Source organism: Rana temporaria, chromosome 11, assembly GCF_905171775.1.
Source record: "Rana temporaria chromosome 11, aRanTem1.1, whole genome shotgun sequence".
Lineage (NCBI taxonomy): Eukaryota > Metazoa > Chordata > Amphibia > Anura > Ranidae > Rana > Rana temporaria.
In genome coordinates this window covers 116,699,709-116,771,797 of record NC_053499.1, presented here as the reverse complement: position 1 = coordinate 116,771,797, position 72,089 = coordinate 116,699,709, and the positions used below count along the sequence as shown (strand labels likewise).

General features: G+C 46.5%; 1 protein-coding gene across 2 annotated transcripts; it reads left to right on the top strand.

The window, feature by feature from the left end:
• Positions 1-16,204: 16,204 nt before the first annotated feature.
• LOC120917537 (FGF1 intracellular binding protein) lies at positions 16,205-68,590 on the top strand. Of its 2 annotated transcripts, none has more exons than XM_040328903.1 (11): positions 16,205-16,341; positions 27,136-27,231; positions 32,621-32,819; positions 35,973-36,099; positions 36,208-36,308; positions 39,456-39,589; positions 41,209-41,314; positions 51,658-51,721; positions 53,039-53,125; positions 56,782-56,879; positions 68,175-68,590. In XM_040328903.1, the coding sequence occupies exons 2-11, from the start codon at positions 27,147-27,149 to the stop codon at positions 68,242-68,244; spliced, it is 1,071 nt and encodes a 356-aa protein (XP_040184837.1). In that variant the 5' UTR covers positions 16,205-16,341; positions 27,136-27,146; the 3' UTR covers positions 68,245-68,590. The 2 variants fall into 2 exon arrangements, with proteins under 2 accessions (XP_040184837.1, XP_040184838.1); XM_040328904.1 differs by lacking the exon at positions 16,205-16,341 and adding an exon at positions 20,320-20,358.
• Positions 68,591-72,089: the final 3,499 nt, after the last annotated feature.

Sequence of the window (72,089 nt, the reverse complement as noted above, 5' to 3'; positions counted from 1 at the left end):
ACAGTATGGGTGATTCTAACCAATTTGGAACTTCAATAGGATCTGTTCCCAGAAACTGAAAAAGTTCTGTTAGTTGTGCGGGGGACCTTAGATTGAAGTTCTGCCCTGCTTTTTTAACGATCACTGCCAGGGGGTACCCCCATCGGTATGTAGCTTCTTTAAGGCGTATGTATTCCAGCAAGGGTTTTAACATTCGTCTTCTCCATTTTGTGAGCCTACATAGATCCGGATAGACCTGTATGTCGACACCCTCCCACTTTATCACTCCCTCATTCCATGCAGCTCGCATTATATCTTCCTTCACCCTGAAAAAATGTACTCTGCACACCACATCTCTAGGGCCTCTTTGGGCTGGGGAACGAAAAGTAGGGACTTTGTGGACCCGGTCCAGTTCAATTGGTGTATCAACAGGGTTATTCAGAATTTGATTAAATATGGACATGGCCGCCTCTCTCAGAGCGGGACCCTCCAAATTTTCAGGGACCCCCTTAATTCTGATGTTATTCCGCCTACTTCTGTCCTCAGCCTCCTCAGAATGTAGCTGTATCATAGCCAACTGTTGGTGCTGTCTCGCATGCTCCTCTTCCATATTCCCCATTCTCTGCTCCAGTCTACAATTTAGCTCTTCTAAGTATGTAGCTTTAAGCTCAGCCTTTGCTACCCCAGCACGTACCTCCTCAATTTCCTCTCTCAGTGCCCCCATAATGCCTTTGATCAAAGACTGTATGTCCTCCTTTGTGGGGAGAGCCTTAATAAGTGCTCTTAGCTGCTCCATGTCAGTTCTGGACTCTTGTCCCTTCTCCTCCTGTATCTCATGTAGTTGTGGGGGCATATTATTATAACCCAGACATACCTCTGTCACCAGCAGCTTGTTAGTCTCTGCTTCCGTGGAGCAATCTCTCCCCCTGGACATACCTCTGTTCTGTGTGGGTGTCACCGCCGCCGCTGGAAACGATACCTCTGATAGAGAATCTCCTCCACACGCCATCGTATTTCCAGCAGCTGCCATCTCCTGCAAATCTCTCGTGCTGGTGGTGTTCCCGGCGACCGCCGCTGACTGCAACGCAGCGTCCGTCTTCGCCCTGAGATAGCGGGTGATGTATGAGTGAGCTTGAGTGCTGGGTGCTCAAGTAGTCCTTCCGGGTCGTCTTCCGCGACGCGACATGTGCCGCTGCAGGCTGCCCTCCCTGGGACACACGGTCTGCTTAACCTCAGCGCGCTCTAAGCATATACTGGCCGCTCTCGCTGGGTTGCTCTGCGGTGGACGCTTCAGTCCACTGTCAGTCGGTCAGCTGTTGGGTGCACGCAAGGATCGCGCTAGGGGCTCCTCACATTCCTCCTCACTCCTCCATACTCAGACCACTCCCCCCGGAAGCGAAAACCCAAGTGAGTCTTCTATTTTATTTTGACAGTGGCACTAATATGCAGTACTGACGTGTGGACTGTTTTTTTTATTTTTTCAATTTTATTTTTTACAATTAATTTTTTTTAAATATTCTTTACAATTATTTTATTTTAATTTTTTTACAATGCTTTCTTTTGTGGGGCGGTGTCAGTGTGTTATTTTTTATTTAACTTTATTATTTTTAAAATTCTTTTTATAATTCTTTTTTTTGCTTTTATCAGCCCTGTTGGGGGGGATTTGGTGAGATATTGGGGGTCTTAACAGACCCCTGATATCTCCTCTTTGAGACAGGCTCAACTGCACTGTAGATGAATGTATAGGAGACAGCGGCTCCTCTCCATTCATAAGCTGAGACATTGTAACACAGTTACTATGCTCAGTTATGAATGGACAGTCAGTGATCGCTGACAAAAAAAAAAAGATCACTGACTGTTCATTCGAAAAAGGGCTCCTTCCTCCGCTCTCCATCCTGACAGATCGGGACAGAGGGGGGGGGGGGGAGCACGGCGGGGGACCGGAGCGGTACATGGAGGGGAGAGCGGAGGACAGCTGGGGACCGGAACGGTTCACTGAGGGGAGCGGAGGACGGCGGGGGACTGGAGCTATACACGGAGGGGAGAGCGGAGGACAGCTGGGGACCGGAACAGTTCACTGAGGGGAGCGGAGGACGGCGGGGGACTGGAGCTATACACGGAGGGGAGAGCGGAGGACAGCTGGGGACCGGAACAGTTCACTGAGGGGAGCGGAGGACGGCGGGGGACTGGAGCTATACACTGAGGGGAGCGGAGGACGGCGGGGGACCGGAACGGTTCACTGAGGGGAGCGGAGGACGGCGGGGGACTGGAGCTATACACGGAGGGGAGAGCGGAGGACAGCTGGGGACCGGAACAGTTCACTGAGGGGAGCGGAGGACGGCGGGGGACTGGAGCTATACACTGAGGGGAGCGGGGGACCGGAACGGTTCACTGAGGGGAGCGGAGGACGGCGGGGGACTGGAGCTATACACTGAGGGGAGCGGAGGACGGCGGGGGACCGGAACGGTTCACTGAGGGGAGCGGAGGACGGCGGGGGACTGGAGCTATACATTGAGGGGAGCGGAGGACGGCGGGGGACCGGAGCTATACACTGAGGGGAGCGGAGGACGGCGGGGGACCAGAGCGGAGCACGGCGAGGGACCGATGCAGGGTACAGGAGCAGAGCACGGAGGGGGACTGGAGCGGTACTCGGCAGGGGACACGAGCAGAGCTCGGCGGGGGGACCGATGCAAAGCATGGCGGGGGACACAAGCGGAGCATGAAGGGGGACCAATGCAGAGCACGGCAGGGTACAGGAGCAGAGCGTGGCGGGGGACCGGAGCGGTACTGTCACGGAACCATGAACCAGACGTACAACAAGAGATAAGTGAAAATAAGAAGGCTTTATTGAAAATCAAGCTGTAACGCAAAAGTCCAAACGGATGGTTAAACAGAGTCTTGCGAAGCCAGAGGTCAGGAACCAGAAGGGTAGTCGGACGAAGCCAGGATCAGGAACCAGCAGGGAAGTCAGACGAAGCCAGGATCAGGAACCAGCAGGGAAGTCAGACGAAGCCAGGATGGAACCAGAAGCAGCAGCAGTCTTAGCAGCATGTGAACACAGGAGGACCAAGCAAGGAACTGAAGCCACAGAGCTCCTATATATGTGAGCCAGGCATCCAGCTCCTCCCAGTGGGAAGGAGGAGCCGCAGGGTGGGAGGCTACAAGAGTCCCAGAAACCAAGATGGCCGCCAGCACATGTCAAACGAAGGAGACAGGAGAGAGGTAAGACCATGACAGTACCTCCCCCTCAAGGGCCCCTCCTCCGCGGTGCAAAAAACGGTTTCTGAGGGAAACGTGCGTGGAAGGCTCGGAGCAAGGCAGGAGCATGGACATCTGCGGAGGGAACCCAGGAACGCTCCTCTGGACCGTAACCACGCCAGTGGACCAAAAACTGCACCCGACCGCGGACCAGGCGTGAGTCCAGGATATTGCTCACCTCATACTCCTCATGATTGCCCACTTGGACCGGACGAGGCCGAGGAACCGAGGAAGTGAAGCGATTGCACACCAGTGGCTTCAACAGGGAGACATGAAACACGTTGGAGATCCGCATGCCAGGAGGAAGCGCAAGGGCATAGGCTACCGGGTTTACCCTGCGAAGCACTCGGAAGGGACCAACAAAGCGAGGAGCCAGCTTGGGAGTGGGCACTCGAAGGTTGAGGTTGCGAGTGGACAACCATACACGGTCTACGACCTGGTAGGAAGGAGCAGGCGCTCGTCTGCGATCAGCCTGAAATTTCTGGCGCTGCGCAGAGACCTCAAGGGACTTCTGGATCTGTACCCAAGAGGCGCGTAGGACGGAAAGGTGATCCTCCACAGCCGGAATATCCTGGGGAGAGAATGCCTCCGGTAACACGGCAGGTTGGAACCCATAATTGACCATGAAGTGAGACGTCCCAGAGGAAGAGTTCACTGCCGTGTTCCTGGCAAACTCAGCCCAAGGCAGGAGGTCAACCCAATTGTCCTGGTGATCGGAGACATAGCAACGAAGGAATTGCTCCAAGGCCTGATTGGATCGTTCAGCGGCCCCATTGGACTGAGGGTGGTAGGCCGAGGAGAAGGAGAGATGAATCCCCAACTGGGAGCAAAAGGCGCGCCAGAACCTGGACACAAACTGACTCCCCCGATCCGACACTATCTCCTTGGGCAAACCGTGCAACCGGAAGACCTCCCAGGCAAAAATCGTGGCCAATTCTTGTGCAGAGGGTAACTTCTTGAGAGGAACACAGTGGCACATTTTGGAAAACCGATCCACAATCATGAGAATGACCGTATGGCCTCGGGATGCAGGGAGATCCACAATGAAATCCATCCCCAGGTGTGACCATGGGCGCTCCCCGGTGGCTATGGGTTGCAGCAGGCCCAACGGAAGGTGCCGAGGGGACTTACTCTGGGCACAAACGGAGCATGCCGCTACATATGCGGCGATGTCGGAACGTAGGGAAGGCCACCAGAACAGACGTGAAACAGCCCAGGACAGCTGATTCTTACCAGGATGCCCCGCGGTCTTGGAGTTATGGTAGGTTCGCAACAACCGAGTGCGCAACTCCTCAGGCACAAAACATCTGCCGTTGGGTCTCCCAGAGGGAGCACCAGATTGAGCCGCCAAAATCTGCTCACCAAGGGGAGAGGTCAGGCTGGTGCGAATGGCGGCTAGGATCTGATTCGGAGGTATGACCGAAGTCGGTATAGATTCCTCCCTGGACAGCTCGGAGTACTGCCGTGATAAGGCATCCGCCCTGATGTTCTTGGAACCGGGTAGGTAGCAGACCACGTAATTAAAACGTGACAAGAACAGAGCCCATCTGGCCTGACGTGGTGTCAATCTCTTGGCCTCAGAAAGGTAGGTCAGATTCTTGTGGTCCGTCAGGATGAGAACCGGAACCACGGAGCCCTCGAGCAAGTGCCTCCACTCTTTGAGAGCCTGCACTATGGCCAATAACTCCCTGTCACCAATCTGATAGTTGCACTCCGCGGGTGACAGTTTCCGGGAGTAAAACCCACAAGGAAGCAGCGGACCCTCTGGTGTTCTACGCTGAGACAGAAGGGCGCCTACTCCCGTCTCAGATGCGTCCACCTCGAGGACAAAGGGCAACCCAGGGTTGGGATGAGACAGAATCGGGGCCGACACAAAGGCGGATTTTAGGACCTCAAAAGCCCGGATGGCCTCGAGCGGCCAGACCTGGGAATTACTGCCCTTCCTGGTCAGATCCGTGAGAGGCTTGGCCAGCATGGAGAAGTCCCTGATGAACTTCCGATAATAATTGGCGAAGCCCAAAAAGCGCTGCAAGGAACGAAGACCACTGGGCTGAGGCCACTGTAAGACAGCCGAAACCTTCTCAGGGTCCATGGAGAACCCCTCAGCGGAAATGATGTAACCTAAGAAGGTTACCTGGGATCGGTGAAATTCGCATTTCTCAAGCTTACCGAACAGCTTGTTCTCTCGTAACCGTTGCAACACTCGCTTGACATCCAGAATGTGGGCCTCCATGGATTCAGAGTATACCAAGATGTCATCCAAATAGACCACCACACACTGCTGCAACAGGTCACGGAAAACATCGTTGATGAATTCCTGAAAGACTGCGGGCGCATTGCACAACCCAAAGGGCATAACCAAGGATTCATAATGACCGGTCCTGGTGTTAAACGCGGTCTTCCACTCATCGCCCGCCTTGATCCTTACCAGGTTATATGCCGCCCTCAAGTCGAGTTTGGTAAAGACCGTGGCCCCCTTAAGGCGATCGAACAGCTCGGAAATCAAGGGTATCGGGTAAGCGTTCTTGATCGTGATGCGATTAAGGCCCCTGTAATCGATGCAAGGCCTCAACTCACCGCCCTTCTTTTTCACAAAGAAAAATCCAGCCCCTGCCGGGGACGAGGATTTGCGAATGTGACCACGGGACAGCGCCTCCATCACGTACTCCTCCATGGCCTCATTCTCCGCAACCGACAGTGGATAGACCCTGCCGCGAGGAGGAACGGCACCAGGTTGTTACTCTATGGCACAATCGTATGGGCGGTGCGGAGGTAGGGCAACTGCGCGCACCTTATCGAATACATCCCGGTACTCCTCGTTCTCAGGAGGCAACAGAGAGTCCGAGGAAGTACACAGCAACTTGACAGGCCCATGGATGCAACTAGCCCCACACTGTGGTGACCATGAGAGGATCTCGGCCGATCTCCAGTCAAAAGTCGGATTATGCTTCTGGAGCCAGGGGTACCCCAAGACCACCGAGTAGTGTGGAGACGAAATAACCTGGAAGCAGACTGACTCTCTGTGAACGGCACCAATGGCTATCCCCACTGGAAGGGTCTCATGAGTCACGTGTGACGGCTGGAGGGGTCTGCCGTCTATCGCCTCTAGAGCCAGCGGGGAACCTCGAGCCTGCAGAGGAATGGAATTGGCGGCAGCGAACTCACTATCAATGAAAAAACCACCAGCACCAGAGTCCACCAACGCCTGGGTCGTCACCGAGCCCCCGACCCAGGAGAGGACAACAGTGATCAGTGGTTTATCAACACGGGAAACCGGGGACGAGGAGACTCCACCCAAGATCTGCCCCCGACAGTATCTCAGGTGCGAGCGTTTCCCGGACGGTTCGGACATGCCAACCGAAAATGCCCACCGAGACCACAGTACGTGCATCGGCCCTCGCGTCTCCGCAGTACCCTCTCCCCCTCGGACAGGCGAGCAAACCCCAGCTGCATGGGTTCACCCCCAGACAAGTCAACCCCAGGAGGCGTGGGAGGAGAGGGAGGCACGGGTGGGACAGCAAACGTAGGCGCCAAACTGTTAGGAGGCCTCCGCAGGCTCTCCTTAAAGGAAGGTCTCTCCCTGAGTCTGGTGTCAATCAAAATCAGGAAAGAAATAAGAGCCTCGAGCTCCACTGGTAGGTCCTTAGCTGCAACCTCATCCTTCAAGGCATCCGAGAGACCATGAGAGAAAGCAGCGACCAGAGCCTCATTATTCCAGCCCACCTCTGCTGCCAGGGTACGAAACTCAATGGCGTCTTCGGCTACGGATCGTGAACCCTGTCTGACGGACATAAGGAGCTTCGCAGCAGAGGCGGCGCGAGCCGGCACATCGAATACCTTCCGAAGAGAAGCAACAAAACCGGAAAACTCGGCAACCACCGGATTGTTGTTCTCCCATAAAGGGCTGGCCCAGGCCAAGGCCTTGTCCGAGAGCAGCGAGATCAAGAAGCCCACCTTTGATCTCTCAGTGGGAAAGGCATGTGGCAGCAACTCGAAATAAATGCCCACTTGGTTAAGGAAACCTCGGCACTGAGTTGGCTCTCCCCCAAATCGCTGTGGAAGGGGGGCAGAACCGGTCATACCCTGAAACACCGCAGGCGCAACAACAGGTGTCGGGGTAGACTCTGGCGCAACAACCGGAGCGGCAGTAGGAGCGGGCCCAGGAGCGACAACCGACCCATCGGCAACGGGAGCGAAATGAGCCGTGCGTTCAAGCAGGGTTTGCAACGCCACGGCAAACTGACCCAACAGGTAATCCTGCTGATCAAGTCTGGCAACCAGCGTGGGTAGCGAGGATGGCCCTGTACCGTCAAAATTCATGGCTTGGTCCTAATGTCACGGAACCATGAACCAGACGTACAACAAGAGATAAGTGAAAATAAGAAGGCTTTATTGAAAATCAAGCTGTAACGCAAAAGTCCAAACGGATGGTTAAACAGAGTCTTGCGAAGCCAGAGGTCAGGAACCAGAAGGGTAGTCGGACGAAGCCAGGATCAGGAACCAGCAGGGAAGTCAGACGAAGCCAGGATCAGGAACCAGCAGGGAAGTCAGACGAAGCCAGGATGGAACCAGAAGCAGCAGCAGTCTTAGCAGCATGTGAACACAGGAGGACCAAGCAAGGAACTGAAGCCACAGAGCTCCTATATATGTGAGCCAGGCATCCAGCTCCTCCCAGTGGGAAGGAGGAGCCGCAGGGTGGGAGGCTACAAGAGTCCCAGAAACCAAGATGGCCGCCAGCACATGTCAAACGAAGGAGACAGGAGAGAGGTAAGACCATGACAGGTACACGGCGGGGGACAGAAGCACACCTGGCAAGTATCGGATTAGGCATCGGAGCATTTGCCCGAGTACAAGTACTCGGGCAAATGCTTGGTATCGGCACCGATACCGATACTAGTATCGGTATCGGGACAACCCTAGTTTGCGCAAAAGATAGATTGCATTAAGGTGAAAAAATGTTTTTCTTTACAACTCCTTGAAGTGCTTCTCAAACTGTTGGCACTATATAAATCCTGTATAATAATAATAATATAATAATAATAATAATGAGATAATTATTGGTTTAAAGTGGAACTTCAGTCATTTTTACAACTTTCCATCTATTTATTGTTCTGCCCTTGTTGTTTTAACTTTGGATAGTAAAATAAAAAGAGCATGACATCATGCACAGCTCTTTCTCACTCTAGTGAGAGTTTGCCAGAAAGGGAGGGGGGAAGAGTCATAAGAGAGCAAATGAGAACTGCAGAGCTGGAGGTGTGCCTATGTCTAAGTCTAAGGCACACTGCTGCTGTTAAATGGACATTCAGAGGCAGTTGGACGCTTTTTTCAACTGCCCCTGAACACATTCAATGTTATCTCATGTGACCATGTACACAGGTTAGTTTACAGTCGTTTTTAGGCAGTTGCTTTTAATAGCGTTTCTTTAAAAAGCAAAAAAATTTGTTCAGACGCCGGAGATTTCCACGTTTCAGACGCCAAACGTGGCTAAACCCGGCTAAACGCGGTTTATAGGAGGTTTTTGTTTTTTAGAAACGCTTCTAAATGCAAACACCGCTAAACGCGGCATGTAAACATGGCAAAACAGAAGTTTTAAACGTGGGTTACTGTCAAGTTTAATCATTTAGGAGCAGTTGTAAAACCGCCCCGTGTACATGGAGCCTAGAATAAGGTGACCAGATTTTTAAAATGAAATCCGGGGACATATTTTTTCTTTACTAGTAATGGCAACAATCAGCGACTCTCTGCCCGTCGCCGCCCGCCTCACAGCCTCTCAAGTCTTACTCTTCAGGCCCCGGTGACTTGTCGGTATGGTTCCCCTATCGAGATGGTTCCTGTAAGGACTGCGCAGGCGCAATCATTGCCGACGGAAATCCCCGAACCTCGGCCGGCATCCAGGCTCATTCCTTAACATCCCCATGGATTGGAGGATGTTAAAAAAAGAGCCAGGAGGCTGAGCCCAGCGAGAGCCGTCCGAGCGAAGCAAGAGCCGTCCGAGCGAAGCGAGGACGTGAGGCCGACTGGCCACTTACCTCAAATTCCACGTCGCCCTGGAGGTTCGGTGATTTTCGTCGGCAAGGATAGCGCATTGCGCAGTCCTTATAGGAACCATCTTGATAGCCTGATCCATATCATCAGATCACCGGCTACTACTGGATGGGGAGCGGATGAAGATCACTCCGCCAGGGAAGGCAAGGAGATAGGCAGGTGGCTGACCAGGATTTGAGCCAAGGCAGAAGAACATGAGAGTGGAGCTGAATGGGCATGCGCCCGAAACTGAAGAAATATTCCCTCCGCTCTGACCAGCACATGATCATCAGAAGGGGGCACAGATAATGGGAAAAATACAACTCCCCTATGGTAGTAGGCACGGCGGAGCGGGGGGGGGGGGGTGTTATTCTACTTTTTTTATTTTAATTCAGCACTGATTGTCTTTGAAATTGCCCCTGTCCCCTATTAAATCCAATCTGGGGACAAAACCAGTGACAGACTTGGTCTAGGGACAGTGTCCACAATCAGGGGACTGTCCCCTGAAACTGGGGATGTCTGGTCACCCTAGCCTAGAAGTGAACAGGCAGCAGCTTCAGCTTCCCACAGTTAAAATGGTTGCAGCCATATTCAGTGAAGGGAGATTTCTGCCGCATATTTGGCAAGTACAGAATCACAGTACATATAAAATAATATGCAAAGTGGTTGGAGGGAAGCTTCAGAATGGCAAAGATGTTGTTTTTTTTTAAAAAAAATATGTGAGTAGATTGCAGTTTCTCTTTAAAGTATTAGTACACTGTGGAGCTGAGAATAAAGCTTGGATTATACAGATCGAGGCTTGGCTAATTATATGCAGATGGAGGCTTTAATATTACTGTCCACTTGCTGTCATGTACCCACTGACCTTCTCCATGGTCCCCGGTCCATGGAAGAGACATGGTTCAACAGTCCAGCAGTAACAGTTCCATAACTTCTTTCTTTTAATCTTGAATTCCTCATTTGCAGTGTTTGAAGAAAAGTGGTCCTCATTCAGGACTTTCTCCTCTGCAACAGGTAGGCCACGAGCCTGGGGCCTTCACACAGAAAACACTACTACTCCATCTTCTTTCCTCTCAGGACTCCTCCGCAGTGGCATGTTACCTCAGCCTATATAGCAGGCCCGCCCCCTGCCAATCCTATTTGGGGATTGGACAGAGCTGCCATACAAGCTGCCTGCCACTCCAATCCCAGGCCCTGCCTCCTTCTCTGTAATTCTCCCCAGAGACAGGGAAGGCGCCTCAGGACTAGAGCACAGGTGGCCACACCCACTGCTACACTGACACTCCCAGTCCCAGATCAAAACAACCAGGCCTGGCATAAGGCACTGACTAGATTTGCTTGCCTGCACTTGATAGTTAAAGCGGGATTCCAAACGGAATATTTTTTTTTTTAACCACTTAACAACCGCCCTATAGACAAAACGTCTACAAGGCGGTTGCTTAACTCTGGGAGGGCGTCAATGTACGTCCTCCCAGAATCGCGCTCCCGCACGCCCTGTTGGGCGCGCACACGGGAATCTCCGTGACCACCGGGTCCACCGGACCCGGCTGATCACGGATCACGGTAAATCGCCGCTGATAGCGGCGGTTTACCACGTGATCGCTCCGTCCAATGACGGAGCGATCACTAGTAAACAAACCGGCGTCATGTGATGACGCCGGTTCCTCCCTCTCCTCTCTGTACCGAACGGTACAGTGTGAGAGAGGAGAGGGGAGAGAGCGGAAGCAGCAGCAGCTGCTGCTGCTGCGGGCTGGATCTGTGACACATGCAGTCACAGATCCAGCCATCCATCCCTCCCTGTGCAATACTCTGCAATGCCCCCATACTCTGCAAAACCCCCATACTCTGCAATGCCCCCATACTCTGCAATGCCCCCATACTCTGCAATACCCCGCAATACTCCGCAATGCCCCGCAATACTCCGCAATGCCCCGCAATACTCCGAAATACTCCGCAATGCCCCGCAATACTCCGCAATACTCCGCAATACTCCGCAATGCCCCGCAATACTCCGCAATACCCCGCAATACTCCGCAATACCCCGCAATACCCCACAATACTCCGCAATACTCCGCAATACTCCGCAATACCCCGCAATACTCCGCAATACCCTGCAATACCCCACAATACCCCACAATACTCCGCAATACCCCACAATACTCCGCAATACCCCGCAATACCCCACAATACTCCGCAATACCCCACAATACTCCGCAATACCCCACAATACTCCGCAATACCCCACAATACCCTGCAACGTCGTCTATGGGGATTTTTAAGTAGCGAAGTTTGGTGCCATTCCACGAGCGTGTTCAATTTTGAAGGGTGACATGTTGGGTATCTATTTACTCGGTGTAACTTCATCTTTCACATTTATGCAAAAGAATGAAGAAAAAATACTAAATTTGCCAAATTTTATAACAGAAACAAAGAAAAATTATTTTTTTTAACAGAATTTCCAGTCTTTTTTCTCTTATAGCGCAAAAAATAAAAAACCCAACGGTGATTAAATACCACCAAAAGAAAGCTCTATTTGTGTGAAAAAAAGGACGAAAATTTCATTTGGGTACAATGTTGTATGACTGAGTAATTGTCATTCAAATTGTGAGAGCACCGAAAGCTGAAAATTGGTCTGGTTATTAAGGGGGTTTACGTGCCCAGTGGTCAAGTGGTTAAAGTCAGCAGCTACTAACACTATAGCTGCTGACTTTTAATAAGGACACTTACCTGTCCTAGGCGCCCGCGATGATGGACCCCTGACATCGATCGCTCGGTCCGGCGCCTCCATCCTGACTAAGGGAAACAGGCAGTGAAAACTTACGGCTTCACTGCCCGTTTCCTACTGCACCTGCGCGAATCGCACTGCACTTTGTGAATGGGCGGCTGCCTCCTGGGATACACACAGTTCCCAGAAGGCAGCGTGCCCCATTCACCAGAAGACACTGCGACGGAGGACGAAGAAGAAGAGGATCGTGGTGGAGGAAGAGGCAGAACAGCTACTTCCGCATAGCAACAGCCCTATCTGGTGAGTATACATTTTTTTTTTTTTTTTTAAGATTTTAGGTTAAAAAAAAAAAAAACTTCTGGAACTCCACTTTAAAAAAAACAAACAATAAAACCCTATTTCTACACATACCAAAAGGTAGTGGGCACTACAATTGTAAGTTACCAAATTGTAATGTAACTGTCTGTCTTCATTTTGTTAAGTGCTGCTCAAACTGTTGGCACTATATAAATTCTGTATAATAATAATAATAATGAGGTAATTCTTTGTTTAACCACTTGACCACTAGGCACGTAAACCCACTTAATAACCAGACCAATTTTCAGCTTTCAGGGCTCTCACAATTTGAATGACAATTACTCAGTCATACAACACTGTACCCAAATGAAATTTTCGTCCTTTTTTTCACACAAATAGAGCTTTCTTTTGGTGGTATTTAATCACCGTTGGGTTTTTTATTTTTTGCGCTATAAAAGAAAAAAGACTGAAAATTCTGTTAAAAAAAAAAAAAATTTCTTTGTTTCTGTTACAAAATTTGGCAAATTTAGTATTTTTTCTTCATTCTTTTGCATAAATGTGAAAGATGAAGTTACGCCGAGTAAATAGATACCCAACATGTCACCCTTCAAAATTGCACACGCTCGTGGAATGGCGCCAAACTTCGCTACTTAAAAATCCCCATAGACGACGTTGCAGGGTATTGCAGAGTATTGTGGGGTATTGCGGAGTATTGTGGGGTATTGCGGAGTATTGTGGGGTATTGCGGAGTATTGAGGGGTATTGCGGGGTATTGCGGAGTATTGCGGGGTATTGCGGGGTATTGTGGGATATTGCGGAGTATTGCGGGGTATTGTGGGGTATTGCGGAGTATTGCGGGGTATTGCGGAGTATTGCGGGGCATTGCGGAGTATTGCGGGGCATTGCGGAGTATTGCGGGCATTGCAGAGTATTTGGGGGTATTGCAGAGTATTTTGGGGTAATGCACAGTGTGGGGGCATTGCAGAGTATTTTGGGGTATTGCAGAGTGTGGGGGCATTGCAGAGTGTGGGGGCATTGCAGAGTGTGGGGGCATTGCAGAGTGTGGGGGCATTGCAGAGTATGGCTGGTACTGCAGAGTATTGCACAGGGAGGGATCGATGGCTGGATCTGTGACTGCATGTGTCACAGATCCAGCCCGCAGCAGCAGCAGCAGCTGCTGCTGCTTCCGCTCTCTCCCCTCTCCTCTCTCACACTGTACCATGTGATGATCATGTGATGACGCCGGTTTGTTTACTAGTGTTTACTAGTAAATTGGACGGAGCGATCACGTGGTAAACCGCCGCTATCAGCGGCGATTTACCGTGATCCGTGATCAGCCGGGTCCGGAGGACCGGGCGGTCACGGAGACTCCCGTGTGCGCGCCCCACAGGGCGCGCGGGAGCGCGATTCTGGGAGGACGTACATTGACGCCCTCCCAGAGTTAAGCAACCGCCTTGTAGACGTATTTCGTCTATAGGGCGGTTGCTAACTGGTTAAAGTGGAACTTCAGTCATTTTTTCAACTTTCCATCTATTTAATGTTCTGCCCTTGTTGTTTTAACTTTGGATAGTAAAATAAAAAACGTATGACATCATGCACAGCTCTCTCTCACTCTTGTGAGAGTTTGCCAGGAAGGGAGGGGGGAAGAGTCATAAGAGAGCAAATGAGAACTGCAGAGCTGGAGGTGTGCCTATGTCTAAGTCTAAGGCCCCATGTACACTGCTGCTGTTAAATGGACGTTCAGAGGCAGTTGGACGCTTTTTTCAACTGCCCCTGAACACATTCAATGTTATCTCATGTGACCATGTACACAGGTTAGTTTACAGTCATTTTTAGACAGTTGCTTTTAACAGCATTTCTTTAACCACTTGCCTACTGTGCACATACACCCCCTTCCTGCCCAGACGAGATTTTAGCTTCCGGCACTGCGTCGCTTTAACTGACAATTGCGCGGTCGTGCGACGTGGCTCCCAAACAAAATTGACGTCCTTTTTTTCCCTACAAATAGAGCTTTCTTTTGGTGGTATTTGATCGCCTGTGCGTTTTTTATTTTTTAGGCTATAAACAAAAAAAGAGCGTAAATTTTGAAAAAAAACACAATATTTTTTACTTTTTGATATAATAAATATCCCATTTTTTAAAAATATACATATTTTTTTTCTCAGTTTAGGCCGATACGTATTATTCTACATATTTTTGGTAAAAAAAAAAAAATATTGCAATAACCTGGTTTGGGCAAAAGTTATATTGCCTACAAAATAGGGGACATAATGATTTTTTTTTTTTTAACTAGTAATGGCGGCGATCTGCGATTTTTTTTCGGGACTGTGACATTATAGCGGACACATCGGACACTTTTGACACATTTTTGGGACCATTCACATTTTGTACAGTGAACAGTGCTATAAATATGCATTGATTACTGTATAAATGTGACTGGCAGGGAAGGGGTTAACCACTAGGGGGCGGGGAAGGGGTTAAATGTGTATCCTGGGTGTGTTCTAACTGTAGGGGGAGGAGGGTGACTGGGGAAGGTGACAAGGGACACAGATCGGTCTCCTCTCTCCCTGACAGGACGTGGAGCTCCGTGTTTACACACAGAGCTCCACGTCCCTGCTCAGTTGCTGGGCAGTTGCTGGGCGATCGCGGGTGCCCGGCGGCCGCCCGGCGGCCGCCGGGCACGCGCATTGTGTTCCCAGTGACGCGACGGGTGCGCACGCGCGCCCTAGAGGCTTTAAATGTCAGGACGTCATATGACGTCCTGTCAGAACAATAGAGCATTCCGCCCGTCGTCATTTGACGGCGGGCGGGCGGGTGTCAAGTGGTTAAAAGGACAAAAAATGAGTTCAGACGCCGGAGATTTCCACGTTTCAGATGCTAAACCCGGCTAAACGCGGTAGCCACATTTTCGTTTATAGGAGTTTTTTGTTTTTTAGAAACGCTTCTAAATGCAAACGGCGCTAAACGTGGCATGTAAACATGGCAAAACAGACGTTTTAAACGTGGGTTAGTATCTGTCAAGTTTAATCATTTAGGAGCAGTTGTAAAACCGCCCCGTGTACATGGAGCCTAGAGGTGAACAGGCAGCAGCTTCAGCTTCCCACAGTTAAAGGGGTGTTCCAGGCATTTTTTGTGTTTATTAAAAGTCAGCAGCTACAAAAAGTGTAGCTGCTGGCTTTTAATAAACACACACTCACCTGCTCCACGTTCCAGCGACGCGCCGACCGGGGCTGCGCACCTCTCCCCCCCTCCCCGGCCGGCGTCTTCATCCTAAGTGTGGGCACCCGGCCGTGACAGCTCTCGGCTTCACGGCCGGGCACCCACTGCGCATGCACGAGCGGCGCTGCGCTCTCTCATTGGACAGGCGATCGCATGGGACCTGTCATGTGTCCCAGGCGATCGCCTACTGCAGCCCCTCCCTGTAGGCGATTAAGCTATTCGCCTACGAGGCCCCTCGGCAGAAGGAGGAAGTGGGACAGGAAGTCCCACTCCTCCTGAAGCCCCCACTAACCCCCCCAAAAAATGACATGCCAAATGTGGCATGTAAGGGGGCGAGGAGTGGGTTAAGCGGAAGTTCCAATTTTGGGTGGAACTCCACTTTAAAATGATTGCAGCCAGACTCAGTGGAGGGAGATTTCTGCCGCATATTTGGCAAGTACAAAATCACAGTATATATAAAATAATATGCAAAGTGGTTGGAGGGAAGCTTCAGAATGGCAAAGATGTTGTTGTTTTTTTACAAAATTTGTGAGTAGATTGCAGTTCCTCTTTAAAGTATTGTGCACAGTGGAGCTGAGAATAAAGCTTGCATTATACAGATCGAGGCTTGGCTAATTATATCCAGATGGAGGCTTGAATATTACTGTCCAGATCGAGGCTTGGTTATTCACCATCCAGATCGAGGCTTGGTTATTCACCATCCAGATCGAGGCTTGGTTATTCACCATCCAGATCGAGGCTTGGTTACTACAGAGGAACAGACAGCGGAGTAGGTTGAGAGTGAAGCTGGAAAGGTGATCCTTTACAGTGACGTGCGGAGGAGATTGAATCCAGGAGAGGTAAGTGACCATACTAAACTGTTTCAAGCTTTCATTGGGATGTGTTTCGTTAAATATAATTGTGTCCTTTCTTTACATGCAAACCCTTATATTTTTTTTTTTTCAAGTACTGGTAGACTGATACTCCTTCTGCCGGTGGGAACTGGTCATAGCACAAGGCTGCCTGAGACTGGAAGCAGCTTCTGTATCATTTGGTTGGTGCTTCATATCATTGAGCCGGAAGTGTTCTGTGTTTGGGGGGGAGGGGGTTGTATTCTCACAAATACAGGGCAGCATTTCAGCCAGTGAGATGGTAAGATCCCAATCTACATGTATGTGTAGCCGGCACACAGGTTGCAGCAACATACAATTTGAATGGCAACAAGTAATGAAGTGCGCCACGTTAAAACTTTGGTGGCACACGTGATTTATGGTGGTTGGCATAGGGTGACCACATTTTCAAACTGCCATTCAGGGACACACCTCCTGGCACCTTCCCCAAAAAAAGATGAGGGGGGGGGGTAATGCAGTCCCGGGGTTGATGGGGAATTTGGCGGCGGTTATTTGTCAGGTGAATGTGCCGCTTGCCACCCATAGCCTGCCACCAGATGCAGTGCTGCTGTCACTCCCTCTGCATGAGCCACATGCATAGAAGGAAACGAGTGGCGTCACTGGAGAGTGAAGATCACACCAGACCCTGCTGCTTCCCGCTTTGTGTCGGAGAAGGAGGAGGTGCCGAGGTGGGTGGGGACAGCAGTGCTGCACTAGGCGCAGGCCTCGCTCCCAGTCTCACTGTCTGAGAGTAAATTGTCACTGGTTGCAAGATGCCAGGCAGCGCCGGCCCTAGCAACCAGATCTGGAAATGTAGTTATTAGTTAGTAGGGGGTGGCTGTGTCCTCTATTTCATTCCGGGACACTGTATTGTCCCAGAATGAAGGTGCCCGGGACACGGGACAGACATGTCAATTGCGGGACAGTCCCGGGGAAACGTGGGCACCCTAGGTTGGCAGCACCTAATTTAGTGCATGTTAACGTCCTAAATGGCTATACATGGAACAAACGTAATCAGGAATCGGATGAGATCTGATTGGTCGGTGGTCCTGTCGGCATCCTATCACCTGACATCTTTCAGCTGAAAGCTCAAAGGAGCCGGGTGGAAAATTGTTGGCTGAACTTCTGCTTCATCTATTCAGATACAAATGCTCCTCGGACAGCCAGAATCTAATCGCCAGCACTGCAGATTGCTCCATCTGTACTGCATCACATGGATGACGGGATCTGCTAGATTTCTTTGCTCGGCCCAGGGGCTGAATGCAGGAAAATCTATGTGTGTATGGCCAGCTTTATTGTCTGTTGTACTTGGAGCAGATGGTGAGGTTTTCTACACTGATAAGACAGACGGCTTACTAAGCTATAATGACTATATTTGTCTTTCATTGCTAAAAATAATGCTAGGAGGTGGGTTTATGTATTGTGTATACACCACATGTTGTCTACTAGGCTCGGTTCACACTTCTGTGATCTGCGTTGTACATGTAGGCAGCCCATTCGTTTCAGCGAGCGCCTTACCTACAGGAAAAGTAGTTCCTGCCTATTCTTTTCTGCTTATTTATTTATTTTAACCGCTTCCGGATCAGCCGCCGCAGTAACTGAGGCAGGTTGGCTCCCCTGGGCAAAACAACGTTACCTTACGTCGCTTTGCCTTTTGGCCACTAGGGGGCACGCACCCGCGGCTCGCGGCTAGTGCCCGGCAGGAGTGATGAACGGCGGGCTCGCTCGTGACAAGAACCGGGATCTGCGTGGGTAAACGCACAGATCCTAGTTCTCTCAGGGGAGAGGAGACTGATCGTGTGTTCATACTGATTATGAACACCGATCTGTCCTAGTCAGTCCCATCCCCCCCACAGTTAGAACACACCTAGGGGACACAGTTATCCGCTTGATCGCCCCCTAGTGTTAACCCCTTCACTGCCAGCGACATTTATACAGTTAGCAGTGCATTTTTATCAGGGCTGTGGAGTCGGTAGATAAATGTTCCGACTCCGACTCCTCAGTTTTATGTACTTCCGACTCCGACTCCTCTGTATTAATATGCGAATGTATTTTATACATTCCTTGAGGGAAAGAAACGCAACCTACCACAGGACTACTGGCTGGGAAGCCAACAGTCTACTGTATTGCACAGTTTAAGCAAAAGACAAACACAATGAAAACAAATCTGCTGCTGAAGATAGGGCAGTGGGAGGATCCAGGAAGGGGCATTTATTCTAAAACATGATTTTCCTAGGAGAATCCCATAGTCATGTTTAAAGTTTAAGCTAACAATCAGAGTTTACAAGTTTTTATAGCCTTAGCTAAATGACAGCAGTTTTTCCAATGGTTCACAGCTTCAGTCTTGAACTATTGGCCCTCCATTCCCTTCACTTATACAAGTGTCTCACTCTCTAGTCCTGCAAAAAACATATTTATTTAATCCCTTATCAGTGAGAGGCTAGGTTACACATGGACCCTGCGTTCCCTGTAACAGCAGAACACAACACTATGGAAAGTATAAGTATTGCAGCTCCTAATTGTGCGTTGCGTGCCATATAGTGAAGCACATGAAAAGCATGCTTCTTCACGGTCACTTAACGTGTTCGTTTTGCGGTTACGTGAGGCACTGCATGCATTGGTCTTTATTCTTACAGTAGAGAAGTCATTAATTATAACTTTTTGTGAAGTGGGACATTTAAACTTGCTTTTTTTTTTTTATTCCAATCTAAATTTAGTAGGAGTCGGTGCATTGTTTGCCGACTCCGACTCCAGGTACCCAAAATTTCCCCCGACTCCGACTCCACAGCCCTGATTTTTATAGCACTCATCGCTGTATAATTGTCACTGGTCCCAAAAATATGTCAAAAGTGTCCGATGTGTCCGCCGCAATATCACAGTCCCGATAAAAATCGCTGATCACTGCCATTATTAGAAAAATATAAATAAAAATAACATAAATCTATCCCCTATTTTGTAGATGCTATGGGCCAGATCCACAGCCAGCGGGCTTAACTTAAATCTTCCTATTTAAGTTACACCGCCGCAAAATCTCTACCTAAGTGCCCGATCCACAAAGCACTTACCTAGAAATTTTCGGCTGTGTAACTTAAATGTGTCCGGCGCAAGGCGTGCCCAATCTAATGGGGCGAGTCCCATTTAAATTAGGCGTACTCCCGTGCCGGACGTACTGCGCATGCTTTCGACGCGATTTTCCCGACGTGCTTTGCGCGAAGTTACGTTACGCCGAGTTTTGTGAATCGCGCTGGGTAAAAAAACTTGCGTCAGGGAAAAAAAAGAGATGCGGCGGGAAAAAAAAAAAATTGACAGCGTCGCGGGAAAGAAGGGTCTACTTTTACATGGTGTACTAACTTTACACTTTGTAAAAGTAGCCCTAATTTTGCGTTTGCAAACTAACAACTTACGGAGACTTCGCGAAGGGAAACCGCTTCGTGGATCTCCGTAAGTGCTAATTTGCATACCCGAAGCAGCATTTCGACGAGAAATGCCCCCAGCGGCGGCCGCGGTACTGCATCCTAAGATCCGACAGTGTAAAACTATTACACCTGCCGGATCTTAGGAATATCTATGCGTAACTGATTCTATGAATCAGCCGCATAGATACAAACAGGGATACGACGGCGTATCCCTTTTGGGGATCTGGCTCTATATCTTTTGCACAAACCAATCAATATAGTCTTATTGCGATTTTTTTTTTTTTTCTACAAAAATATGTAGAAGAATACATATTGGCCTAAACTGAGGGGAAAAAATCATTTTTTTTTTATTTATTTTTTTTAAATGGTTAAAAATTGGGATATTTATTATAGCAAAAAGTAAAAGGTATTGTGTTTTTCTATTTCAGAATTGTCGCAATTTGTTTTTTGTTTTATAGCGCAAAAAATAAAAACCACAGAGTTGATCAGATACCACCAAAAGAAAGCTCTATTTGTGGGGAAAAAAAGACGTCAATTTTGTTTGGGTACAGCATCACACGACCGGCCAGTTGTAAGTTAAAGAGGCTTATATGCCAAATTTTCTTCTTCTCCCGTTTTGTTTCTCCTGGTCCCAGTCTTGGAAAGAGTGGTTCAGGCAATTGTAACCAAAGACTTAATATCTGTCACATATTAGTCTCTATTACCAGGTACTTCTGATAAGTTTCACTGTCCATCAAGAGAAAAATGGGAGCGCGATATTGGTCCCATGTCTGACCATATCTGGTATAGGATTTTTCGGGCTCTTCCTCTTGTATCTCTTTCACCCTCATTTAGACTAATACCATTTAATATATTGCACAGGGCGTCTAGGACCCCCACATTTTTGTTCAAAATTAGCTTAATAATTGACTTGGCTTGCTCTAGATGTGGCAGACCGGTATCATTGATACATCTATTATGGTGATGCCCGAAACTCCAGAGGTACTGGTACTGGTACACTTAATGGGATTTTAAATCTGAATCTGTCTGTGGATCGCTTTAATGTGTCTACTGGGCTATCTTGATATCTATCTTAATTGAAGCAGAGTTCCACCCTAAAGTGGAACTTCCGCTCATCTGATTCCTCCTCCTTCCGGTGCCACAATTGGCACCTTTCGGGGGGAGGGGGGACAGGATACCAGCCTTTGGCAGGTATCTTTTTCCCACGTTCAGGAGCCTCAGCCGTGGGTGGTGACGTCATGGCTGGGGCTCTCTCCCCGGCCGCCGGGCCAGTAAAAGAGAGAAGCGGGTCTTGCACATGTGCAGTAGGGTTCCCGGCGTGAAGCCGAAAGGCTACACTGCCGGGTTCCCCTACCCGCAATGTAATACCCTACCCAACAGCTAATGGAAACATCAGCTGCAGGTGCCAACATCGCTGGACTCCAGGACAGGTAAGTGTCCTATTATTAAAAGCCAGCAGCTGCAGTATGTGTAGCTGCTGGTTTAGATTTTTTTGGGGGGCAGAGCACCGCTTTAAACCACCATTGTGGTTTACTGTTGTAAGAGCGATTTTTGTGGCACAAAGACAAATTGCCATTAGGTGGACCGCCCCTCACCTGCCGACTATATCTGATAGGAAATGGATCTATTCAGATCAAATATCCAATGAGAGGCTTTTTTTTTTTTGGGGGGGGGAATTTATCTAAGATTTGATACTATATGGAAACCGTGGCTTGACCACATGGATACAAGCCTGAGATAAGAGGTGGGAAGGGAATACTGTTTTCTATGTTAAGAATATGTACTCCTTGATTTCAGTGGCCCAGATTTAAGAAGCAATTGTGCCCGTGTAACCATAAGTTACACGGCGCAATTGCTTACTTGCTCCTGTGTAACGAGTGCTCCTGATTCAGGAACCTCGTTACACCGACTGCAGCCTAAAATCTGCGCGGCATAAGGCTCTTATGCCTCGCAGATTTTAGGCTGTATTATTGCGTGTGTCGCTAGGGGGCGCTGCCATTGTGATCAGCGTGTAGTATGCAAATTGCTCCGTGAATCGAGGGCAGTGCAAAATATTTGCGGGGGCGCAGGGCAAAATCGTTGCCCTGCTCCCCCGCAAATATCGCGCAAATGTACCTGAATCTGGGCCAATGTTATTAAATTATTAGTATTTTTTTTTTTCCCTTTTCTCTTTGTTTCTTGTGTATATGTTGTTGTGATTTAAAAAAAATGGAAAATTAAAATCTGATAAAAAAATAAATAAATGTGTCGCAGGTACAATGGGCAGTCACTATCAAGCTTATAGGGTACAACCAAAACTCCAAAAGAGCAAAACAAGCAATAAAATGCGATAAGAAAAACAAAACATTTGTGCCTATATGTAGAAAACCCTTCAATCGGGTTGTGCTGAAGGGGGATAACCCCTAATTACCAGGAAGATCTATAACATCGTAGAGGGAAGTCTAAAACAGGGTAGATAACAAAAATATGCCTGAACACACCATATTTTAATTTAATTTATTTTAAAAGAAATGGAAAGAGAGCAGAGGAAGGGGGGGAGGACTATTGGAAGAAAGCAGGGGTCACCGCAGAATCCCTGAGAGAGTACAACATTGGGGGGTAAAGTGTCAGCCAGCACTACAAAAGAAAAAGATTTGGGGGTACTTATTTCAGATGATTGCAAAATGAGAAAACGGTGTGACCAGCCAGTGGGGAAAGTGAATGGAATACTAGGATGCATCATTACAGGAATCACCAGCAGGAAGAAGGAGGTCCTGATTGCCCTATATGGATCTTTAGTGAGACCTCATTTAGAATACTGTGTCCAGTTCTGGAGACCTTACTTACATAAAGATATTGATAAGATAGAGCGAGTTCAGAGATGGGTAAAGGTCTGGGGGATAAAGGATATTGAGAGCGACTTTAGGAACCTAAAGCGGTAATAAAGCCCACTTTGTGATTTTTACCTACATGTAAGTCTATAATAAAGCTTACCTGTTGGTAAAATGAATATCTCCTAAATGTGCACCATTTAGGAGATATTCACCCTGGATGCAGAGGGTGATAACACCAGCGCATGCGCTCTGAAGGTCCAGCTTACCTTGCCAGAACTTCAGAGCTTTGTGCCAAAACCGAGGACGCAAGAGTGACATCATCGCAGCTCCGGCCAATCACACAGCCGGAGTGCGCGAACCCGGAAGAAAGACCGGGGGAACATGTTAGCAGTGACGGCATGCCGCTGGAGGGCTTGGTTTTTAAGGTATTTCATAATATGTTCATATGCAATGAATACTAGCACATTATGCAATTGCCTTATTGTGTTTTTTTTTTTTTTTTCTTACCAGCCGTGGTTTACAGCTGCTTTAAACCACTTAACGACCGTGCCATAGCCGAATGACGGGTACAGCAAGGCTCGATAACTCTGGGAGGGTGAACATTGACGTCCTCCCAGAATCGTGCTCCTGTGCACCCCCTGGGGAAACCGTGCATGGCGGTAAATGACCACTGACAGCGGCCGTTTACCATGTGATTGCGCCGTCAAATGAAGGAGCGATCACTTGCAAACAAACTGAAGTCATGTCCGGTTCCTCTCTCCCCTCTGTACTGATCAGTTCAGTGTGAGCGGAGAGGGGCGAGATCGGGGGCAGCAGCACTGTGGGCTGGATGTGTAGTGCCCACAGCGCTGCTCTGTGCCCATTGCAGCCTTATCCTTCCATGCTCAGCCATCCATACTCAGCCATCCATACTCGGCAATACTCCACCTTTATGGCTCAACCATGCCAAGCCATCCTCATCCATCGCCATTCATGCTCATCCCTGCCACATCAGTTCTCATCCATGCCATTACAGTGCCTCACAAAAGTGTAATAAGTAGTCAAAAAATTTATGCCCTTAGAACACATGATGGTGATCCCTGCATGTTGGCCCTTTGTATGTGGCCAGGCTGTGGAAGAGTCTCCCACATGTGGTATCACCATACTCAGGAGGAGTAGGAAAATCCATTTTGGGGTTTAATTTTTGGTATGTACGTGCTATGTGTTAGAAATATTGTATAAATACACAACTTTGTGTAAAAAAAAAAAAAAAAATTCTTTCCACATTTTCCAAAAACTTGTAGAAAAATAATGACATGTTCAAAAGACTCATAATGCCTCATAGATTATACATTGGGGTGTTTCCATTGTCCTGGTGCTCCAGGGCCTTCAAAAGTGCAAGAGGTAGTCAGGAAATTTTATATATGTAATTTATGCTACTAGAACGCCTGAAGGTGCTTGTTGAGCCTCTGTATGTGGCCACGCTGTGTAAAATTCTCACCCATGTGGTATCGCCATACTCGGGAAGAATATCAGAATGTGTTTTGGGGTGTAATATGTGGTATGCATATGCCGTGTGTGAGAAATAACCTTCATTAATATGACAATTTTGTGGGAAAAAATATGTTTTATTTTTTTGATTTTGCAAAAGAATTGTGGGGAAAAAATTACGACTTCAAAAAACTCACCATGCCTCTTACTAAATACCTTGGAATGTCTACTCTCCAAAAAGGGGTCATTTGGGGGGTGTTTGTACTTTCCTTGCTTGTTAGGGTCTCAAGTCATGAGATAGAAAAAGAAGGGGGGACTCCGATTGGCGTTTTGGGACTTTAATGTATCTCCATCCCGTATTCAAAGAATAAAGCAAAGGAAGTTGGGACTTTAAATGAAACAGTGGGCTATAATGGGGATACAAAAATGAGATAGACCATTCAATGTTGCATACACAAGTCATGAGACAGGCCGTCAGTACTTCAGGTGTGATCAATTTTCAGGGATTGGCACCATAGCTTGTGGACTCTATAACTTTCACAAAGACCAAATATACACAGATTTGGAGACATAAATAAAACCTTTTATATGCATCAAGGGAGTTAATAAGGTTCAGGAGGGCAGTGTTTTCAATATGAAAACAAAATCAAGACATGGGGACATGACCTCAAACTAACTGGAGGAAAATGCAAAGCCAATCTTCGAAAGTATTATTTCACTGAAAGGGTAGTTGATGCTTCGAATAAACTACCAGCAGAGGTAGTAACACAGTCGTCGTTAAATGGCTTCAAAGATGCCTGGGACAAACAAAGATCTATAGTCAGACATAAAAGTTAACCAAAAAAAAATACAAAACGTACACTGCTCAAAAAAATTAAAAGAACACTTTGAAAACATATCAGCTCTCAACGGGCAAAAATATCATGCTGGATATCTATACTGATATGGACTGGGTAATGTGTTAGGAATGGAAGGATGGCACATCATTTGATGGAAATGAAAATTATCCACCCACAGAGGGCTGAATTCAAAGACACCCCAAAAATCAAAGTGAAAAAATTATGCGGCAAGCTAGTCCATTTTTCTGAAATTTCATTGCAACAACTCAAAATGGTCCTCGGTAGTTTGTATGGCCCCCAAGTGCTTGTATGCATGCCTGACAACATCAGGGTATGCTCCTAATGAGACGACGGATGGTGTCCTGGGGTATTTCCTCCCATATCTGGACCAGAGCATCACTGAGCTCCTGAACAGACTGAGGTGCAACTTGGCGGCATCCTCCAGGAACTCTCGCCACATGAGGCCGGGCATTGTCGGGCACCAGGAGGAACCCAGGGCCCACTGCACCAACGTAGGGTCTGACAATGGGTCCAAGGATTTCATCCCGAAACCTAATGGCAGTCAGGGTGCCATTGTGTAGCCCAGGGATCCTCAAACTACGGCCCTCCAGCTGTTGTGGAACTGCACATTCCATGAGTCATTGTAACACACTGACATTCACAGACATGACTAGGCATGATGGGAATTGGAGTTCCTGAACAACTGGAGGGTCGTAGTTTGAAGACCCATGGTGTAGCCTGTAGAAGTCTGTGCGTCCCTCCCATGGATATGCCTCCCCAGACCATCACTGACCCACCACCAAACCGGTCATGCTGAACGATGTTACAGGCAGCATAAACTTCTCGGCTGAGACTGTGCTGGGAGACACGGCAAACCTTCTGGCAATGACACGTATTGATGTGCCATCCTGGAGGAGTTGGACTGCCTCTGCAACCTTTATAGGGTCCAAGTATCGCCTCGTGCTACCAGTAGTGAAACTGACTCTAGCCAAATGCCAAACTAGTGAAAAACAGTCAGAAAAGATGAGTAGGGAAAAAAAATGTCAGATACCTCCACCTGAAAAACCATTCCTGTTTTGGAGGTCGTCTTATTGTTGCCCATCTAATGCACCTGTTGTTAATCAGTTTCAGCTGCTTTGCTGTTAATTGAAATTAAATTAAATTAACAACCCCCTCTGCTACTAAACTGACCAGATCAATATCCCAGGAGTTATGATTCAAAAGTGTTCCTTTTGACACATTTTTGGGACCATTGTCATTTTTACAGCGATCAGTGCTATAAAAATGCACTGATTCCTGTGAAAATGACACTGGCAGTGAAGGGGTTAACCACTAGGTGGCGCTGAAGGGGTTAAGTGTGTCCTAGGGAGTGCTTCTAACTGTAGGGGGGATGGGCTGTGTGTGACACAACAGTGATTACCGCTTCCGATTACAGGAAGCTATGATCAGTGTCTTTGACACTAGGAAGATTGGGGAAATGCTTGTTTACATTAGCATTTCCCCGTTCTTCCTCACCGTGAGACGATCGTGGGTATCCCTGCGGACATAGAGTCTGCTGGACCCGCGGTCGGGCTCGCGGCGGACACGCATGCGTCCACAATGCCGTTTCTTAAAGGGGACATATATATACGTCCTTCTGCCTTCCTGTGCCATTCTGCTGACGTATATCGTCATGCGATGGTCAGAAAGCAGTTGAAGGGGTTGTAAAGTCTCATAGTTTTTCACCTCAATGCATTCTATGCATTAAAATGATTGTAAAGTTTTGTTTTGTTTCCTATAAAAATAACAAACATGTTATACTTGCCTTCTCTGTGCAGCCCAGATCCTCCTCCTCGGGTCCCTCTTCTGTGATCCTGGCCCCTCCCTCTTGTTCAGTGCCCCCACAGAAAGCGGCTTGCTATGGGGGCACCCGAGCTGAGTCATAGCTCCGTGTGTCAATTCAGACATGGAGCCCTGACCCCACCACCTCTCTCCTCTGATTGGCTAGCTGACTTTAGTGCGATGTGTTTTTTTTTTTTTTCCACAGCAGTGTGAACCGAGCCTGATACATCAATACAATATGTTACTTGTATGCTACGTGTTTATAAAGTAGCAAATTCTAAAATCCTACCATGAAATGCTTATGCAGATTCCTGCAGGGACCATATTGAGATACCCAATCACATTTTGAACAGTTACATATTTGCTTAACCTAAATTTTGACAAAACATTTAATTGTCTTTACAGAAACTCCAGCAATGTCAAATGAACTGGACGTGTTTGTGGGAAATACCACCCTGATAGATGAAGAGGTTTACCATCTCTGGCTGGATGGATACTCAGGTATTTGTCATATTGAAGAAGCCTTGTTGTTGATTCTTATATACACTGATAAGCCATAACTTTATGACCACTGACAGGTTAAAGTGGAGTTCTACCCAAAAGGGAAGCTTCCACCTTAAGGCCTCCTCCCTGGCTTCTGTTTGTGAAACTGAACTTTTGGGGAGGGGGGTGAGCAGGTACCCGATTTTGATAGGTACCTGCTTCCACTTCCTTTCCAATCACTTTAGGCTTCGGGACCATTTATGGATTGCAGCGCTGCTCGCGCATGCTCTGTGTGCACCCAGCTTTAAAGCCACAAGCTGTCACAGCCGGGTGCCCATAGTGAAGATGCTGGCGCCATCAAAGGAGAACACGGCTGCGGTGAGTACATTGCTGGATCATGGTAAGTGGCTGTTTATTAAAAGTCAACAGCTCTACTTTTTGTAGCTACTGACTTTCAATAAACAAACAAATGACTAACTCCGCTTTAAAATGGTTGTAAGGCATCTATGCATTAAAATAAAAAGCCTTCTGTGTGCAGCAGCCCCCCTAATACTTATGTAAAACTAAAAAAGCCTGATGTCGTTCAACCATCTCCAGAATTAATAAATGGATCCAAACAGCCCACTGTACATGACGGAATTTATTAATATCAAAAAGGTAAGTACAGTGAAACCTTGGATTACGAGCATAATCCGTTCCAGGAGAATGCTTGTAATCCAAAGCACTTGCTTATCAAAGTTAGTTTCCCCATAGAAGTCAGTGGAAACAAAGATAATTTGTTCCACATTGACTTCTATGGCATGCAATATCGCATGTGTGCAGAGTTGGTGGGGGGGGGGATGGGGGGTTGCCGGAGAGACTCAGAAATACTCGGTGATCGTTCGGCTGCCCCCGGAAAGGCTCGGGAAACACTCAGGAACATGTGTCCACAATCAAAAACACTTACAATGGGCGATGAGCATCAGAACTGATCACAGAGCAATGCAAGAAGGTGGCCTGATCTGGCACCAGGATGCAGTATGGGAAGAAGACAAACTGGCAGTGTGAAGCTTTGGGCAATGTTCAGCTGGGAAACCTTGGGTCCTGTCATTCGTGTGGATGATACTTGACATGTACCACCTACCAATTACACTCCTTTGTGGAAACGGTATTCCCTGATGCTAGTGGCCTCTTGCAACCATGCCACACTGCAAAAATAGTTTAAGAGTGATTTGAGGAACACACCAAAGAGTTTGAGGTGTTAACTTTGACTCCAAATTCTCCAGATCGCAATCCAATTGAGTATCTGTAGGATGTGCTTGAAAAACAAGTCTGATCCATGGAGGCCCAAGCTCACAACTTACAGGATCTGCTACTGATGGCTTAGTGACAGGTACCACAGTATACCTTGAGGGGTCTAGTGGAGTCCATACCTCTCTAAGTCAGGGCTGTGTTGGCAGCAAAAGGGGGACCTACTGAATATTATGTGGGTTGTCATAAAGTTATGGTTTATCGGAGCATACCCATTGTGCGATTTGCATTTTTACTATTAGTGGGGAATATTGTGACATACAGTTGCATATATGCATGTATTTCTTTATCGTACACCATGGGACACAGAGCCAGTCATTACATAATGGGTTGAATGGTCACCAGAGGTGATTGGACACTAGCACAACCAATAGAAGACCAGTTCCCCTCCATATAACCCCTCCCCATAAGTGATGTGCCTCAGGTTTTTTTCGCCAGTTTCTAAGGTATAACTGGAATTTCGAGAGATCCCATCTTCTCAGTTCCGAAGTTCAAGGCTCTCCAAAGATCCACTACAAAGAGGATCCTTCTTCAAAAGATTGTATCACTTGCTGTCTCAAGGGGTGATCACAGAAATACCCCTAAAAGAGCAAGGTTCAGGTTTTTATTCAAACCTCTTTGTGATTCCAAAACCAAATGGAGACTTCAGACCCACCCTGGATCTAAGATCTCTAAATCGGTTTCTGAACATTCGCAATTTCCAAATGGAAACTATTCGATCCGTGGTCACCACCTTACAAGGCAGAGAATTTATGGCGTATATAGACATAAGTAGGATTCTCGCCTTTTGCCAGTTAGAAGTGGATATGAAATTGGCCCTTAGTACCATCAAGGGTCAAATATCGGCTCTATCAGTATTTTTTCAAAGACCGCTCGCATCTCATTGCCTAGTTCGGGCTTTCATTCGGGAGGTACTGCGGATCAATCCGCCAGTCAAGTCTCCCTTGTGCCCATGGGATTTGAATTTGGTATTGTCAGTGTTGCAAAGGCAACCTTTTGAACCTATTCACCATATTCCTTTGATCCTTTTGAGCAGGAAATTGGCCTTTTTGATTGCTATCTCTTCTGTTAGGAGAGAATCAAAATTAGCAGCTCTTTCTTGTAAAGAACCTTATTTAATTTGTCACAAGGACAAGATTGTTCTACGACCCCCATCCTACCTTTTTACCAAAGGTGATGCCGGCATTTCATTTGAATCAAGGTATTGTTCTGCCTTCCCTTTTTCCTGATCCGCGGACAGCGGAGGAAAAGTTATTGCACTCTCTAGATGTAGTGAGAGCAGTAAAGGTGAGGGCAGTAAAGGTGTATCTGCAGGCAACAGCTCAGATACGTAAAACAGAAGTTTTGTTTATTTTGACAGGTGGTCCCAAGAAGGGACACGCGGCATAAAAATCCACCATAGCAAGGTGGATTCGACAAGTAATTACTCAAGCTTATACAGGTGGTTCTCAAAAAATTTGCATATTGTGATAAAGTTCATTATTTTCTGTAATGTACTGATAAACATTAGACTTTCATATATTTTAGATTCATTACACACAACTGAAGTAGTTCAAGCCTTTTTATTGTTTTAATATTGATGATTTTGGCATACAGCTCATGAAAACCCAAAATTCCTATCTCAAAAAATTAGCATATTTCATCTGACCAATAAAAGAAAAGTGTTTTTAATAAAAAAAAGTCAACCTTCAAATAATTATGTTCAGTTATGCACTCAATACTTGGTCAGGAATCCTTTTGCAGAAATTACTGCTTCAATGCGGCGTGGCATGGAGGCAATCAGCCTGTGGCACTGCTGAGGTGTTATGGAGGCCCAGGATGCTTCGGTAGCGGCCGCATCCAGAGTGTTGGGTCTTGCGTCTCTCAACTTTCTCTTTCCAATATCCCACAGATTCTGGTCAGGAGAGTTGGCAGGCCAATTGAGCACAGTAATACCATGGTCAGTAAACCATTTACCAGTGTTTTTGGCATTGTGAGCAGGTGCCAGGTCGTGCTGAAAAATGAAATCTTCATCTCCATAAAGCTTTTCAGCAGATGGAAGCATTACGTGCTCCAAAATCTCCTGATAGCTAGCTGCATTCACCCTGCCCTTGATAAAACACAGTGGACCAACACCAGCAGCTGACATGGCACCCCAGACCATCACTGACTGTGGGTACTTGACACTGGACTTCAGGCATTTTGGCATTTCCCTCTCCCCAGTCTTCCTCCAGACTCTGGCACCTTGATTACCGAATGACATGCAAAATTAGCTTTCATCCGAAAAAAGTACTTTGGACCACTGAGCAACAGTCCAGTGTTGCTTCTCTGTAGCCCAGGTCAGGCGCTTCTGCCGCTGTTTCTGGTTCAAAAGTGGCTTGACCTGGGGAATGCGGCACCTGTAGCCCATTTTCTGCACACGCCTGTACACGGTGGCTCTGGATGTTTCTACTCCAGACTCAGTCCACTGCTTCCGCAGGTCCCCCAAGGTCTGGAATCGGTCCTTCTCCACAATCTTCCTCAGGGTCCGGTCACCTCTTCTCGTTGTGCAGCGTTTTCTGCCACACTTTTTCCTTCCCACAGACTTCCCACTGAGGTGCCTTGATACAGCACTCTGGGAACAGCCTATTCGTTCAGAAATTCCTTTCTGTGTCTTACCCTCTTGCTTGAGGGTGTCAATGATGGCCTTCTGGACAGCAGTCAGGTCGACAGTCTTACCCATGATTGCGGTTTGGAGTAATGAACCAGGCTGGGAGTTTTTAAAAGCCTCAGGAATCTTTTGCAGGTGTTTAGAGTTAATTAGTTGATTCAGATGATTAGGTTAAGAGCTCGTTTAGAGAACCTTTTCATGATATGCTAATTTTTTTAGATAGGAATTTTGGGTTTTCATGAGCTGTATGCCAAAATCATCAATATTAAAACAATAAAAAGGCTTGAACTACTTCAGTTGTGTGTAATGAATCTAAAATATATGAACGTCTAATGTTTATCAGTACATTACAGAAAATAATGAACTTTATCACAATATGCTAATTTTTTGAGAACCACCTGTAGTTTAAAGAACATGATTCCTCTTTTTTCTGTTAAGGCACACTCTACCAGGGCAATAAGTGCTTCATGGGCAGTGCATCATAAGGCTTTAGATGGCTCAGATCTGCAAAGCTGCAACTTGGTCTTCAGTCCATACATTTTCCAAATTCTATCAAGTAGATGTGAAAGGACATAAAGCTGCCACCTTTGGGCGTAGTGTGCTGCAGGCAGCAGTTTAGGGCTTCTTGTCCGTAAGCAGCCTGCTTGATCTGTGTCTCCCATCCTTCATTGAGCATTGCTCTGGGACGTCCCATTATATAATGATTGGCTCTGTGTCCCGTGGTGTACGATAAAGAAAACAGGATTTTTATAACGACTTGCCTGTAAAATCCTTTCCTTGGAGTACACCACGGGACACAGAGGTCCCCGTCCCTCCCCTTCTTATGGGAACCTTTATTGCTTGCTACAAAACTTCCCTTAGGGGAGGGGTTATATGGAGGGGAACTTGTCTTCATTGGTTGTGCCAGTGTCCAATCACCTCTGGTGACCATACAACCCATTATGTAATGACTGGCTCTGTGCCCCGTGGTGTACTCCAAGAAAAGGATTTCACAGGTAAGCGGTTATAAAAATCCTGTTTTTTCATCTCATCATATCTATCCCTAAGGCTGTATTCACATATAGTGTGCGTCAACAGGTGTTTTACTGCATTGTAAAATGCCAGTCACTGCAAGGACACACAGAAAACAATTGTTTCCTGTCTGTCTCATTCACACTGCAATGCAGCCAGGAGCTGCGCTGCAGCATGCAGCTCACTGTACAGCAGGGCAGTGCATTGTGCTGCTGTACAGAACCATGTATAAAGTGTAAGTTTTGTACACTTCAAATAAAGTTTGTCTGAATACAAAACAATAAAAATGGAGCTGTGTGCTGCGCTGAATAGTGCACCACACTGCCCACTATCGCAGCCACAAGGGAAAGCTGCCGGAGTGGAAACTGCAGCGGTTTACCTCTTTGGTAGCTGTACGTTGTATGTGGATACAGTTTACCTTTTTTAATATGGACCTAAATGATATGAGATGAAGTATTTGACACCTCTGTCTTGCAGTGGGTGATGCTGTCAATATTCGACTGAAGAGTGGAATTCTCGATCAGACTGGAGCAGGACCTGATGTCCTCGAGAGTGACACCATGGACCATTATCGTACATTTCAAATGATTGAAAGGCTCCTTCACTATCCCCTAAAGCTGGTGCAGCAGTTGCTCTTTCAGATTCCACCCTACAAGCAGAGCATGTTGATTGAGAGGTATTATTATAGCACAGTCCTTTACATCTATGCGTCACACTCCACTTGCTTTAGGACTCTGAAGCAAGCAGAGCTCCAGTCATTGTTATTATTAGTTATGCATTTAATGAATTGAGTAAAAATGCAGAGTACAGTGTTGTGTGATCACTTTGTCTATTGGAGTGCAGATAGCAACATTGACTGTCCTTTATAAATAGGTTCCTTTGTTATTGGCACATAAAACAATGCCCTTCATATAGGGCTCATGCTTATCCTAACATTGAAACAAATGTGTACTTTGGCCTCTAAGTGCAGCGAGGGTAAGTAGAACAGGGTTGTCTTCAATTTGCCTTACTGCTACCCTGTTTGTTTGCCAACACCAGAGAAACCTGGTTCCCCACAATGCAGCAGTCACTCTTTACACCTGAGCATTTTCAAGGGGTCAGGGATTGGAAATTGTGTAATCACCAACCCAGTGGTTTGATTGCTCTGCATTGCATTAGAGAAACAGAATAGCATCTACACTTTGCCCTCTACAGGTTTATGATCCCTTTAACCCTCACCCTAAGGCCCCTTCCAGAGGGCATGGACTATGCCAGGAATTTGTCTGCTGATCCCAGCTGTGCAGACAGATGGTTGGTCTGTATTTGCTTATGCAGAGCAGACACTGACACAGCTCGCTCTCCTTTATGGGTGGTCGGTAGGGATGAGCTCTGGCGTGTTCACACAGTCCACGAGCAGAGCCCGCCAGGAAGTCGGCACATCGCTGCGCTAATCGCAGGCAGGGAGACATTTCCCGATCTCTGCAGCCGAGCATCGGGAAATGTCTCCCTGCCTGTGATTAGCGCAGCGCGGTGCAGACTCCCTGACGGGCTCTGCACATGGACTGTGTGAACACCCTGCAGCTCATCCTTAGTGGTCGGATGTAAAAGAACCGACTGTCCGTTAACACCCAACTGTCATCCGATCCGCTAGATCATGGATATGCAATTAGCGGACCTCCAGCTGTTCCAAAACTACAAATCCCATCATGCCTCTGCCTTTGGGTGTCATGCTTGTTGCTGTCAGGGTCTTGCTATGCCTCATGGGATTTGTAGTTCTGCAACAGCTGGAGGTCCGCTAATTGCTTATCCCTGCGCTAGATGGATGGGGAAACGGATCCCCATCCATCTGTTTTTAGTGGATCGGATTGGACTTTGGGGTTGAGGTTTACTTTGGGGTTTAAACCTGTCATGCCATAGAGGACAATGGAGGGTCCAATTGGATCTGCCTGTAAACGGAGACTTGATTACACACAGGTGGATTCTATTTATCATCATTAGTCATTCAGGTCAACATTGGATCATTCAGAGATCCTCACTGAACTTCTGGAGAGAGTTTGCTGCACTGAAAGTAAAGGGGCTGAATAATTTTGCACGCCCAATTTTTCAGTTTTTTTTTATTTGTTAAAAAAGTTTGAAATATCCAATAAATTTCCTTCCACTTCATGATTGTGTCCCACTTGTTGTTGTTTCTTCAAAAAAAAAAACAGTTTTATATCTTTATATTTGAAGCCTGAAATGTGGCAAAAGGTCACAAAGTTCAAGGGGGCCTAATACTTTCGCAAGGCACTGTATGTAGGTCAGTGTATGTAGGTCAGGCAGGTCAGTGTATGTAGGTCAGGCAGGTAGGTCACAGGTCAGGTAGGTCAGTGTATGTAGGTTAGGTACACCCCCCACCCCCCCGGTTCATAATGATGTACATAATTGCCAGAACACCAAGGATCTTCAATTACGTCCAAACGTGTGTTTTTTTTTTTTTTTGTATTAAAGAAAGATCTTATCACAAAAGGTGTCATGCAATGTTGCAGAGCCACACAGGACCTTTTCAATGTTTCAGAGCCACATACCTGACGAAGGGGGTCCTGCGTGGCTCACAAACTTTGCACTACACTGTTTTTTTGTAATGCCATATTTCTTTAATTAAAAAAAATGATGGGACGTAATTCAAGATCCTTGGTGTGCTGGCGAGTACCGTATTTATCACGGTATAAGGCGCTCCCGCGTATACCGCGCGCCCCCAAAGTTGACCAGAATCCTGTGGAAAAAAAGTTTTTTTTGTATTTACAGTTTTGGTGTCTTGCGCGGCGTCCATCGGCGGCCTCGTCGGGTCCAGCGTTCGTCTGCGGCTTCGGGTGTCCTCTTCGGCGGGTCCGGTGTCCTCTTCGGCGGGTCCGGCGTCCTTCTGCGGCGTCCTCGCGTCCTCCCCGCTCGTTTCCCGCGCCGAGTTTGAATACTGCGCCGACATATACAGAGCGCAGTACACTCGTGTATTGTCGGCAATGCTCGGCTACCCGCGCTGACGTCCTGTACGTCCAGGACGTGAGCGCGGAAGGAGCCGAGACTGCCCGAGTGTACTGCGCTCGGTATATGTCGGCGCAGTATTCAAAACTCGGCGCGGGAAAGCGGGTATCGGCGTATACCGCGCACCCACGATTTTGCCCCGATTTTCAGGGCAAAAAAGTGCGCGGTATACGCCGATAAATACGGTATTTACAATAAATAACATGGTATGTTCACAACATCTTTTAGGCTTCATTTCCATGGACGTTTTTGGACGTTTTTACAGCCACTTTTCTGAGCTTTTTTTGCAGCTTAAAAATGTCTCTCCATGTTCGTCTATGGCCTATGGCCTCATGCCCATCATGACGTTTTTGAGCTGTAGATGGCTGAGCCGTTTTTAAGCTGCAAAAAAAAACAGGACCAATGCGTTCTGAAGCTCCAGCCTTAGAGCTGTAAAAACGCCAGACGTTTTTGAGCTCCAACTCAAAAAAAAAAAAAACATGGACAGGCGTTTTTAAGCTGTAAAAAGGCTAAAAAAAAGTGGCTGTAAAAACGTCCATGGAAATGAAGCCTAAATACTTGTCACTCTTGCTCCAATATTCTTTGTGATAAGACTAAGGATCCTGCGCTACAAGATTCTGGCTGTGGAAATAAATCATCAAGGTTTAACTTGTGAAAGAAGCCAGAACACCTGGAGGAAAGTCGCTTAAAAAGCAGACAAAGGCCAGGCAACAGCTGACACTGGAGGGTGTTGAATCCAGCAATGCATAATAATGGTGTTTATTGTTTAGCTGTATTATCATTTTATCCAAACTGTAATCACTTTACTGAATGTTACTCGAACCCCTTGTAGGTATTATGCGTTTGATGAAGCCTTTGTCCGGGAAGTTCTTGGTAAAAAGCTTTCAAAAGGAACTAAAAAAGATCTGGACGACATAAGTGCAAAGACTGGAGTGACCCTGAAAAGCTGCAGGAGACAAGTACTTTCCTTTTTATAATCTACTGTATATATATTTTTTATTACATTTATTTCTTGGGTTGTTACTACCTTTTCATATATGTTTTTCATATTTTTTTTCTTTTTATAGTTCGACAATTTTAAGCGAGTGTTCAAGGTGGTTGAAGAAATGAGGGGCAATTTAGTCGACAACATTCAGCAGAATTTTCTGTTATCAGACAAGCTAGCCAGGTCTGTCTGCTTTCCTTTTTATTTTTTTCTAACACTTTGCTATCATTTATGAGACTCTTTCCAACATCTAGGTGCAGATTTGTTTGGCAAAGTGAAACCAAGACTAACACGACCGTTTTTTATGACGAGAAAAATGCATTTTTTTTAAATTGGTCATTAAAAACGATTGTGTGTAGGTTCCAGAGCATTTTTCTCATTACAAATTTAGAACATGCTCTATTTTTTCTCGTCTTTCACGTCGTGCTTTTTCTCGTCGTGAAAAACAGCCGTGTGTAGGCTTTAACGACGTGGGGGAAAAAAACGCACATGCTCAGAAGCAAGTTATGAGAAGGGAAATTTGCATAATCAGCCCAAAGGGTGGCGCCATTTGAATGGACATTCCCCTTTTATAGTGCCGTCGTACGTGTTGTACGTCACCGCGCTTTGCTCGAGCATTTTTTTTTTCATGATTGTGTGTATGCAAGGCAGCAAATGGAGAAAAGAAGACCGCCGCTCCAGGTGAGTGCAATGAGCAATCAATGTCCTTCTCAGAAACCGTGGGTGCTAAAAAAAGCTATGACTAAGCACTAGACCTCTGTGCGAAACGCGTCAGCTATATATATCCCACTGTTTGCTGTGCTGTGTTTGTAGTGCTTTTATCCTTTTGCACAAATGAAGGCTACCTTCTAAGGTTATTTTTGGTGTGCGGCTCTCCATATACATTTTCTCCTGATTTTTGTATGCAAGGTAGGCTTGACAAGAATCGCGTCGAGAAAATCTTCGCTTTTTTTCCCATGACATGAAAAACGGTCGTGTGTACGCGGCTTTAGGATGTAAAGATGAGGGTTTGGAGAGAGTGTGCTAAGAAAGGATCTATGATTTCTTGCCATGCTGACATCAGGATATAGTGATGTGGAAGGAGGCTGTGAATTATATTTTAATTATTTGGAGCCATTTTTGGCATTTGTAGAGAACAGTATAAATCGGGGATCCTCAAACTACGGCCCTCCAGCTGTTACGGAACTACACATCCCATGAGGCATTGTAAAACTCTGACATTCACAGACATGACTAGGCATGATGGGAATTGTAGTTTCTGAACAACTGGAGGGCCATAGTTTGAAGACTCATGGTATAAATGGACCAAATGTAGTGTGGTTGAGGTTTCTAAAAACGCATCCCGAGATACTTTTATTGTTCTGATCAGAATATAAAGAACATCTAGCAGAAAAACAAACACTCTAGCGCATAAGTATTATGCCAGCCCAGTTATGAGTGATGGTCCTCTCCTTAATGGATAATGTTTCCGGCCTTGCTGCCCTCTAGAACCGGGGATGCCCTTTATACACTAGAAAAAACCTCCTGAGGAAGAAGGTTTACATTTGAAACGCGTTATCCAGCAGGGGCTCCTGCATGGTCTCCCCTCCGCACTGGAGATTGCTAGTCCCAGGATTGTATAGCCACAGGATGGTGGCCTGCTTAAGTGTATTTATTTCTACATGTTAGTGAGTAGTTTTTATCTTTTTTTACAAAATAAATTCACTTGGGATAATCCACTAGACTGGTGCGCCCTCTTTTCTTTTATCTTTCTAATATATAAAGAACATCCAACCTGGAATTTTGCTAGGAGAAGCAAATTTGTTACTAATAGAGCTATATTGCTGTTGCTTGTGCTTTGAGATAATGTATAATCCTGACTCGGTTTGCGAGTGTTGTCTCGCAAAACGATCAGGATTCAAGCCTCTGCAGTGTGCAGTACCACATTTGGCCAGAGGTGGGGGGGCGCTGGTGACACTCGGAGACGCTTAGAAACACTTGGAAATACTTCATTTGCGGGGGTTTCCGAGGGCAGCCGAGCCGTCTGAGTATTTACGAGTGTCTCCGTCGCCCCCCACCTCTGGCCACATGCGGTATTGCATGCAATAGAAGTCAATATGGAACAAATTACCGTATTTATCGGCGTATACCGTGCACTTTTATGCCCTGAATATCAGGGCAAAATCGTGGGTGCACGATATACGCCGATACCCGCTTCCCACGCCGAGTTTGAACCACTGCGCCGGCATATACCGAGCGCAGTACACTTGGGTATAGTTGGGCAGGCTCGGCTCCTCTCGCGGTGACGTACAGGACGCACAGGACATGACCGCTAGAGGCGTCGAGCCTGCCCAACTATACCCGAGTGTACTGCGCTCGGTATATACCGGCGTAGTGGTTCAAATTCAGTGGGGGAAGTGGGGATCGAGCGGGGAGGACAGCGCAGAAGGACGCCGGACCCGACGAGGACACCACCGAAGCCGCAGACGTACGCCGGACCCGACGAGGCCGCCGCGCAAGACACCAAAACTGCAAGTACTAAAATCTTTTTATTTTTTTACAGGAATGCGGGTCCACTTTAGGGGTGCGCGCTATACGCCGGAGCGCGCAATACCCCGATAAATACGGTATCTTTGTTTCCATATTCATTTCCATGGGGAAATTTGCTTTGATATGCAAGTGCTTTGGATTACAAGCATTCTCCTGGAACGGATTATGCTTGTAATCCAAGGTTCCACTTTATTTAGAATGTTTTTGTTTTCTTTATTGAGACACAGCCATGTTGACGCATCAGGGACAAGTGACAGTGTCTGTAAGTGGTAGTCCTCCCAAGCTTTTACTGCTTACAGCGCCACACTTCCTTGATCTCCCAGATACAGCATATCAGCCTGTCTGAGCTCTGTTGTTGGGTGATGTCAGAGTTTAGACGTGGATTATCATTATCAGGCCCCACTCCTCACATGATAGTGTTTGGGCTCGGTGGTTGGCCTCACAGGTCCGTGTACTGTTACATGGTGGAGGTCACGTGATCCTTCATACAAGGGAGCCCTGGTCCTGAGCAAGTAAAAAGATGGTACAGAGCATGGCTGCTTGAGGCGGTTGTATCTGCAGGGACTGTCAGTTTCTTCTGAATAGGAAAAGTGACAGTAGTGTCTCTTTAACATGCATATATTCTGAGGTTTGGAGACAGGTAAATTGGCTTTTCCTTGGGGAATTTTCAGAAAATGTGTCAGGGAGTGTTTCTTGGCAGAAAAGATTTTGGCGAACGCATAAGTAGGTGCTTTGATGTTTATTCATGTTTCCTACATATGCTATTTTAAGCTTTGCTGACCATGTGTTTTCCTTCCTTAGGGATTATGCTGCAATCGTTTTCTTTGCAAACAGTCGTTTTGAAACTGGGAAACGAAAACTTCAGTACCTGACGTTTGAAGACTTTGCTACCTGTGCTGAACATATCATCCAAAACTGGACTCTGGGAGCAGTGGGTGTGTAAATAGGAAATGTGTGTGTGTGTGTGTGTGTGTGTGTGTGTGCGTGGTGTATATATAAAAACTTAAAGGGGTTGTAAAGGTACAATATTTTTTTTTTTTTTTTTTTTTTTTCCTAAATAGCTTCCTTTACCTTAGTGCAGTCCTCCTTCACTTACCTCATCCTTCCATTTTGCTTTTAATTGTCCTTATTTCTTCTGAGAAATCCTCACTTCCTGTTCTTCTGTCTGAAACTCCACACAGTAATGCAAGGCTTTCTTCCTGGTGTGGAGTGTCGTGCCCACCCCCTCTTTTGGACTACAGGAGAGTCAGGACGCTCTCTACGTTGTAGTTAGAGAAAGGAGCTGTGTGTTAGTGTGCGTAAAGCCTTGCATTACTGTGTGGAGTTACAGATAGAAGAACAGGAAGTGAGGATTTCTCAGAAGAAATAAGGACATTTTAAAAGCAAAATCAAAGGATGAGGTAAGTAGCTATTTAGAATTTTTTTTTTTTACCTTTTACAACCCCTTTAAACGGCATGAGAGCTGGATAAAAAAGTGTATGGATAGTAACAACAAGATGCAACAAGACCTCAAATTATGTATTTTATGAGGGCATGTATTATGTGCAGTGAACTGTTTTAACCACTTAAGCCCCGGACCATATTGCTGGTCAAAGACCAGGCCACTTTTTGCGATTATTTTTTTACTGAAAGTAATGGCTTTCTTCTGTCCACTCTGCCATAAAGTTCAACTCTATGGAGCGGTACGGCCTATTGTCGCTTTATGTACAGATACTCCATTCTCTGCTGTGGAACTCTGCAGCTCCTCAAGGGTTACCTTCAGTCTCTGTGCTGCCTCTATGATTAATGCCCTCCTTGCCCGCTCCATGTGTTTTGGTGGGTGGCCGTCTCTTGGCAGGTTTGCTGTTGTGCCATGTTCTTTCCATCTGATTTGATGGAGCTCCTAGGGATCATCAAATATTTGGATATTTTTCTTATAGCCTAACCCTGACTTGTACTTCTCAACAACATTGTCCCTTACTTGTTTGGAGAGTTCCTTGGTCTTCATGGCCGTGTTTGGTTAGTGGTGCCTCTTGCTTAGGTGTTGCAGCCTCTGGGGCTTTTTCGAAAAGGTGTGTGTATGTAATTACAGATCATGTGACACTTAGATTGCACACAGGTGGACATCATTTCACAAATTATGTGACTTCTGAAGGTAATTGTTTTCCCCAGAGCTTTTTATGGGCTTCATAACAAAAGGGGTAATTATTTCTGAAAAAATGTTTTTTTTTTTTTTTTTGTATGTATTTTTCTAATTTTACTTCACCAACTTAGACTATTGTGTTCTGATCCATCACATATAATTCAGACAAGACTCTGTATTTTTGTAAATTTGTTTAGGACGTGGCATACGCGATACTATCGTGCATCCACATGTGCACTACATGTGAGGATGCACTTATCCTTTTGAAGACTCTGTATATGTTTAAAAATTGAAATAACTTTGGCTTTTTGAATTGCGATGAAGTATGCCGTTTTTAGCTTTAGTGAAAATTTATGATGTTGTTTTCACATTTTTTAATCACTTGATCTTCCATTAAAATGTTTTCATTACAATTTTCTTTTTTCTCTTAAGATGTAACAGAAGACATGGATATGGATTTGGATAAGGAATTTCTACAGGATCTAAAGGACCTGAAAATCCTGATAACAGACAAAGACCTTCTGGATCAGCATAAGAGGTGATTAGTTGAGAAGACAGCATACCGATAATAAGAGAAAAGTATTAAAATGTAACTGGAACTTTTGAATTGTGAAGTTTTCTAAACCTGTAGAGATGTCACCACTCCAGCCCTTCATGAAAATCCCTCACCTCTCAAGGTGCTGACCAAAGGGACCACAACCATGCTCCGTAAACTCAGCAGGAAGTCTCATATTGATTATGTCAGATCACATCCAACTTTAATGCTGAGAAAAGCACACTGTAGCCCCTCCTAGGACTGCCCCTCTCAAACAATTCCAATTGATAATGTCCTGTGATCCATCTCATATTGGGTGACAAGGTAAAAATGAGAGGTCCTAGGGTTACAGTGTGCTTTGTCCAACTTTAATACAATTGTATGTGATCTGACATCACTAGTTTGCAAGTTCCTGCTTTTTTCCAGACCTAAGTGTATTTTGTTAGTTAGCTGTAAAGTGATTTCCAGGTCCAGAGCTAAGGCTCCATTCACATCTATGCGACAAAACGCCAGACGCCGGACGCTTCTGCCACTAGAGGGGATAATTCCCATTGCTGTCTATGGAGATGGTTCACATCTCATAGACGCCGAACGCCTGTCGCCTGAAAAAAGTCCCGGACCCTTTTTTTCAGGCGACATTGGCGTTCGCCCATTGACAGCAATGGGAAGAATCTGAAAAAAAAAAAAAAAAGATACACACTCGAGGCAAAATACGCTGCGTAAGCCGTACGCCACTGTCGCATAGATGTGAATGGAGCCTAAGACGCAGTCCCAGGTGTGGCCCTGTTTCTGAAGACTCACAATTTAGAGTGAATGGCCTTACTCATAAAGTAACAGTGGTGCAGAGAGAAGCAGCAAAGTGGCGTTTGCATTGAGACTCCACCAGAGTGTGACCTTCACATTCAGATTCTACCAGAATGTGATCTTCACATTCAGGCTTTGCCAGAATGTGACCCTCACATTGACATTCCACTAGAGCAGTGATGGTGAACCTCGGCACCCCAGATGTTTTGGAACTACATTTCCCACGATGCTCATCCACTCTGCAGTGTAGTGGAGCATCATGGGAAATGTAGTTCCAAAACATCTGGGGTGCCGAGGTTCGCCATCACTGCACTAGAGTGTGACCTTCATATCGAGATGATGCCAAAATTTACATGGACACTCCAACGGGTGTAACAGAAAGATGAACTTATCCCCCTCTGTTTCTACTGCTTAGCCACAGTGGTCTCCTCCAGCCACCTAAAATCCTCATTAGCACCAGCTGAGGACCTGAGGCCCAGTTGCATTACTGTTGTGTGAGCACAGTATGTCCTCGCTAAGACAAAGAAGGGACAATCCTGCTGCCACTAGTGAGCCCAATCTCCCCTAGTGATTCTGTGGCTTTTTTTCTCAGTAGGAAACTGGTGCTTGTAATCTGGAACCCTCGTTGGTCATCCTCCAGAATCTTCTTCAGCTCTGTCAGGCAAGAGTCCTGACCCATATCCACTAGGACCTACTATGTCCACTCAGGAGCTTTGCTTGCAGAGGCTGTTTCTGAACCTACTTAAAGGAGTCCTTATATCAGGCTGGACTTTTGGCTTTTGTTGCCATCTCTGACTCCCAGCAGTTCCAGAGACTTTAAGGCACTGCAGTCACATCAGATTTACATGGGCCTTTAAAAGTGGAAATAAACGAATGCGCAGACCAGTGTAGTGTGTATTCAATGAGTAACTGCCAACATGAAATAAGTGTTCCCACACAATATAAATAGTAAATCATGTGGTGCTTCCTCAATACAATAGAGTGCATATAACTTTTCGTGCAAACAATACATAATATTCAAATCTATATTGCAGATACTAAACTGAAGTGTCTGTATCTGCATAAACGGTTCCGGCAAAATATATAAAGTGATCCGTGCAAAAAATAATGTTCGTATAGTGATGTCACCATCCAAAGTGCACACATAAAAATGTTCAGATTCTTTCAAAGTGAGAAATTGTCACCATCTGTGACCTCTCACCTCAGGGAAAGACCCCTACAGGCCTAGTCGCACTTCTGGTATTACTCTTTAGGTGTCAGCAGCCGCAGGCTCCTTCTCCTTCAAACACTCAGCAACCATAAGCTTCTCAAAATAAACAGGGAATTCCAATGGATACTTTATAGCTGATCCCCTCCACGCCCCTCCGTAGTACACTGTAGAATGATGAGAAATGAGAACTGTTATATTCTGCCATGTTCTGGTTCTTTCCCTACTTTATTTCCACTGTTGGCATCTGCAATATAGAGTTGAATATTATGTATTGTTTGCACAAATATTTATTTAATTCGGGATTTTCCTAGCTATCATGACGGAAAATCTGAGTTATATGATGACAGGAGGCGAATATCTTGCATTAATCTTTCTTTTTAATGCTCATAGCAGAAAACATAAACATTTGTTTCTTTAAAATTTTGAGAAAAACTTCATAGAACTACATTACCCAGATGCCCCATGGACCCCTCCCCCATGTCCTAGTCTCTATATAAGGGGCTGTCTGGGTCTCCTCCTCCTCTTTCTTCATGCGATGCTGGCAACTCCAAAACTTCAGATAACCTTGCCGTAGTAGACAACACGTTCCACAGTGATCGGGAAACCTGTCTCCGACGCTGGAAGTAGGCCAACCGGGCCTTGTCGACAGTAATACCTGGAGGATGCTCCGACGGTCATAATTGTGCTCAACTGGAACAAAAACAAAATAACCGTCATACTGGAACTCCAGAACCTTTTCTTATCTTCCGCATAGGCGTAGACTCCACCCATCAATAACCTGAAACGAGAAAATATATCGTGATAGGGTGGGTAGGGTGGGAAGATATTCGCCTCCTGTCATATAACTCAGATTTTCCGTCATGATAGCTAGGAAAATCCCGAATTATATATCAGACAGGAGGCTTCATATCTTGCATGTTTAAAGCTAACAGATTTATTATGATACATGCAACAATGTTAAAGTACTGAAGAGGAAACATGACTTTGAGGTCGGAAGTAATAACGTCGAAAAGTCGTTTCTGACGACCAATCCGCCGCTAATAAGAGGTCTGAGAGAGAACCGCCCGATGTGACCACCTTAGTAGCCATGGCCCCTCTGGTGGAATGGGCTCCGAAGAGCGAGATGTCGATCCCAGCCATTTCCATGGCCGTTCTCACCCATCTGGCCAATGATGCTGAAGACACTGGTAGATGGGGTTTTACATAAGAGACCAGTAACTGGGTACAAGTGGGCGACCTCAGGATCGCGGTCCGATGTTCATATTGCTGTAAACATCGCACCACGCAGATGTGTGGGTGGTCAGTGAAGAGGGGGTAGAACACCGACTGTATTCCTGTTTTCGTCCGACGAACCACAGAGAATCTAACTCCTTCTGGCAGGAATTGGCGCCGAGATATGTCTAGAGCTCTAACATCCGAGACCCTTTTTATGGAAATAAGGCATAAAAGGGTAGCGAGTTTGACGGACAGTTTCTTTAGAGAGAGGACCTCATTGTCCCCCCATGAGGTGAAGAGTTGTAGAACCCGAGAGACGTCCCAAGTGGATTGATACCTTGGTCGGGGAGGTCGTTTGAATCTCACTCCCCGTAGCAGTCTACAGACCAGCGGGTGTTTACCCACCGGTGCCGCGTCAACCTGACAGTGATAGGCCGATATGGCAGACCTATAGACATTCAGAGAGCTGTAGGATCTACCTGTCTCGTACGCGTCTGCTAAGTAGTTCACGACCGCAGCTACAGGTGCATGAACGGCATCAATTTGCCGTTGATCACACCAACGAACCCACATGGTCCAGGCAGATCTGTACGCCGACCTAGTCCCGGGGGCCCAGGCCAGGGCGAGGAGATCTCTAGCTGATTGTGAAAAGTTGATGTCCGTGTTTCCGAACCCGATACTAACCATGCTAACAGTGGGAGGTTGTCCTCCAGCAGCAATGGATGGCAACCCATGGACGCGTTTGATAGGAGATGAGGTGAGAAGGGGAGCAATCGGGGATAATCGATTGACATCCCCAGCAGAAGGGGAAACCACGGTTGCGTCGGCCACCAGGGGGTGATCAACACCACCGTCGCCCCTTGAGTCACTACCTGTAGCAGGGTTCTGGTGATCATGTTGAACGGAGGGAACGCATACTGCGTCCCCCTCGTCCAAATTTGTCGGAATGCATCGACTGCCAATGCTTCCGGGTCCGGCCTCCAGCTGTAAAAGCGGAGTAGTTGTCTGTTGAGGCGAGAAGCGAAAAGGTCCGTATGAAAGGGACCCCACATTGTTTGCAGTGTCAGGAAGACTGAACGATCCAGTGCCCAGTCGCTGGAATCCGTCAGATAGCGCGAGTTCCAATCTGCGACTGTGTTGGAAATCCCGGGGAGGTATTCCGCTACCGGGGTGGTATTTATCGACAGACAGAATTGCCAGAATTCTGACGCGATGTCTGCTAATATCTTGGATTTTGTTCCCCCCAAGCGGTTGACATATTGAACCGCTGCTATGTTGTCCATGCGTAAGAGTACGCATTTGTTGGACGTATGTGGGAGAAAACTTTTGATCGCAAAGAATGCTGCCAAAAGTTCCAAAGCATTTATGTGGAGACGAGTTTCCTCCACTGACCATTTCCCCCCGGTTGTGATTTGTCCGCATCGAGCGCCCCAACCTTGGCGACTCGCATCGGATTCTATGATCACATCTGGGTATGAATTGAAAATAGTTCTGCCGTTCCATTCCACTGCGTGGCGAAGCCACCACAGCAATTCCTCCACTGCGTCCGAGTCCAACGAGACTTCGTCTGCGTACCGCAAGCCCTGGCGCAGATGGAGTGTTTTTAGGCGCTGTAGAGCGCGATAGTGTAAGGGTGCTGGGAAGATTGCCTGAATAGACGCCGATAGGAGGCCTACTATCCGAGCAATCAACCGCAGGGATACCTGACCTTTGCGCAACGTGGCTCTGATTTCCTTGCGGATCAGAGCTAGTTTCGCCTTTGGTAACAGGAGCAAAGCCTGTTTGGTGTCTACCAGAAACCCCAAGAATTCCATCTCCTGAGATGGTAGAAGAACGGATTTCTTGTAATTGATGAGGAATCCGAGTTCCCTCAGCAATGACACCGCCCATTGGCTGTGTAGGGTCGCTTGTGTTCTGGAACGTGCCATGATCAGCATGTCGTCTAAGTAGATGATTAGACGTACCCCCCTGCTCCTGAGAGCGGCTACTACTGGTTTGAGTAGTTTGGTGAAGCACCAGGGGGCTGATGACAATCCGAATGGAAGGCAGGTGAACTGCCACATGCGGTCCCGCCACAGGAATCTTAGGAAAGCTTGAGATTCCGTGTGTATAGGGACCGTAAGGTATGCGTCTTTTAGGTCTATTTTTATTAGCCAGTCTCCTGGCCAGAGGAGGTCTCGTAACAGGTGAATACCTTCCATCTTGAAATGGCGGTAGGTCACATGTTGGTTGAGCTCCCTCAGGTTTATGACGGGGCGATAGCCGCCGTCCTTCTTTTTTACTAGAAAAACGTTGCTGACAAAACCAGTTGAGAGGGGATCTACCTCCTGAACCGCTCCTTTGTCTAGCAGGTCCCTGAGTTCCTCGTCTATCAGCCCTATGTTTTGAGTGGAAAAACGAATGGGAGGGGGTATGACATTCATGGTCGGGAGGGACACAAACTCTATCCGGTAACCCGTTACCGTCGAGAGTATCCATGCGTCCGCCGAAATCGTGGACCAGACGTGGGAAAAATACATTAGCCTTCCCCCCACCTGAGTGTGTGGAATCGTATGTAGAAGTAAACTCACCGGTCGGTGGTCTTGACCTGGGGAATCCACGGCCTCCGCGTCCCCTCCAGGGGCGTCCGCGGGGAGGGAAGAAGGGTGGTGGTTGAGCCATGGGCATGGCGTACGATTGTGGTGCAGGAGCATACTGCTGGATTGGTCTTGAATAGGGCCTGTACGAAGCGGCGCGGCCGGTAGATCGCCCTCTGCCTCTACCGGCCTTGCCAAAAACCTTGCCAGGTTGTGATTTTCGTAATGAGGTCTGTGCCTTGTCTAGGCTCGAGAATAAGCTGACAAACTTATTTATGTTCTTTATTAAATCATCTCCGAACAGAAGGCCATCGGCGGATGGTCCCGGTTCGTTTTCAGCAAGATGGCTAAGTTGGGGATCCAACTTCATCAGTATGGAGCGGCGGCGCTCCACTGAGCATGTTGTGTTGGCGGTGCCCAGTAAGCATATAGCACGCTGAGCCCAGCCTCTAAGCTGTGTCAGATCCACGGGTTGGGCAGTTGCTACTGCCTGTTCTGATAAATTCAGAATTTTTGTGAGTGGACCAAGGAGGTCCAATATGCGGTCCTGTATAACTTTGAATGACCGCTCAATGCCTTTTTTAGCGTATTTCCCGAATCTTGTGAGGTACTTTAGCAGTACCGGGTCAATCTCTGGGGTGATAGCCACCTTGCTTGCCACGTGAGGCCTGGGGCATTCTGCTCGCAACTTATTGCGATTTGCCCTATCTAGCGACCTTCTGGTCCATAATTCTAGATATTGTGCCACATGAGGTAGTGGGGTCCAGTCCCCCGAACGAGGGTGAGATATCTCGTCCGGGTTAAACAGGGATTGACCCTGGGCATCTAAGACGGCATTTTGTGTCGCCTCAGCGTTGGTTTCTGCTGTAAACCCCGCCTCCTCCTCGTCATTGCTCATGTCAGAATCAGAGGATTCGGCGTTGCCAGACATGTCAGATTCGTCCTCAGACGTGTCAAAAGAATTAGGTTTGATGCGTCTGGTTGATCCTTGCCCTTTTAAAAACTCCTTGGGGCCCAAGGGTCGAATGTGGCTTGGCCTGTGTGAGGCCTGGCAGGTCTGGTCTGATCCTGCTTGGGGCACATTATAAACTTCCCCTGCCGGGGAGTCGAGGTGCACCGACAGGTGCTTTTGTTTTTGGGATACTTTACCCTTTGTAGGGGGGCACCCTGAGGTAGATGGCCCAGGAATTTGTATGTTGGCATTTGCAGTCAGCGCTGCTTGAATCGATTTTGAGATCAATTCTTGTATCTGGGTTGTGGATAGCAGATGCGCAGCATCCACATCCACCACCTCACTGAGCAGTCCCTCAGTAGCCATTCTGAAATAGCCTGTGTATTATATTTATAATTTTATCCGGAAGTGTCAGGGATAAATCACTGACCCTCCTTCAGGCTAAGTGGGAAAAAACGCTAGGGAGGGGTGAGTTTGCCCAAGTCCTGGCTAAGTCTGGCCAGAGGTAATGAGCGAGTTCTATTCCCCTTTAAAAATACCTGACCGAGGGATTTTTAGGAAAGATGTCAGCAGTCCTGATTAGCAGCGCGCTCCTGTGCTCTCTGCCCGTACAGTGAGAGTCAGGGCTGACGGCGCGTTTGTAACAGCTCCTCGGCCGTAATCTCGCGAGATTACGGCCGGGAGTCTTCTGATAGGACGGCTGACGGTGCAGAGGCGTGGCGTTACGACGCGCGTCGCTCGGCCACGCCCCCGTCCAGGAGAAAGCCCGCGAAGCGCGGTTGGAGTGCAGGAGAAGCGAGGGGGAAGGGAGCTGTGTCCTAATGGATCCTGACTGAGTCTGAGAGACAGTCAGGTTAGTAGACCGATACGAATAGCGGTAGTACCGCACCCTTCCCAAGCCTGCGAATCTATTTACATACCAAACAAACAATATACAGTACAGTACAGTATATGACAATTATCAGTAATAGAATAATTATAACAGATATATGTCAATCATAAATGCATATACTTATCTCTTGCCATGAGCAGAAAGAAAGAGGAGGAGGAGACCCAGACAGCCCCTTATATAGAGACTAGGACATGGGGGAGGGGTCCATGGGGCATCTGGGTAATGTAGTTCTATGAAGTTTTTCTCAAAATTTTAAAGAAACAAATGTTTATGTTTTCTGCTATGAGCATTAAAAAGAAAGATTAATGCAAGATATGAAGCCTCCTGTCTGATATATAATTGAAGTTATATGCACTCTATTGTATTGATGCGCCACATATTTACTATTTAGATTTACATGGGTGTTGTTTCAAACTTGTTATTGGTCCTAGACCTCACTTTAGTGAGTATTTAAACTTTTGAGAGGGAATTTGTAAGTCGGTGTTCTGTTCCCACCATAGTTATACCAGTAACCAAATCGTTTTTCTTTAAATCCTTGTTCGAACTGACTGTTCTTGCCCTCTATCCCATTTTGACGGTTACAATAATCTGTCAAACCATGTGAGAATGTATAGTTTCCCTGGAAAAGGATCCATTTACCATTGGGTAGGTCCCTGTTTCATGGAGCAAATGTCTGGAGCTTTGTGCTTCATTTGTAATGTCTTAATATGAGCATCCAAACTTATGACTTGCATGGGACTGATGTTCATACATGTGCACAGAGCATTCAGGCTGCATGGATGGGACACTGATGTTTTATCCAGTGAGTCTTCAATTGATCATGAATGATGTCTGTCTGTCCCTGCTCTTGATACCATGATAAGCAAGGTCATGGGTGCCCAGAGTGTTGTACTTTGTCTACACACCCACTTCCTCCTTTAGGGGAATCCACTGTCCTTGGATTCTCTTATTTCCCACGTTACATATTTTACCTTTTTAGTATCTCCTCCTGTCCAGAGGGACTTACTGACTTATAATGCCATCCAGGACCAGCTATGGCTATCCCTTACTTGACCTTTTGGCATCCTTCATAGGCACCTGCTACCTTTCAGAGCACTGGCCCTTGTGTTCATCCTAGTGCCCTCTCCTGGCCATTCCTGTTGTGGAATGCTAATTCAACCCCCTCTGAAGAGTTGTTGTTTTTTTCTTTATCGTACACCACGGGACACAGAGCCATTCATTACATAATGGGTTAAGGATCACCAGCGGTGATTGGACACTGGAACAACCAATTGAAGACAGGAAAGCACCTCAGTTTTTTCGCCAGTGTCTAAAGGTGTTGGACACAATAGGATGCTAAAAGGAAAGCTCTGCCAAAGAGACTCTCTGGGGGTAAAAGAGCTATGCCTCCGGACCCACCCAAGACGCCTAAAGTAAATGTAGAGAATGGAGAGATGATGGACAGCCGCACTCGAAAGAACTTCAAAAAAGTTGTCTTTATTAAATAAAAGTCGGCATTCAAAACAAAACACAGCCACAGAGAAGGACAGCCGACATGTTTCGCACTGTATTAGTGCTTAGTCATGGATAATAAGACGCCTAAAGTAGGTCAAAACTGGATGGGATCCGGGCCTCATGCACGAGACGTCACTTGTAATGTCTCTCTTTGGAGGACTGGGCTCTGAGGTCCAGCACTTTCGCTACTTCGCTAAAAGTCTTGGTCAGAGTCAAGGCCCAGGGGAGAGGTATCCTTTAAATAGGAACCGTATCCCTGAAGGTTGGCACACAATGCCCACCGTGAGGGGCGAAGATTGGTACTGTCTGATCTCCGCAGAAATCTGCGGCGTGGATAAGGTAAGAGGTCAGAGTCCTAAAAAATAATTTTTAAGGACCTTTCCTATATTTTAAGTGAAGTGTAACCACTGGGGGGAGTAAAGAGTTGTAAATTCACCACGTGTGTTATGTCAGCTAAGCTAATTTCCCTGCTGCAAAGCCTGGCTTTAGCGTCTCCTCCCTTCTCCTCCCCCTCTCAGAACATTACAGGTGGCACAGAGGTTAGTAATGGGGAACAAACTACACAGGTTTAAACAGCCATTACTATGCCAAGCTAAGGGAGAGCCGGCCTTAGGTGTTCAGGCGACCTGTGCGAGCTAATCCTGTGGCGCCCTCCACCCCATCTTCACCCCTCGCCCCCTGGTCACCTAAACATACACAAAGAGGAAAAAATATTTGTAACAAATTATTTGTTTTAATTTAACTTTACATTACACAGCACCCTGCATCCCTGGACCCCTTTACATTACACAGCACCCTGCATCCCTGGACCCCTTTGCATTACACAGCACCCTGCATCACTGGACCCCTTTAAATTGCACAAAACCCTGCAGCTCTGGACCCCCTGCATGTTACACAGACCCCCCTTCACTGTATCCACCCCTTCAATGCAGACCCCCCCTTCAGTGTAGCCCCCTCGTTCAGTGTAGCCCCCCCTTCAGTACCTCAGATCAGCGCGGCGGCACATGCACTGCAGGTCCCCTCCCCCTTTTTACACAAACAGAGAGGAGGGGGAGGCAGCTTCACTCGGCTGTACCTGTGTGACAAATTCAGGATCAGGCAGCTACAAGGTTTTAGCAGCTCTGTATTAGTGTAACCAACAAGCTCACCAATCACGTGAAGCTGGCAGTAAAGTTGATTTTGTTTTTTACTTTTTCTTTCCAGCTTGGTATGTACATCTTTAAGAGGAAAAATTGGCGTGTTTCATGAAATGGAAGCAAATTTTAAGGTAAGCAAAAATAAAATACACACTCTATATTACAAAAAGTATTGGGACACCTGCCTTTACATGAACTTTAATGGCATCCCAGTCTTAGTCCGCAGGGTTCAATAGCGAGTTGGCCCACCCTTTGCAGCTATAACAGCTTCAACTCTTTTGGAAAGGCTGTCCACAAGGTTTAGGAGTTTGTCTATGGGAAGGTTTGACCATTCTTCCAGAAGCGCATTTGTGAGGTCAGGCACTGATATTGACAAGAAGGCCTGGCTGGCAGTCGATCTTTTAACTCAAAGATGCTCCATCAGGTTGAGGTCAGGACTCTGTGCAGGCCAGTCAAGTTCCTCCACCCCAAACGCACTGATCCGTGTCTTTATGGGCCTTGCTTTGTGCACTGGTGCTCAGTCATGTTGGAATAGGAAGGGCCATCTCCAAGCTGTTCCCACAAAGTTGGGAGCATAAAATTGTCCAAAATGTCTTGGTATGCTGACGCCTTAAGAGTTCCCTTCACTGGATCTAAGGAGCCAAGCCCAACCCCTGATAAACCACCCCACACCATAATCCCCCCTCCACCAAATGATTTGGACCAGTGCACAAAGCAAGGTCCATAAAGACATGAATGAGTGAGTTTGGGGTGGAGGAACTTTATTTCCCAAGTAAGCACTGTCAACCATAAAATTTTATTTGTATTTGCATACTGGTGTGGGATATACTTTAGACACCTCGGCACCTGGAAAAAACGCATGGCCTCATGTACACTACTGCTGCTAAACGGACAATTAGAAGTGGGACATTTTTTTTTAACTGCTCCTGAACTCTACTCTGTTATCTTATCAGTACATGTACACAGGGTCATTTCTAGGCAGTTGTTTAGAGGCTATTTTTGGAACGCAAAACAATGGGTTTAGAAGCTGAGTTTAGAGGCATTTCAAACGCATCGAAACGTGGTAACTCGCGTTTAGCCGAGTTTTGTTTACAGGCGTTTTATATTTTTTTAACGCTTTTAACCGTAAACGTGGCTAAACGCGGCATGTAAATGCGGCAAAATGGCTGTTTTAAACGTGGGTTACTATTAGGAGAGGTTGTAAAATCATCAGGTGTATATGAAGCCTTGCAGTGTCGTGACAACGGTGTCTGAGGACTTTTTGGCGAGTACACTTTAATTTTATAGAGTATATAAAATGATAAAATATGACGTGAAAGGAATAATCCTGTTTTGTTCTGCTCTGGTCTTAAGTAAATTAGCCCAGCTGTCTATACAAATGTAGCAAGCATGCACAGTATAGGCCTCTAATTCTTTAGTAATATATATATCATTTTTTTTTTTTACAGACACTTTCTCGCGCTTTGGTGAATATTGGAACCAGCCTCACTCATAATAAGGATGTTAGAGACTTCTTCATTGATCTTGTGGAAAAGGTATTAACGCATTTCCTGCCACTTGCGCCTGCCTGTCTTTATAGCCCACTCTTTGATGTTTATACTGTGTAATTTGTCTTGTGCAAAATGTATCATAACTTTTCTAACTGACTTGTTTTCCATAAGGTTACATGTTCGGAGGAAGACCATGCCCTGTGTATTTTTGTAATTTTGTGGTTAAAGCAAAGAGAATTCTGTTGCTCAACCTTTATGGATTGAGATATAAGCTCCAACCAGCAAGTAGCCATTTTGTTTATGTAGTTATGATTTCAAATGTGCAGACAGACGTACTGATAAGCTTTGGCTGTTGATTGAAGTGCCAAGAGGTGACTTGTATGGAGTAAGCAGTTGTAGGGTTAATAGCCCATTTCACTTGTCTTCAGCACAGTTGACCTATATGATAACATTTAAAGTGGATGTAAACCCACTCTTATCCTTTCTAAACTACTGCCATAGTGCTGATCTATAAGGATACAGATGCCTCCTGCATGTATCCTTGCCTGTCAAATGTCTTCCCTCTGTCTGTTATGAGAACTGAAAAACTGCAGATTCTGTGGGTGGGTTGTTGTCTGGAGTTTGGTGGGTGGAGTCGTGATGTCAGACTCCCCACCCACCTCTACACTCCCCTTGTCAACATGCATTTTCTCTTGTGTATTCCATACACTAAATTCTGCTATGATCGCAAACATCCAGTCAAAATCCAGAAAAGTAACCACATGACTTCAGAAAAGGAGTGGGGGTGGGAATTACAAAATAATGCCTGCCTCAGGCTCGTGCATGAGATATGTAAATAACCTGTCACTCACAGCAAGGGGGAGGATTTGACAGTTTTTCTCTGTTTGTCAAGATTTATCTCACTGAACAATAAAAGAGGATCGCTCAGCGCTGGATTAACTCTGTGTGGCAAGACTGGGCACAGATGATAGGAAATCGTATACTCTAAATTGTGCCAGCAAAATAAAACAAAATTGAGTTTTCATCCACTTTTTAAGTATTCAAATTCTCTATTATATTTTTATCTCCAGTTAGCGTGATAGCGTTTTTGTCGCACTTGTTGATCCTGTTTGGTGAGCTGACCAATGGCTTTTGTTCAGTGTACCTTGTATATCAGAGTATCTCAAAGAACTGTTCTTGTTACTCCTAGTAGTTCGATTTTATTTTCATTCTTTATCACTACATTTAACCGCTTGCTTCCTGCCAAATGACCATATACGTCCTGTTTGAAAAGGAATACTTTTGCTAGCTACCATAACCCCGGTATACTCTTCAAGAGCCGGCGGTTCTTTTTCAGATAAAAGTGGTCTCTGCAGCAGATTCACAGCAAGATCACTTTCATCGGTGGTGGGAGAGGGGCAACCCCCCCCCCCCTCCCGCCGTGATTCGTGCCCTCCGCGATTCGTTGTCCTCCGCACGCTTACTGTGGCCGTCAAGGTGATTGTATCCTCTTCCTAGCCTCACATGGAGACGAGTGAGGGGCAGAAGGCCCCCACCCGTCTCCAAGTCATTGCACTTCCGTCCATAGCTCTTAAAGGGCCATTTTATTATATATAAAAAAAAAAAAAAGATTATTGCATTTTCGTGTAAATATGAGATCTGAGGTCTTTTTGAGCCCAGATCTCATATTTAAGAGGACCTGTCATGCTTTTCAGGACAAAAAAGTGTGCGGTATACGCCGATAAATACGGTAAGTGTCATGATATACCCAACCAACCTGCTCTCTTCAGTCCTCCTGCTCTCTAGCTCCCTTGTCACCTCCTCCCATGCTCACCTCCAGGACTTCTCTAGAGCTTCTATCCTTTTGGAACTCCCTATCCCAATCTGTCAGAATGTCCCCATATCTATCCATCTTTAGACGATCCGTGAAAACCCTTCTCTAAAGAAACCTATCCTGCTTCTAACTAATACACTGTTTTATTCCTCCATCAGCCCCTCCCCCACAGCTGTTACCTTTTTGTATTAATTGACCCTCCCTTTTTAGATTGTAAGCTCTAATGAGCAGGGCCCTCTGATTCCAAATTGTAATGTAACTGTAATGTCTGCCTTTATTTTGTTAAGCGCTGCGCAAACTGTTGGCACTATATAAATCCTGAATAATAATAATACCCTTGGCTAAGAATAGATGTCACATTGAAAACTATCTTTTTTAATGAAGGTTTTCACGTTTCCATTGTATACTTGTCACCAAGTTTTGTGTAACCACAGTAGGGTAGATATTCAACCTGCACTCATCCTTTACTCATATTAGTATCTCTCGTAAACAAATGTTTTTCATTTAAAATTTAGTGTGAAATTTAGGAGCTGTGATTGAAAATGTTCCCTGTTAAGGTTTAGGCTCCTGGGCTCTCTATGATTCTGACTTCACTACCTCCTAAAGCCAGCCATAGATTTTCTTTGCTGCAACCATGGGTTGTCGGTCTGTGCCGATGAGGGAATCCCTTCCGCTGTGCTATTGTGTTCCCCCAGTAGAGGTGGGTGAGCCTTCCCAGCCAGGAGAGCACACAGTAATTATTGCTAGAAGCTATAGCCACTGCAAATTATCGCATGAAAAATCCAACAGGCTGGTTGTACCCAAGTTGATCGATCAACTTGGATATAATCCGCCAGCTCATACATGGTTCAATTCTCGGCCAGTCCCCGCTGAACCAGCTGAGGTTAAAATCGTCTATGACCTGATACAAGCCAAAAAAGTCTAAGCATGTTTGCTGAGCTGCTTCTTTCTGCACACCATTGCACATGTATGGTGTAAATGAGGCACCCAGAAAACAATTGTATTTTTTGCACACTGTTCACACATGTGTGGTTAGTTTGTAGAATAATACAGCTCAAGAGATGTGGTGTCAACAAGCCCTAAAAAGAACCTACCGTATATACTCGAGTATAAGCCAAGTTTTTCAGCACATTTTTTTATTTATTTTTTTTGTGCTGAAAATGCCCCCCTCGGCTTATACTCGAGTCACCTTTTTGCGCCTGATCTCCCGGACTTTGGGGACCCGGTGCTGGCCGTAGGTCCCCTGGACCCCAAACTTGGCACACATGCATCCTCTACAAATGTGAAAAGTTTGTTGGCCGGGGAGCACCGTTTTTTTCCCCCAAAGCTGGGCTTTCATAGACTCCCATGTTAAACGGTCATTTCTCCGGTGACTTTGGAGACCCTGTACCGGCCGGTCGCAGGCCCCCTGGACCCGGAACTTGACACACATGTAGCACCGATTTTTCAAAGCCAGGCACCCCTTCCAAAAGCTCCAATGTTAAACGTCAGTCTAGTCATGGGCACAGTGAGGCATGCAGATGGACACCCTAGGCTTATACTCAAGTCAATACGTTTTTCCCAGTTTTTTTGTGGTAAAATTAGGTCCCTCGGCTTATATTTGTGTCGCCTTATACTCCAGTATATACGGTACGTGCTTGTTCCAGGTTAGTGACTTATGAGGAAGTGCAGGCGGAATCGGCTTTGGTATCTGCATCCTTTTTTAAAACAAGAATCAGCAATGGTAGAGCCTCCCATATTTCTCCCCTTCCTGGTACTGTTTACATGTGTTGTGTGTTAATAAAACATCTGATTGATTGGATTTTGTCCTGTTTTTTATCTAGTTTATAAATGGTACCGTTGTAATAAATAACAGTCATCTTTCCTTTCTTTTTTTACTTTCATGCAGTTTATAGAGCCCTGTAAAGCTGCTAACTGGGCTTTTTCGGATGTTCAACTGTTTCTCACTCAGTACACAGCATCTGCTCGTGCTCTTGACGCCTTCAAGTGAGTGTTTTATTGGTCTCCCTGCTGTCACTGTTACATCCTGTTCCACCATGTCCTTATCCTCACAACTATCTTCATGTATGTCTTTTCTTCCTGGTCAATCTGTCATAACCTTTCTACTTTTTCTTGCTGTTTTGTTCAGTTTCTTCTCCTTTTTTTTATTTTTTTATTTCTTTTGACTCTACCTTACCTGATTGAGATAGATGTGCATTGAGACATCATGACTGCATATATTGCTGTTATACTGTATGTGTCCAGAAAATTTTATATATGTTCCGTGAAAAACACATGCACATTACTAAATCTCATCCTCCTAGGTTTATGTCTGATAGTAAAGCCACCTTTTTAATTTTATTAACCACTTCTCTACCGGGCCAATTCTGGCACTTCTCTCCTTCATGTAAAAATCATAATTTTTTTGCTAGAAAATTACTTAGAACCCCCAAACATATTTTATATATATTTATATATATATATATATATATATATATATATATATATATATATATATATATATATATATATATATATATATATATATATATAAAATTTAGCAGATACCTTAGGGAATAAAGTGGCGGTCGTTGCAACTTTTTATCTCACACGTTATTTGCGCAATAATTTGTCAAACACTATTTTTTTTTTTTTTTTAAATGGTTTCATGAATTAAAAAATAACAAAACGGTAACATTGGCCCAATTTTTTTTGTATAATGTGATGTGAAAGATGTTGTTACGCCTGAGGAAATAGATACCTAACTTGTCACGCTTTAAAATTGTGCACACTCATGGAATGGCACCAAACTTCGGTTTTTAAAAATCTCCATAGGCGACGCTTTATTTTTTTTTACAGTTTACCAGTTTAGAGTTAGAGGAGGTCTAGTGCTAGAATTGTTGTACGCGCTCTAACGCACGCGGCAATACCTTACATGTGTGGTTTGAACACCGTTTACATATGTGGGCGGGACTTGCGTGTGTGTTCGCTTGTGAGCGCAAGCTACCTGGGACAGTGGCATTTTTTATTTTTCATTTTTTTTATCACTTTTATTCCTATTACAAGGAATTTAAACATTCCTTGTAATAGGAATTGTTAGTGACAGGTCCTCTTTATGGAGAGATGCGGGGTCAATAAGACCCCACATCTCTCCTCCAGGCTGTAAAGCATGAGATCGGGGAAAAAAAATTCACGATCTCATGCTGACAGCCGCGATCGCGGCTTTGTTTACTTCCGGATACCCAGGCGTGACGTCATAACGTTGCGCCCGGGTCATAGAGATGAAATCTCTATGGTCCTTATCCAGCGCTGGTGGATTCGTTCTCCGGGCCCCCAATGGCACGGGAGAGCCCCGGAGAAGCACTGGATGGCGGCGGGAGGGGGGTGTCCCCTCCTGTTGCCTATAAGAATGATCCAGCGGTGGAACTGCCGCTATGATTGTTCTTATGGTGCGCAGAATCGCCGGCAGAAAACTAGGATATCTGAATGATGCCTGTAGCTGCAGGCATTATTCAGATACCCCCCCTAAAGTCCAGGACGTCATATGGCGTCCAGCGGTAGGGAAGTGGTTAAAATAACACATGGTATACATGCCTGCTCTGTGCAATGGTTTTGCACAGAGCAGCCCCGATTCTCTTCTTTTGGGGTCTCCCGCTTCCTATAAGGGTACTCGTGCATGCTCGATCCTGTGTCGGGCTGTTTGCGTCTGTTCAGACACACAACCTAGCTCTGCCCTGCCCTAGGTCTCTGCTTACAGGTTTTGACTGACAGCAGCAGGATCCTTTAGCCCAGTGGTCACCAACCCTGTCCTCAGGGCCCACTAACAGGCCAGGTTTGCAAGATAACTGAAATACATCACAGGGGATATAATTTGCTGCTCAGTGATTGCAGTATTCTAGTCTGCATCTCCCCAAGGTAATACATAAAACCTGGCCTGTTGGTGGGCCCTGAGGACAGGGTTGATGACCACTGCTTTAGCCAAGCCTGTGAGAGCCAAGAGAGCTGATGCTGCAGATGTGCACAGTACTGGACTGAGTTTAGGCTGAGGTAAGTAGTTTAGTGTGTGAGGGGGGAGAGCCGCATGTATAAATGTTTTGTACCTTAATGCAGAGAATGCATTAAAGTTGTTATAAAGGCTCAAGGTTTTTTACCTTCCTGCATTCCATGAAAGAAGGTAAAAAGCCTGTGTGCAGCACCCGCCAAGCCCCCCTTACACTTACCTGAGCACTATCACGATCCAGCGATGTGCAAGACAACCTTGGCTCTTGGGGGGGATTCTCACTCCTCACTGCCTGAGACAGTAGCAGGAGCCAATTGCTTCCACTGCTGTCAATCACAGCCAATGAGCAGAGGGGAGGGGTAAGGACCGAGCCACGGCTCTATGTGTGAATGGACATGTAGAACAGCGGCTCAGGAGTGCCACTGCTCGGTTGCCTCACAGAAAGCTGCTTGCTCTGGGGGGCACTCAGCAGGGGCCTGGAGCACCGCCAGGGAACCCCAAAAAAAGAGGAGGATCCAAGGTGCTCTGTGAAAAACCACTTCACAGAGCAGGTAAGTATGACATGTTTGTGATTACAAAAACAACAAGCCTTTACTATAACTTTTAAGGTAAATACGTTTTGTTTTGTTTTTCTTTTTATAACCACTTAAGACCCGGACCAAAATACAGCTTAAGGACCAGGCCCCTTTTTGCAAATCGGGACTGCGTCGCTTTAACTCACAATTGCGCGATCGTGCGACGTGGCTCCCAAACAAAATTGGCGTACTTTTTTTCCCACAAATAGAGCTTTCTTTTGATGGTATTTGATCACCTCTGCGGTTTTTATTTTTTGCGCTATAAACAAAAATAGAGCGACAATTTAAAAAAAAATGCAATATTTTTTACTTTTTGCTATAATAAATATCGCCCAAAAATATGTAATTTTTTTTTTCCTCAGTTTAGGCCGATACGTATTCTTCTACCTAATTTTGGTACAAAAAATCGCAATAAGCGTTTATGGGTTGGTTTGCGCAAAATTTATAGCGTTTACAAAATAGGGGATAGTTTTATTGCATTTTTATCAATTATTTTTTTTTTTTTTACTACTAATGGCGGCGATCAGTGATTTTTTTTTTTTTTGTGACTGCGACATTATGGCGGACACTTCGGACAATTTTGACACATTTTTTGGACCATTTGTAATTTTCACAGCAAAAAATGCATTTAAAATGCATTGTTTATTGTGAAAATGACAATTGCAGTTTGGGAGTTAACCACAGGGGGCGCTGATGGGGTTATGTGTGACCTGAAGTGTGTTTACAACTGTAGGGGGGTGTGGCTGTAGGTGTGACGTCATCGATTGTGTCCCCCCTATAAAAGGGATGACATGATCGATGCTGCCGCCACAGTGAAGAATGGGGAAGCCGTGTTTACACACGGCTCTCCCCGTTCTTAAGCTCCGGGGACCGATCGTGGGACTCCAGCGGCGATCAGGTCTGCGAGTCCCGCGGTCCCGGAGCTTCGGACCGGGTCGCGGGAGCGCGACCCACGGCTGGGTACTTGTACAGGATGTACGTGGATGTGCCCAGCCGTGCCATTCTTCCGACGTATATGTGCAGGAGGCGGTCCTTAAGTGGTTAAGTTTCATATTCACGAATAATAAAAGGCATTGTTATGGTTACTGAACATTAGATGCCAGGCACATGGTCCCCTGGTCTGGCTGTTTTCTACCAAGTTGGGTGACAATCTAATATCTACGGGACGGCCTCATATAATCCTGGATGACAGGTCCTGGGGAATAAAAGGATTGTTTCACCCTAAATATGGGGGCATGCTGTTTATCATGCTTTATGATTTGCTCCACTCTCTGATGCCTGTGACCATATCGCTATACAAATGCAGTATTAAACTAACCTGCCTCTGCAGATTGTAAGACCTTTGCTAGCCTACAGCCTGTAAATTGTATGTAAAGATCATGAGCCATGTCTGTATTTACGGCATGCTCCACTAACAGTGTCCAGGATCCTTCTAGTGTGTAATGAGTAAAGATACGTCACAGCACTCACAGATGCTGAAGTATGCAATGTTTTAACTTGACTCTCTGTGAGGCCTATGCTTTGTTGATCTTGAGTTTGAGACATTTGGCTTAATACGCCTTATCTGTGTCAGAGATCACTTGGCAGCAGCAAATTATGCTGAGCTTTTTTCATGGCTTTTTGCACAGTCTCTTATGATCAGTAAGTTTCTATTTTAAAATGCGAATCGTAGACAACAATGGAGGATTTGAAAGTGCAGATGTTGCTCTTAACACCAATAGCACGCCAAGTGTCATGTTTTATTAGGAAGGAGAAAAAAATGAATGCAGGCATGTGGTTAGTTGATATGGACAGCATCTCTGCTTTTCACACCCCTGTTAAGTAGCAGCGTTTCTCAACCTTTTTACCGTCGAGGAACCCTGGGGATAAAGTCTGAAATCTCAGGGAACCCCTGAAATAATTTTCATATTGACAGGTCACGGAAGAGCCGCAAGCTGTAGATATAACATTTTTTTTTTTAATGACATTAAATAATAGATTATTAAAACGTACCTGTTTAATGTGAAACTTGTACTTGTTTTTTTCTGCACATATGCTCGATTCTGGGTCCAACTTGATAGCCGTGTACAGGGCGTCAGCAGCAGGGTAAGGTACAGGGGGCAAGCGGAGCACAGCACTTGAGACAGGAGGGCACATGGGCGGGGAGCAGGGCACATGGGCGGGAGATTACAGTGTCCCAAAATATTGCTTCATGGAGTTCAGTCTGCAGATACTCTTTGTTACACCAGTCTGCAGATACCCTTTTTTACACCACATTACACAAACATCAAGTATTTTTTTAATGACTGCATTTTAGACAATGCATCTGTTGTAACAGATGCATTGTCTAAAATTCAGTCATTAAAAAAAATACTTGATGTTTGTCCCTTGCTGTAACTAAAAGTTAATAAAAGAGGTGAAACGGTGCCCTTTTTAATTCCATGATTTAGGACTAGGCCAGGATGATGCCCTCTGGCATTTGCAGTTGTAGAGAATCTTGAGGGACTGACGATAGAATGTTGCTTCCGAAATCCTGTCTGAAGCCTCGTACACACGACCGGTTTTCTCTTCCGTTCATGGACGGACACAGCATCCTTTGACAGTAGGGTTATATCCGCTTCCTTTAGGAGATTTTAGGCAGAAAAAAAGCACTTTAAGTGTTAACAACACATTCCTCAGTGCATCTCCTCCCAGGGGGCGTGGCCCCCCGGGTATAACCCACACCCTGCTCTAGCAGCCTCAGTTTTTCCTGCCTAACGACAGGAGAGGTCAGGCACTCTGGAGTCCTGTACTCTGGAGATATTTTTCTTGCGATTTTTCTCGCTTTTTATTATTTTGTTCCTGCATTTTTTGAATCCTGTGATTCTTCTATCAACAGCCGACTGGGTGACAGGCTGGGTCTTGACTCTTGTAGTCCCCCCATGTTCGGGCATCGAGCGTGTGCCGGCCCTCAGCTCAGCTATGGGACGTCCACGACAGGCCCCGTTGCTCCAGGGGCGGCCGGGGAACATTTTGTTCTAGGGCACACATATGACCGGTCTTTTATGGCTTTGTCACAGTGTGTCTGGCCGACAGCCATGCCGTTTAGCGGACGTTGGTTCTGTCTGGGATACCTCCAGCCGGTGGTCGCAGGAAGGGTAAGTAGTGGCCCCTTGCTCAGGTAAGTGGTCTGGCTGAAATTTTCCCCTGGGAGGTCGACTGAGGGCTTGCCCTGCTTTCCTCTCTCCCTTATTTCCTCTCCCTCCTTTCCCATTTTGGTAGCGGCTTTGAGGGGGGGTTTTCTGGGGTCTCTGGTACACCTGGACCTGTGTGCGTAGCGGGGGCTGAGAGTTTTCACTGCAGGGGCCTGTGTGTGTTCACTACAGGGCCTTTTTGTGGCTGTGGTGTGAATTTTGTGCTGTGCTGTTATGCTGTGTCACTGTCTTTTTAAATGCGCAACGGCCGCCATTTTGCCGGAGTCACGCTTTATATTGCTCGGCGGCCATTTTCTTGTGGTCCTGTGCTGTTTTTTACACATTCGGCGGCCATCTTGGGATTTCGTTTGGCCTCGTGTGGCCGCTTTAGCGCTGCAGAAAAGACCGCGAATCTGCCTGAGGGACAAACGCAGCGCAGCCGGCTTCTCAGCACACCTTGGGCTCCTCTCAGACCGTGCTCCACCGGGTGAGGTGGTGAGTTTCCCTGGGGGCCCCCATACTCTGTAACGGCCGGGAGGTGACCGTGGGTATTTCTGCTTTGCACTTAGGTGACACAGCGGGTGGCATTATGGAGTCTGGAGGTACTTCTTCCCCCTGTAAGCCTGAGTTGACCCTTGCTGCCCCTCCCCCCTGCCACATCTGCTATGGCAATGTCGGTGGCGTTTTTTTTTGCCAGGTTTGAAGCGACTGGTGGCCGGATGGGGGGTATATTAGCGCCCCCCTCCCTGGCCTGCTTCTGGGGATATCTCTGACACTCTGTATTGACAGATGATGCGGGCTTAACCCACGCGCACAGTGAGAGCGACTCTGATTCAGGGTCGGTTACTGATTGGAATTGTTGGAGCCATTTTTTCTGCAGGCGTGATACTCAGTACTTGAGGATGGGGCGGGGGCACCTGCTGTGCCAGTCCCTTTTGGGTCCCGCAAACTGCCACGCACTGACAATGTTTTCCTTGTGTTCCTTTTTTGGGACAGTTTGTTCTACAAGGAATGGGATACGCCGCAGACAGTTTTTGCATTGCGACCCGTTATCCCTTTGTGGAGGACCTTTTTAGTAAAGTGGGTCTCTCCTCCATCCGTGGACCCTCCCGTGTCCAGGTTGAGCTAACCACCATGTGGATGGGGCTCCTGCCTTTGAGGACCCCGCGGATGGGAGAATGGAGGCTGTTGCCCGCTCCATCTTCGCGGTAGGGGGTTCGGCTGTGAGACCGGTTTTGGCCGGGGCTCTGGTGTCACAGACTGACTGTACGGGCAACGTTTTTTGCTGCAGGAGCTGGAGGCTTCTGAGACCTGCAAGGACATGGATGAACAATTCGTTCTGGGTCTAAAATTTGTCTGTGAGTCGGTCCTGGTTACGTTCTTGCTTTCCAGGACTTCCGCCTATGCGGTGATACTGCGCCGCCTTGTGTGGCTGAAGTGCTGGTCTGCGGACTAGTCCTCAAAGAAGGCCTTGGTGGATTTGCCCTTTAAGGGCGAATGGTCTTTTGGGGCATCCCTGTATGGCATCATTAAGGATGCCACGGGTGGTAAGAGCACACTGTTCCCACAGTCTGGGAAGCGCTAGGGGCCTCGCCATAAGCAAGGGCCCTCCTTTACTACCCCCAATCGTTTTTTTCGCCAGCCCTGAGCGGTGGGGGAAGGTTTGCAAGGTGCTAAAACCCCCGCTGTGGGGCAGTAGCGCACCTGGTACCGCAAGCCCAACAAGTCTGCGGACATACCTGCTTCCGCCTGAAAGTCTGCCCCCGCCCGTGTCTCGGGTGGGGGACGGGCTTTGCGAATTCGCGGCTCGGTGGAGGTCTCTCCTCTCCGACCGTTGGGGTTGCAAAGTAGTTTCCTCAGGGTACAAGATAGAGTTTCTCTCTTGACTACCAAACAGGATTTTTTCCCTCCAACCTCTGGCTTCCTCCGGTTCGCCGGTTGGCTCTGTCAGGGGCTGTCAAGGATCTTCTGGTCGGGGGAGTGATTGTGCCAGTTCCCTCGATGGAACAGTCTCAGGGGTTTTACTCCAATCTGTTTGTAGTCCCCAAGAAGGACGGGGTCCGTCCCATCCTGGACCTCGGGGCCCTCGTTTGTTTTGTCAAAGTGCAAAAATTCAGGATGGTGTCGATTCACTCGGTAATAGCGGCACTCCATCAGGGGGATTTTCTGGCGTCCTTTGATGTCATGAACGCGTACCTGCATGGTCCCATATGCTCAAAGCACCAGAGATTTCTGTGCTTTGCAGTTGGGGAGGACCATTTTCAATTTGTGGCCCTCCCAATTGGCTTGGTGTCGGCACCACAGGTTTTCACCAAGGTGCTCGTCCCCATACTGGCCCTGCTGTGACAGCAGGGGTTTGTTATCGTGGGGTATCTGGATGACATTCTCCTACGAGCTTCTTCGGACTCAAAATTAGTAGAGGACGTGTCTATCACGTGTCAGACTCTCCAAGAGTTCGGCTGGCTTCTGTATTGTCCAAAAGTCAGTGTTGATTCCGTCTCAGGGACTGAAATACCTAGGACTAGTCCTGCATTCCGCCGAGGCAAGCGTTTTTCTCCTAACGGAGAAACTTCAGACTCTGCAATCGGCAGTGCAGCAGTTGTCGACCCAGAAGTGGTCATCTCTGCGATTCTACATGAGGGTTCTGGGTCTGATGGTGGCCTCTTTCGAGGCGGTTTCATATGCCCAATTCCACGCCAGGGTGCTACAGAGGGAACTGTTGTCACGTTGGGACAAGCTCCCGTCATCTCTGGATTACCAGATTCAATTGAGTCAACTGGTCAAGTCTCCCCTGGTGTGGTGGCTGGCATCTCCGGTGCTTTGGACCGGAAAGCTGTTTTCTGCCGTGCCACTGGACAGTGGTCACGACGGATGCCAGCCTCTCCGGTTGGGGGGGGGGGCGTTCGGGGCACCCAGTCAGCCCAGGGGTGCTGGACTCGGGAGGAGTCCCGCCTACCGATCAATATTCTGGAGTTTCGAGCAAACAAGCTGTGCCTTGCCAGGTGGTCCCTGAATCTGCAGGGCCGACCGGTCAGGATCCAGTCCGACAACGCCACGGCCGTGGCGTACGTCAATCATCAGGGAGGCACACGGAGTTCAGCTGCAGCGACGGAGGTCGTTCACATCCTTCGGTGGGCCGAAAGGTCCGTTCCGGCTCTATCGGCAGTGTACATTCCGGGAGTACAGAATTGGCAAGCCAACTTCCTAAGTCGCCTAAGTGCCAAAAGTGGGGCACTCCGGACGTGGACCTTCTAGCGTCCCGTCTCAATCTGTAGGTGCCACGATTCGTGGCCAGGTTTAAGGACCCGTGGGCGGACGCGTCAGACGCGTTGGTGCCTTGGGTCACTATCGCCTAATTTACACCTTCCCTCCTCTGAAGCTTCTTCCTCGCCTGCTGCGCAGAGTGGAAGCCGAAGGGATTCTATCAATCCTGATCGCCCCAGATTTGCCGCGTCGCTCCTGGTACGCGGACCTGGTGCATCTGGTGGCAGGCGCCCCCTAGCGTCTTCCCCTGAGAGAAGATCTTTTGTCGCAGGGTCCGATCTTCCACCCTGCTTTACAGTCGCTGGCTTTAGCGGCGTGGCTGTTGAGAGCCAGGGGCTGAAGGACTGAGGCCTATTGGGCTCGGTGGTCTCTACCGTGCTGCGTGCACGGAAGTCTACCTCACGTAGGATTTACCATCAGACGTGGAAGGCCTACATCTCTATGTGTGAGGAGATGAAATGGCACCCTCGTACATACGTCCCGGATTCTGCTGTTTTTAGGGCAGGGAGTGGATCAGGCTCTCGCCTTAAGTACGGTTAGGAGTCAGATTTCTGCTCTGGCTGTTTACTTTCAGCGACCCTTGGCGTCGCACTCCTTGGTGCGTACGTTTGTTCAGGGGGTCTGGCATGTGGCTCCTCCGGTGCGCCCTCCACTACCCCCATGGGACTTGAATTTGGTCCTTTCGGTGCTTCAGGATGCTCCCTTTGAGGTTTTTTGTTGACTGTCACAAAAGGTGATTTTTTTTCTGGTAGCAATTACCTCGATCAGACGAGTGTCTGTCTGTCTGTCTGTCTGTCTGTCTGAACTGGCGGCCTTGTCTTGTAAGGCTCCCTACTTGGTCATCCATAAGGATGAGGTGGTACTGCGGCCACAGCCATCTTTTCTCCCAAAGGTCGTTTCGGCTTTTCACATTAATGTGGACATTGTTCTTCCATCCTTATGTCCTCAGCCGAAATACAAGGTGGAGGCCACTTTACATCCTCTGGATGTGGTTCGGGCCCTAGGAGTGTACTTATCTGCTACGGTTCCGTTCCGGATGCTGGACTCACTGTTCGTGTCGGTGGCTGGTCCTACAAGAGGAGGGACTGGCAGTCTTGTCGGCCACCATTTCTAGGTGGATCCGACAGATTGTGCTTCAGGACTATGCCCTGAAGGGGCGGGCGCCTCCCTTTCGAGTTATGGCGCATTCGACCAGGGCGATCGGGGCCTCTTGGGCTTTCCGGCATCAAGCCTCTGTGTTACAGGGGTGTAAGGCAGCAACCTGGTCATCGATCCACACTTTTTCAAAGTTTTACAAGGTGGATGTGTGTGCATCTTCTGATGCCTCCTTCGGCCGCAGGTGTTACAGGCGGCAGTTTATGGTTGGAGTTCCTCCGTTGAGCAACTACGTTTTTTTTGGGGTGTAACCTGGTTTGCTGTGTTGTTTTCCCACCCCTCAAAATTTTTTGACACTGCTTGGGGACGTCCCTACTGTCAAAGGATGCTGTGTCCGTCCATGAACGGAAGAGAAAATAGTATTTTTGTACTCGCTGTAAAATCCATTTCACTGAGTTCATGGATGGACACAGCACCCACCCCTCCTTTGTTTGTACTGCATGTTACGAACTGAGGCTGCTAGAGCAGGGTGTGGGTTATACCCGGGGGGCCACGCCCCCTGGGAGGAGCTGCACTGAGGAATGTGTTGTTAACACTTAAAGTGCTTTTTTTCTGCCTAAGCTCTCCTAAAGAAAGCGGATATAACCCTACTGTCAAAGGATGCTGTGTCCGTCCATGAACTCATAGAAATGGATTTTACGGTGAGTACAAAAATCCTATTTTCCCGGCAGGAAAACTGCCAGGAGACCATTTGACCTGCTCTCTATTATCCCGTCGGGATTCGCAGCAGAGTGTTTCCTGCCGAGAAAACCAGTCGTCTGTATGCTTACCTGTCCCAGGTAAACCCACGCATGCTCGATAAGAGTCTGACGCATGCGCGGTAGCATACAAGTTTAGTGTGGGGTGTAGCAAGATGGCGGCGACGGCATTCCCGGCCGTGTGTACAGGGCCTGACTTGTGAATATTTTTCTGACTCCAGTTCTGATATGTTACAGGAAAGAGCAGGTGATCAATGCATTGGCTTTGGTCACATGACAAAGCGCCAGTTTGATGTCAAGTCAAATTACATTTTGGAAAAGAAAAGGCAACATTTTTAGCTATGTCATAGTTTTTTACTCACAGTATGGGATATATAGATTTGTTAATCTAAGTTTGCATTTTAAAATGTTTTATGTCTGTTTTAAAGTATTGTATTTGTTCTGTTCTTTTTTCTCAGGCAGCAAGCTCTCTGGGAGAGATATATGGGTACTTTACGATGCTGTCTTCTGAAAATGTACCACAACTAACATACACTGGAACATATTTATTCATGGCTGTAAACTCAAGTAGACTTCCATTGATCACATGACAGATGACCTGTACTGAGAGAGAAGCTGCCAGTGCTATCCTGCTAATGAAAATGCTATATGCTTGGCTGTCTCTGATTTTAACATGAAGCATGCCAAGTCAAGAATTTCAGCGAGGAGCTTAGATTGAATCAGCATGACACAAACAAGTTTAGCAATGGCAGCCCACATATTTTTTTATTGATTTACATCTCAGAAAAGAATATGGCACTCTTTAATATCTGTGTCTTATGTACCTGTTAATGTGTATGTATGTGTATATATGTAAATATAAAACATATATTGATCCTGTTTCTACTTTTTTTTTTTTTTTTTTTTTTTTTTTTTTTATAAAAGTTATCTTAAAATAGACCATTTGTTCTTAAAGGGTTATTGTCACTCAGAAATGCGCTCAATTCTAAATAAGTGGAGGGTACTGACAAGTCTTTGTGCCTCCAGTCCAGCATTCTAATAGTAATCTTAAAGCATATTGATGGTAAAAAAAAATTAAAAACCTATATTTATTTATACATTGTAGTTCACTTATTTCTAGTTTACTCCTGTTATTCTGAATGATCTTGAAGTTTGTAAACTTACTTTATAAAGATCCCAAACACCAGGGTTACCAACCTCCCGTAGCATTTTTTTTTTTTTTTTTTACTGACAAAACATGGTAAATTTACTGGCAGATCAATGCATCTGGATCTATGAATATTGGGATGATGGTACAATTTCAATTTATTTGTATTTTCTAAAAATGCTAGAGGTTAAATCTATTTTCGATTGTTAGGTGGATAACACACCTGGGCCTGGTGTCTGTACGGGACCTATCCACAGGGTTCACGAGGCGACAATTGGCACTAGCCGCCATTCTCGGTGGCCAGTGGTACTCCCCTCCACACACTGTGTAGTCTAAAATTTCCTTCTGGACACACTACCTCGTATGTATATTTATTTCTACAAGTCTATGTATTTACATTTTTGTGTTGTAAGTCAAGATTGACAGTTTGTTAAATGCAACATGGATCTATTAGGAACTGCCTGGACAGGCTTCATGACCTCAATCCATGCTCATTGTCTTACCGCTAATGACAGAGTAGCCAAATATTTACTGTATGTTGTCCCCATACCATTACTATTTTTTGTTGCTATATACTTTGTTGTCTGATAAATTGTCATTTTCCTTGCTGCCAGCATCTTTCAAATGTAAGGTGCTATTTACGTATGTATCTTGATTTCATCGTTCCTGTATTAAGATTTATCGCTATTTGCATGTATATACCTGTATTACTATATTTCTACCTACTAATGTTTAATTACACATAAGATCATGTCTCCTGCCTAAATCGTCCGCCCCCCTCCAATGCGCCCATCCCACTTTGCGACCTTCACTTTCGCTGTGTGGTTCCGCCCTCACCCATCCCCTCATGCTCCTTCCCCGCCCCTTACTCTTCTGAATTTTTGCCCATACATATGGCTGAGCTCAGATCGACTTCAGCCCATAACTGGAGGTGTACGGGCGCATGCCCGACGTCCGCGCGTATTGACGTTGGCGCCGCCGCCATACGCCCGCCCCCTTGCAACTTGCTAAGTCTAGTCCCAGCGAATGACGCGAACAGCGTCACTCCCCCACATTATTCGTCAGGTGTACTCACACGCCCACCTGCGTGATGACGCTGTGGGTTCGGCGTCCACACCTGTCATGTATTTTTCATTATCTCAGTCTATTTTAACATGGAGGTGCTCCATGTTTGTTGCAACTGAGCCCGGGTCCCAGGACATGTGCATCACTGTGCACTCTACAGTAAGTCTGCCTTGTTGTGCGCTGGACATCTAGTATATTGCCTCTTTTTCCCATTCATTCTAATTTTCTTTTTTACCTTGTATGCTTAGGTGCTAGCGCTGTGATCAGCAGTGTTTTGGTAACTGACCTAACTTCTCCATTTATATCTTGGTGTTCACTATCCATGGTTGGATCACAATATATTATTTTAGTTGTCCTACTAAGCGGGACCTCTGGTCCTGGGACCCTCTCTTTATCACTTTGATATGCTCTACCCTCTGGGCAACCAGGTAACAATACACCACCCCCCTTTTTTTCACTTTTGTTTTAGTGATTAGCCCAACAGGGTTTTATCCTTACCTGTTTTTGGGCTATCTTTGCTATGCATGCATTCACCTCCACTTTTGGCATGTCGCCTTCCTTTTGCATGTGCCCCCCCTCCCAAAACCCCCCCTCTTTCCCTCCCCTTCTCCCCCCCCCCCCTCTGGGCACCCACGTTCACATTATTTAGGCACATAGCCTTATATAGCTAAGTATATCATTACCCATGATACATACCTATATTAATAGGTTCTCCTCAAGAATTTTCTTGGCTGTTGTGCGAGTCATCAACTCTGTGGCCGCTTTGGATTTTTTCGGGGCCTTAGGACGCTGTGCCTTTAGGTAGGAGACATGATCCTCAATTCCCCTACCAACAATGTTGTACTATGTTCTCCAGGGGCTGTCTACCATACACCCCCTGGTTAAAGCTGTATTTACATTTTTGATGTTAATGTACTGTTCTTGTATTTTAATCTGTAGATTGTCTCCTGACGAAGCGATAATAATCGCGAAACTAGTAAGAGACCCGAGATTTTCTGTCTCATGGCTTTAACTCTTCACCTTAACATTCCCCTCCCTGTCTTAGGGATTGCACGTTTGGTGATGTGATTGCTGTCACGTTATATGTATTGCCTTTTAATTGTCTATGTAGGATTTTAATTACTTTTCATGTATACCATGTCAATAAATGTTTCTAAATTTACCTATGTGATAGCTCTGGTTTGAGTAGAGTCACTTTACCTAGTACCACTATAGTCCTCCCCGCCCACTTTCCTTTGTTGGTGTTTCAGGGTTTGTGGGGATTCCCTGAACCCTTGGACTATTCTATGAATATTAGGATGATGGTACATTTTCAATTTATTAGTATTTTCTTAAAATGCTAGAGGTTAAATCTATTTTCGATTGTTAGGTAGATAACACACCTGGGCCTGGTGTCTGGACGGGACCTATCCACAGGGTTCACCGAGGCGACTATTGGCACTAGCCGCCATTCTCGGTGGCCAGTGGTACTCCCCTCCACACACTACTCTGTGTAGTCTAGAATTTCCTTCTGGACACACTACTTCTTATGTATATTTATTTCTACGAGTCTATGTATTTACATTTTTGTGTTGTAAGTCAAGATTGACAGTTTGCTAAATGCAACATGGATCTATTAGGAACTGCCTGGACAGGCTTCATGACCTCAATCATGCTCATTGTCTTACCACTAATGACAGAGTAGCCAAATATTTACTGTATGTTGTCCCCATACCATTACTATTTTTTGTTGCTATATACTTTGTTGTCTGATAAACTGTCATTTTCCTTTCAAGATGCATACGTAAGGTGCTATTTACGTATGTATCTTGATTTCATCGTTCCTGTATTAAGATTTATCGCTATTTGCATATATATACCTGTATTACTATGTATTTCTACCTACTAATGTTAAAACGCGTAGCGTTTCCAGACATCCCCCTACGGTGGCCCTGGGTGTGTTTTGGTGGGATTCACGGCTTCAATCCTGAAGCTGCGCTCCTCCTGTAAGTGTCGTTGCAAGGGCTTCCGCCCGTGCGTCTGACTCTTACGCATGGCACACATGCAAACGTCTGTACTGACGTCACACGCACTGCTCTCACCAGCGACGCTGAGACACGGAGTCTGCCTGTGTGGGAGAGGCACGCCATGTTCAGACACATAAATAGGACCTTCCTGCTTC

Excerpts from the sequence above, each read along its gene's own strand:
- LOC120917537 (XM_040328903.1), top strand. The coding sequence starts at position 27,147 with ATGTCAAATGAACTGGACGTGTTTGTGGGAAATACCACCCTGATAGAT. Across the intron at positions 32,820-35,972 it reads CAGAGCATGTTGATTGAGAG|GTATTATGCGTTTGATGAAG; the intron begins GTATTATTATAG and ends AACCCCTTGTAG. Across the intron at positions 56,880-68,174 it reads CGTGCTCTTGACGCCTTCAA|GCAGCAAGCTCTCTGGGAGA; the intron begins GTGAGTGTTTTA and ends CTTTTTTCTCAG.